At 38.9% G+C, this 72,089-nt stretch overlaps 3 protein-coding genes across 3 annotated transcripts; 1 reads left to right on the forward strand and 2 right to left on the reverse strand.

Annotated features, from left to right (window-relative positions):
• The first annotated feature begins 7,726 nt into the window (after nt 1-7,726).
• On the forward strand, nt 7,727-18,270 carry LOC115985799 (TMV resistance protein N-like). Its single transcript, XM_031108697.1, has 6 exons — nt 7,727-7,863; nt 8,495-9,073; nt 13,971-15,063; nt 16,049-16,333; nt 16,597-17,586; nt 17,683-18,270. The coding sequence occupies exons 1-6, from the start codon at nt 7,832-7,834 to the stop codon at nt 18,268-18,270; spliced, it is 3,567 nt and encodes a 1,188-aa protein (XP_030964557.1). The 5' UTR covers nt 7,727-7,831.
• A 13,509-nt stretch (nt 18,271-31,779) lies between these two features.
• On the reverse strand, nt 31,780-32,841 carry LOC115985800. Its single transcript, XM_031108698.1, has 2 exons — nt 32,194-32,841; nt 31,780-32,121 (listed from the first exon to the last, which is right to left on the reverse strand). Exons 1-2 carry the CDS (start codon nt 32,839-32,841, stop codon nt 31,780-31,782), a joined length of 990 nt encoding a protein of 329 aa, XP_030964558.1.
• Nucleotides 32,842-37,708: 4,867 nt separating this feature from the next.
• Nucleotides 37,709-42,648, reverse strand: LOC115985801 (thaumatin-like protein 1). Its single transcript, XM_031108700.1, has 2 exons — nt 42,612-42,648; nt 37,709-38,391 (listed from the first exon to the last, which is right to left on the reverse strand). The coding sequence occupies exons 1-2, from the start codon at nt 42,646-42,648 to the stop codon at nt 37,709-37,711; spliced, it is 720 nt and encodes a 239-aa protein (XP_030964560.1).
• Between the last annotated feature and the right edge of the window lie 29,441 nt (nt 42,649-72,089).

A 72,089-nucleotide genomic window follows, 5' to 3' on the forward strand; every position in this document is an offset into this window, starting at 1 on the left:
AAAAAAAAAAAAAGTGCAACTGTTATACATAGAAAATGTATAACTCTAGTTTCATCTTTATCTCTTATCCTTATTTAAATAGACATACTCTATTTTCCTCTTCATCTCAGGTGGGCTCTTCATTCCAAGGCGGTCACAGGACCACCTGACCTATAAAAAATAATTATTATTATGTCGGTCACAGGACCACCTGACCTATAAAAAATAATTATTATTATGTATAAATTTTAAAAAATTATGGTTTTTTTATCCTTAAAAAAACTTTGTGATTACCCGAAATATTTTTTAGGTCCAACATAAATAAACTTTAGACAAAATTTGACAACAAACTTGATTGTAAACTAAGACTACAACTTCAATGAATATTTTTTTTATTGAATGTAAATTTTAATAAATCCATAATTTAATTATATTTTCTGTGGGGACTATGGCCCAAAATAATAGGTTGAGCCTTGGACCCGTCTGAGGACACAGCCCATTCGAGGAGTTAATGTGGCTTAAGCAACTCACGTTAAATATCCCTGGAAACAAAGAAAACAGGTCCGAGGAGGAATTTCACCTTGGACACTAAAAGTCCGGAGCGAAAGGACATCCCAGGCACTAAAGCCCATCCCCTAAACACGTGAAAAGGAAAGGAAACACAAAATATCTAAGCAAAAGTTGCTACCGCCACATTGAATGCACTACAGCTACTCTCCTGGCCGCATTGATGTGGAGAAGATCCCTGAACAGTGCTACCTTGGCTACCGCAACTCACAAAGAGCTGAAAGAGGTGTCTGATGGGACAGATGCTCAAGTGGAGGTTTGAATGGTCGACAAGTGTAAAGCCCAAATGACAGGAAAATGCCTATATAATGTGTAAAAGCCCCCATAAGAGAGGGACGGAAAAAAAAGGAGGAGAGAGAACGGTAGCATGTAAAGGAACCCCACTGCATTGATTCTTATATACAAATTTAGTGTTTAGCTCTATGAGATCACGTGGTCTTTCAATATAATGGCTTTTGTTCTTGTTTGTGTGTTACTTTATTCCATGCAATACCCTGTTTAACTTATTAAAACCTAGTTCTTTGATCCATGCTCTACAAAAAATTCATTATGTTGGGCTCTTTGGACCAAGACTCACAAAATAGGGGTTTGGGCTCCAAAATCGTGTCCCTACATTTTCTTATATATCTTCCATACTTGCAAAATTTCAAGAAGAGAAAAGATTAATAGCTATGTCGTCAATCAAATGTTTAAATTTCGAATTTTTATAATTTAAAATTATAAATAAAAAATAAGTTTAGGAATTGAATAGTAAATAACGTCCGATTGGCATGAAATTTGACACGTGTTTTAAGAACATAGAGAACATGCAATTCAGCTGTTAGATTTTCAAAATATATAGCAATGTTAATTTGTTTAGTGAGATTATAGCCTTAAGTTACAACTAAGTTTATAACCAAACTTTGACCTTAAACTTTGGTCCCCTTAACAATATATTAGTTTCTTACAAATAAAAAGAAAAAGTCTAAGAAAACTTTATTTAACTAAACTTTTAAAGAGATATAGATTGTAACATTGATAATGAGACTATCATGTAACGATTTCAAAATAAGAAAATTCGAAAAAGGAAATTGTAAGACTTTATGTGTTTGCGGGCGTGTGTTTTTTCAAAATATGAAGTTATCTTTTTATTAGATTTTGTATAATTTAAATTTCTTAATGAACACCCTCAAAAAACTTCCTCAAGTTGTTTTCTCTTCTTTCTTCTTCTATGTCCTCTTTTATTTTTCATTCATTCATCTTTTTTAGTGTCATAAAATTAAAAGGATTTTTTCCCCTAAGTTTTAGATAAATTTGGAAAAACAGTTATTGAGGAACATACCTTTGGATTGACTATCATGACTAAAAATCTATGGCGGATTTGAGTTTGTTAAAAGCTACTAATTTTAGAATTATAACTTCTTTTTATTATAATTATTATTATTATGCATGGATTAATTAAAAATTTAATATGTACAAAAATTTTATATTCTACAAATATGATCAAAATTATCATAATAATTAGTGATTCACTTGAAACTAAATAAGCTATCATAATATAATGAAGATATTTAGTAGAGAGAGTTCCTAGTTTGCAAGTATTATTATATTAAATTATATAATTATGGTATATGATTAAATAATTAAAATAAATATGAAATTATATTCTTTTTTTAATAGAATTTATATAATTTTAGTTTCAGTGAAAATTTAAATTTCTTAAAACTAAAATAATTGAGTTTTATCCAGATTAAACTATACAACTAAAACTATATCTTTCTTATTGGTTAAGAAAGTAAAAAAGAGTATTACTACAAATAAAATGGAGAAAAATAATGTATATGGTTGACTCTAACTAATATGTTTAGGATCTATAGCCGATCCCAAAAATTTGGGACTAAGGTTTTGTTATTGTTTTTATATAGATTTTTAGTTGGAGAATAATTCTTAGTTTTTAAAATATTAGTTAACATCATTTTGGCTAAATTAGGCCACACGACGTTAGTCTATATGGACTTCATTTTTTCTCTAAGCGAGGTCAAATCTGAACAAAAATCCTTAATCTCAAAATTTTTTAAAAATTTTGTTATTCAATTTGATATCTTATAATTAATAAATGTTAATAATGTGTTTTTTTTTTTTAAATAACATTAGTAGAATTGACTTAAGGTGTTAATTCATTCTATTGTAGCACTTATAGTTATGTTTGACATTTAATTGTTATATTTGTGTTTAAACATATGTCTAAATATATAATCAACTCTGAATTAATTTTTTCCAACTTTGATCCTTATAATTTTTTATCTTTCATGAGAAACAAGGAAAATTTAGAATTAAAATTTGTTATGGGAATAGTACTTAACCTTTAAAAAATTTCTCAATGCTTAGAATCCATGGAAAGGTTTTCAAGCTGGGTCAATATACTAACATATATACAAACATTTGATGTTCAAAAATCCAAACATGTTGAGACACCCTAAATTTTACCTTATATTTCATCCATCTACATGGAAAATACTTTCATTATGTGAATATGCTAAGTAGATGTTTGGAGAACGATATTGCACATAAAGGATAAGATACAAAAATAAAGGTAAACTAGAATATATAAATATATATAAATAAATAAATAAATAAATAAAACAAATGGATGTCATTTTCTTCTTCAAAGATAGCTCATTTATGAAAAAAATATAAATAAGTTATACCACAATGAAATCCCCCCAAAAAAAAAAATTAATTTAATATATTGTATGAAAAAAAAAAGGAAAAAAAATTAGTTTAATGTATTAATACAAACTTCTGTAGTAATTTGTGTTGAGAAAGTTGGCCATAATTGTCATTCCACTCGCCAATGCCCTAAACCCTATAGGATAATTTCCTATTTTGAATTTGGGAATGGTTTAGATTGAATAGATCACATAGTATAGATAGAATAGTGACATACACAGATAGAAATATATTAGAAAAATCTTTAATACCTTCTAAAAGAGATTTTCATTTGTGTAGTAAAAAATCCTAGGAATGGATTAGGAAAAATTTCCATGGGTTTTCAGTCATCGTGACATCAAAAATATTGCTTAATCCAATCACAATTAACACAAAGATTGTCTTTTTGAGGCCAAATTGCAGCTCAAGCCTAACAAAGAAATCACAAAAGATATAGTTTTCAAAATAATAATCATGGTTGATAGTGAACAAACATTGATCTTCATATAGCCAACTAAGTATACCAAAATTAAGGTTACAAGCGATCAAAAGATGCTTAACAAACTCACGTAGGGGGCAAATTTCTTTTTTCTTTTTTTTGGTAGCCACCCAACTCCATTGTTGTCGGCCTAGAATAAACAACCATATCAAAACCTGATAAATAATGTATCACATAAACACAGATGCCTACCAATAGAGGTTTACATACCAAATTTTTTTTTAAGAGAATTTCATAAATTTATTTAAAAATTGGGGCCTATTCAATTTCATTTAAAACTTAATTTTGATATAAAACTTATTCATTTTCAAATTTAATAATTGATACCTTCTCCCCATACAATATATGCCATCATTAAGGATTATGGTTACACTAAATGAAGGTCATCCCTTCTCGTTGGCCATCATGTGGCACATTGTGGTGCTTATAGTGATGTTTTGTATTGTATTGTACTGTTATGTTTATGTTTAAACATAAACATATGTTCAATTCCATTTTTTTTTTAAACTCCAATGCTTAAAATTTGTTATCTATAATATGACACATAGTAATTCAAAAATTTTACCATTACAAACCAAAATGTCGTTCTTCAATTAGTTTCCATGATTTCAAATACTAAAAGAAGAAAATCCCAAGTAAAGAGATTTCATTTCACTATACCACAATTTACAACTTATTGAAAAAAAAAGACTATGATACATCAATGAGCACCGCTAGGTCAAGTAGCACTTCCCTTTGCACCAAAAATCTAACGTAACTGAAAATCCAAATTCATCTCCAACTTATCGCTTCTCGAAATATCTACTTTGATAGATTCATAATCACCTTGCCAACTCCTTTAGTCGTAGGATTTTTTGAGCTATTTGCTAATCCATCTCATCCACTTTTCACTCACATAATTGTTAACCACTATGAAAGTGTGTATTATTCAAGAAATTGTTGCAAACACCTCCTTTAGAGAAGAAGAAGGAAGATACACACTGTCCACAGATATATATATATATATATATATAATCAAAGCATCTAACTTTTTACTGACCATCTGAGAGTGTGCCACATAAGTTTTTTGCGGCAAAAAAAGTATAAAAAAATAATTTAAAAAATAAAAAATAAAGAAGAAAAGAGAGTATATATATTTGAGGGCACTACAAAAACAATCAGGGCTACCATGTGAGATCATAGATGCGAAAAATAGAGAGAAGTGAAAAGAACGTTACTAGATGACAAACCCAACCTATCTCTTATGTTTTGTGATAGTAGTATACTAATATGGCTGTTTAGTTAGAATCAAGAGCTTAAAGAGAAGAAAGAGTAGTTTCACTCGAGATTTTTTTTTAAAGAATTTGATATGAAAGATTTGATGCATATTAATAGAATGATATCAAGAGAGTAAATACTCTTTCAAATCAAGTCCTTTCGGGGATTACTTACTTTTTGGGGATAATTTTAATGCAAATAAGATAAGGTAGAATTCTTTTTGATAAACACATATAACATAGAATCACCTAATAATTTTGGGCTAGGATTTACCTTTATCATACACTTAAACTAGTAGTAAAACTTTATAATAAAAATCAAATAATAAAAGTTGGGTAAGATAAATTGTGGAGGCTAAGTGGTACTAGATTCTCATTAATTAGTAAATTAGTTTATCTTATCAATTGTTAGAATAATTTAATTTTGTTAAAACTTTATTAACTCAAAATTTAAATATATTGTCATCTTTTATTTATTTATTTATTATTTTTAAATTTAATTTAGATTAATTTTATAATAGTGGGTGGAAAGCATTTGAATACAGGTTCTACCAGTGGGGTTGACAACTGGGTAGTGCCATTGAGCCACAATGCTCGTGGCTAGAGATATCAATATCTTCCTCTTTCTTTTTCAGTGGTTAATTCTGTGCTTTCATTAAAAGAATGGTTTACTTATTAAAAAAAAATCATAAGCTTAACAAAGAGTCCAAATAGTGATGTATTTAGCTCATTTCAAATGGTAAGAGCGTATGACATGAGCACATGAAATCATTTTATACCTGTATATGATGAGTGAATTGCAATTGTTAGATTAATCAGCGTATTCTCTTTGGACATATGCTGGTGTCCAGGTCCGATCGACTGGAACTATTGATCAGGTATTCGTTTTGGTGGTGGTGGTGGTGGTATTCGTTTTGTACACTATGCAATAGCTATTGATCATGTGTACACTATGCGGAAGCATCCTCGCAACGACATCTATCCAGCAACAAAAGCAGATACGAAAGCCGAAGAAGTTTGGGGGGCAAAATAGAAGAAATCTACAAGTAGCTTATGGTCTGCAGCTTAGCTAAACGACTTGCAGTAAAGAATAGTGCTATTAATGTTTAGTGCTTACACGTGACACACACGTGAGGCTGTTAGTGGAATAAATTGGTTATTAGTGCAGTTAGTTATGTTTGTTATTCTGTTAGTCAGTTTTCTTCTCCTCTCTTAATTCCAGTCATGTATAAATACAATTATTAGCTATCAATAATACATATGAAGCATTTCAGTCTTGGATTTTCTTTTCTTTTCTCAATAGGCCTTGAATTATAGAATGTCATTCAACTATCTTTGATTGAAGTGAGTGAGATGAATCCAATCAGAATGTCAATTTTATCCATGAATTATAATTAAGCTTCCTAAACTTTATTAACTATAAATAAACAAATTGTTATTTATTCTAATTCAAACCTACTATATCTAAAAATCTAGAACGCCAAAAATTGAAATTTTTATGACAATAGGTGTATAAGAATAACCAATGAACAATCTGGATGGTTATTAAATTATAATAATAATAATAAATGTCATTGTGCAATGTCCAACAAGGAAAACAACTTTATATATATATAAGGCCCGCTCAAAGGAAACCATTGCAATCGTTTAAGAATGTAACGCACTAACGTCATAGAAAGCACAGGACCTTTCATAAAAAAAGAAGGCATCTTTATAGTTTGAAGGCATCTTTATAATTTTTGCATAAATTAAAAGTACCAAGACACATGCTTACACTTAGACCATTAAAGAAAGAACATACATAAACACACGGCCTGTGAAAGTAAAATATGAAAAAAAAAAAAAAAAAAAAAAAAGAGATTCTCAAAAAAGAAAAAAAGAAAAAAAAAAAGGACACACAAACACAGACGATTAAAAAAAAAAAAAAAAAAAAAAGATCTGTTAACTTTTCTAACGTGGTCGTGACTTGGATTTTTTAATTGATGTAGCTGGTCTTGGTTGGGCCAAACTTGTCATATTTCAGGCCACATAAGCCTCTTAGTTCAGACTATTTGTCTCGTTGGCATTTTTTTTTTTTTTTGGTTTTATCGAGTTAGCGTAAAGACTAAATTGAATTGATTGTAAGTTGAAAATAATAAAGATAAAATGGACTGTTATTAAAATATAGAGACCAAATTAATTGTGATCATGTTAGGACTAAAGTAGTATTTTCACCTAATATTTTTAATAGGAGTCTAATGTGTTTATGTCCAAACTTGCCATATTACAAGCCACATAAGTCCCTCAGTTCAAACTGTTTGCCATATTGACGTTTTTTGTTAATGAGTTATTGGTGGGAACTAAATTGATTATAAGTTGATAATAATAACAACAAAATTAATTGCTATCAAAATATAAAAACCATTTTAATTATGAACATATTAGGACCAAAATAGTTTTTTTACCTAATATTTTTAGCCTTTATGTCCAACCGTAAAGCAAAATGCCATATAAATAAAAAAAGAATTTGAAAAGGTGCTTCATATATAGCTGTTCTTCACCACCGTCATGAAATTACGGTCCTTTTCTATTACCTTTATATAAAGTGTAAAAAGTGCAAATGAGGCTGAGCAGTGCTTTGTCGAGAAACTTGCTTGGTTATAAAGGTGTTTAAATAATTTACAGTGCTTTGTCGAGCAACTTGCTTGGTAATTTGCTCTCTCTCTCTCTCTCTTTCTCTCTTTCAATTAGGCTCTCTTTCCTTTGAATGGGTTTGGGTTTGGGTTTTGATGCTCTGATTTCCATTCATTTTACTACAAACCAATTACTATCTAATAGGAACTGAATCCGGCCTTGTTTCAAGATGAGTATCAACGACGACGACTTTGACTTTGAGTAAGTTCTCATTTATCGCTCTTTAATTTCTTTCCTTTCACTTCCTCCCTGAAATAAAAAGATCTACATATGAAATCGTTTTCTTCTTCCTAGTATTTTTCTCCAGTTTGAATTGAATTTGAATATACTACTTTTTAACGTTTTTTTTTTTTTTTTTTTTTGGTTTGGCTTCGACGTAATTGTATTCGAAAAATTGAGTTTTTTTAAAGAAAAATAAGCCATATATTTTTTTTTTTGTTGACCAAATAAGGTTTTTTTTTTACTCATTTTTTCTGACACTATGAAACAGATTTTTTTCTCTATCGCCTTCTCTACGACGTGCTATGTGCAGTACAGTTTGAATTGAATTTGGAAATACTTTTTTTTTAACGTTTATTTTTTTGTTTCAAACATAAATGTTTTATAAAATTGAGTTATTTAAAAAAAAATTAATTAAATTATTTTATTTTCCATAATAACCTTAAATAAGCTGAACAACAATTTCTTAAATTTTCTTATTTAGCTTGTTGTTTGTTTTTGGGAAAAAAAAAATCAATGGAAAATAATTAGCCATATTTCTTCTATTGACCAAATAAAGTTTTCATTTGATAGGATTTTTAATTTTTAATTTTTTTATACTATTAAACTCTAGAAAATGCAAAAAGCTATCCAGGGCTGTCCCAGTAGTTAAGAGGAAGCTTAGTAGCCTTCGGATTCCAACGAATTCTGTAAGCCATCAAGGATTGTCAACATCATCACCATATTGTTCTTCAACATCTAGGTGGAAATTCGATGTCTTTCTCAGTTTTAGAGGGGAGGACACGCGTAGGAGTTTTACAGACCATCTATATGATGCCTTGAAAAGGAAGGGTGTTTTGACCTTTAGGGACGATGAAAAACTTGAGAGAGGAAAATCAATTTCACAAGAGCTCTTGAATGCCATAGAAGAATCTAGATTTACTATTATCATTTTCTCAAGAAACTATGCATCTTCGACATGGTGCTTAAATGAGCTTGAAAAGATCGTTAGATCCATGAAAGAGACAGGATTGACAATTCTGCCGGTTTTTTATGATGTGGATGCATCTAATATACGAAATCAGACAGGACCTTTTCAAAATGCTTTTGATGATCTTGAAGATCAATTTAAGGGAAATATGGAGAAAGTTGAAATATGGAGAGCTGCTTTGAGAGAAGTGGCTAATCTTGCTGGTTGGCCTTTACAAAATAGGTAATTTTCATGACAAGCTTATTTCTTTTGATATATTAAGTTATAAACGACAATAATTCTTTTACATACAATGAAGTATATAAATAGCTATTGGAATGTATCATAAAATGCTTGATTGAAATATTACATATAGTAGTTAAAATTCTGTTGTATTTTGGAAGTCTGTGCTCCTGTTATTTTTCATTCTTCCCTATTGTTGTTGTTATTTTTATTATTTTAAATCAAAAGGAACAGAATGCAGTGCAAATTAAAGCATGGAAAATTATGAATGCATATGGAAAAACCATACATCTATGCGCATACACTCGTTTAAAAATTTCATATGTAAAACCTCCTTTTCTTTCCCCATTAGTTTTCTTCAACCACCAATGTCATCAGAGAAATCAAAATACAATATCTTATTACATATAACCTTAGTTATTAAACCTAGAGCGGATGTTGACCCGGTGTATAAGTTGGGTCATTTGTTCAACCAGTAGGTCACTAGTTGAGCCACAAGATCAAATAAAAAAATTTCAAAATTATATATACATATACATATACATATACATATACATACATACATACATATATATATATATATATATGTGCAAATTTATGTAAGTTTGGGAAATCATAACATGAATATGTAAATTTTAAAAAATGGACATTTGCCTAAATTAAACTCACCATTATAATTCAAAATCAATGTTTCACAAGCAATAGCATTAGAAATTCTATAAAATTCACAAGCCAAATAAATGAATGTCATAAGATTGCAACAAAGTCTTTTCTAAATAAAATCTTGTTACATATCTTAAACTTCTGTATATTAAAAAAAAGGGCAAATCTCAAACTCTAATGCATATTGTTCCCAGTCTCTCACTAGTTGGTCCAATGACTCCATTTGCATGGATTACAATCCGGGCTTAAACTTGAAGCTCTAACTTCGTTGAAAACTCCAACATCAACCTTGTTATTAGATCCTCATTTTCATTAGGCTTCTCGCTCCTAGCTTCATATTGGTTACTAGGATCTCCATCATCATTGTCATCATCTTCAACCAACTCTTCCAAGTTTAGTTTATCTACATACATTTAAACTCTTGTATAAGGTCAAAAATGAAATAAAATGAAAATACATGCACCAACATAAGTGAATTTGCAATTAATGTAACAAACTAACCAATATCATTTTGGTTGTCTTGGATTGTACAAGCTGCTAATTCATTTTGGAATGTCTCCAATTCCTCCATTGTCCAATTTGTTGGCTCATCCTCTAATACCCAATTGGTATTCTCATGAAACACTTCAAATTTAATAGGATCATAGTTTCGATGCTTGAAGTAATTTCTTCACAAATTTATTATGCACGTGTTAAAAGTTAGAATTTGAAAGTAATGGAAATTGGAAGGAAGCAATTTAACAATTAGAGTTTTGCATGTAAATAATAATGATTGGTACCTTTGCTGCAGTCTTAGGTTGAAATGGACATAGAGTAGATCGTTAAGGCGTTGATGTTCCAATCTATTCTTTTTTTTTTTTTTTGTGAATGTGTTAAAAAATACTCCAATTGCAACCAGAAGATATAACAATTGTCCAACATTATACAACAACAACAACAAATTTAAACTACAAGTAAAATAAAAATAATAGCTAAGAGAATTTACAAAAATAAAAATAAAAATTCTTAAATATATTTAGACATTAATTTTTTTTTTTAATTTATTTATAGCCATCATTAATCATTGGGGGTGGCTCACTAATGTAGTAACTAAGTCACTAACTACAACTCTCTAGCCGTATCATAATTGATCTGCACATACAACATCAAAATTCACAATCAGTATCAGTAAAATTCTACCAAACACAAGTTACACAATACATAATAGATTAATTAATTGGTCTAATGTTTATCTCATAAACACTGCAACCAGAAGATATAACAATTGTCCAACATTATACAACAACAACAACAAATTTAAACTACAAGTAAAATAAAAATAATAGCTAAGAGTATTTACAAAAAAAAATCTTCTTAAATATATTTAGACATTAATTTTTTTTTTTAATTTATTTTATAGCCATCATAGGGGGTGGCTCACTAATGTAGTAACTAAGTCACTAACTACAACTCTAGCCGTATCATAATTGATCTACACATACAACAGCAAAATTCACAATTAGTATCAGTAAAATTCTACCAAACACAAGTTACACAATACATAATAGATTAATTAATTGGTCTAATGTTTGTCTCATAAACACTTACTACAAAGGTGCTAAGAGCCTTATAACTAAATTGATATTTCTTTGTGAGTCCAGGTTCAAAGAAAGCAAACATAGCATGTAAACTAAGTTAAAACATAGCATAATTTAGAAATTCAGAGAAAGCAAAGTGAGTAAAATAAATCAAATATTGTTAAAGTAAGAAAGCAAACATCAATGAAAAAATGTAAAATAAAGGCCCTCAAAATGAAGTACCCAAACAACCAAACAGCAAAATATGAAGAAGAGAGCCACGATTGAGAGTTTCAATAGGGCTTAGACTTCCATAGCTGATTGAGAGAATTGTGTTGGTTTTCTAGGAGAAACACCTTTAGGGTTGGGGGGTTTAGGTTAGGCTTAAATTTTCATTTTATCTTAAAATTAAATTTTCATGATGGACATGTCTCTATTTTTTAATTATTATAATTTTTTTAACTTTACCTTTGTCATTGATTTCTAACATTTTCTGGAGAAAAAAATTGGAGAGTGGAATGTTGTATCTGTGAGGGGTATTTTCATTAAGTCAGTCTCATAAAATTACTCACATGTGTCACATATATATGTGAAAAAACTCTAGGACGAAGCCTAAAAGAATTCATTTTAGTGGAAACTTTAATGATTTAGATGTAGTAATAGAAACTTTGTGTACTAAATTGTGAAAAGACCAAACTATAAGGGTAAATTATAATTACTCTATATATTTTGACTTGCTTTGGTAAGATAAGTTTACACACTAATTTCTCTGGTCAAAGTCTAACTCTAATTTCTTTTTTCTTTTTCTTTTTTGTTTTTTATTTTTTTATTTTTATAGAAATAGTACGTACTGGTTTTATTCATGAAACTGGAACATCAGCAACAACAAAATGTAAAATATCTTGTGGAATAGACTCCATCCAGACTAGCAAAGGAAAAGAAAGCTGTTTGTTTGTCTAGACCCTTTAAAACAGATTGTTTAACTTAATTAATTAGCTAAGCGATTACTTAGATTAATTATGAGATCTAGGTTAAACAATGATAAATCATATTATGCATAGCAACGAAAAAGTAAATAACACACAGATATGATCACTCAGGAAAACCAATAAAATAAACCTTTTCAAAGTAAAAACCTAGGGAGGATTTGACCTAATTATCCTCAAGGTAAAAAAAATCCACTAAAAGAGAATTGAAGTTTTTATAATAAAATTTAACCCTAAATCTATTACTATCTCCAATAGTAAGTTATTGACACGACCTTGTGCAAGCTCTGAATACATGGACTCTTTCTCTCTTGGATTTGCTTTGCACAAACACCCATGTTTGTGACTTTGAAATCTCACTCAAAAGTTTAGCAATACAAACTCTCCAGTTTGTGACTCCAAGACCACCCTTGAAGGTTTAAATCTCTAGCATCTTTGATAACTAGTGATGATAGCAACTTCTACAACATCGGATCTTGAGATTCTTCAAGCTGGTAGAAGACTTGAGAGGGATTTGGGTACAAAAGCCCTAGATCTACAATAGGAGCGACAAGATGCACTCTTCTCTCTGTAAAAATCCCAGCTAGGGTTAGCTTATAATGTCCTTTAAATACTATAGCAAGCAGATCACGATTTGGGTTTCAAACGGATAAGTTTGGGCTAATGGGCCAAACAAAAAATTATGCAGATACGATTTTTAATCGGTCGAACCTGACATATTTTGAATTCTTGAACTTGTAGTTTCCTTTTTTTTGTATTCTGACTTGCAATACCTTGAGCATTGTCTAATAAATCCTACAAACTCTAAGATCTATATCTGGACAAGTTTGTGCTCATAGTTTGCCAATTGTTCTAAACTTTTAGGACCTAACAAGAGCCTAGCTCCAAAATTATACGATTGGCAATCATGGACAACCATTCAACGATTCCTCTAGACTAGCCCTTCGAGAATTTAAGTTAAACGAACACCACTTTTGAAGACGTTTATAACACTTTTGTAACTCAATATGATGTTTTAACAATCCAAAATTACCTTTCTTCTCCAAAAAAAAAAAAAAAAAAAAAAAAAAACCAAAACAAAACAAAAAAAGAAACGATCCAAAATTACCCTAAGCCAAGTTATAGACTGGATTAAGTTCATGGTGAACATGTCAGCTGTTTTCAGAATGATTTTGGCTATGGCTCAATTACATTTTTTGTGTTAAATAAAATCCTTAAAAGCATATTTTAACCATTTTATTCACAAACCAATTGTTTACATGAGTATTATTCTAATTTATGGTCAATCAATGCTAACCTAAGTAATGCTATTAACTTGCTTTCCCATACTGATATTTTTGCTGCTAATAATATGTCCTGCTTCTCTACATCTTTCGCTGCCTTTTCAATTTTCTTTTTGGTTCGATAATTGGGAAGGCCCTTAATTGTTTCTTGGGAAATAATAACAATTGCCTGTAAGTTATCAACACGGATCTGTTTAAACTGAATATAACGTAAACTATAGCTCCCTACCAGCTGTCCATTTAACATGTATATACAATTATTTTACGGGTGGTTCTATCCATGTTGCTTGAGCTAATGAATTCATATTTATTTGACCACGGAGTATTATTGGCCAACATTTTCTTCCTTCCACACGCTTTTATGATTGTTTTGGACCATCACGTAATTATTGTTCTATCTTTCTTGCAGGCATGAAGCAGAATTTATCCAACACATTGTGGAAGTGATATTACATAAATTGAGTTCAGGTTTTTCAAGCATTCCCACCAACTTGGTAGGAATAGATTCTTCAGTGGAGGAATTGTTGACTTCATATTTAGGATTTATGAACGATGTTTACATGATAGGGATTTCTGGTATGGGGGGACTGGGGAAGACAACTCTTGCTAGAGTTGTTTATAATAAATTTCGTTGTCATTTTGAAGCTTCTAGCTTTGTTGCTAATATTAGGGAAGAGTCAGAAAAGCGCGGTTTGCTTCCATTACAAAAGCAGCTACTTGCACAAATTTTGGAGGAAAGAAATATAGATATATGGGATGTATACGGGGGAGTTGACATGATCAAGAAAAGGATACATCATAAGAAAGTTCTACTTGTCCTTGATGATGTTAATCAATTGCACCAATTAGAAATGTTGGCTGGAGAGCATGGCTGGTTTGGATTGGGGAGTTGGATCATCATAACAACTAGAGATCAACATTTGTTGGTCCAACATGGGGTGCATAAAATATATAAGCCTAATGGACTAAACCATGATGATGCCTTAAAACTTTTTTGTTTGAAAGCCTTAAAAAATGAGCATCCCCAAGAAGGTTACAAGCAGCTCTCCCAAGCTGTTGTATTCTATACTAAAGGCCTTCCGTTAGCTCTTGAAACTTTGGGTTCTTTTTTGGTTGGAAGAACAATAGATGAATGGCTAAGTGCATCGGAAAATTTTAGAAAAATTCCTAAAAGAGAAATATTTGACATACTTAAGGTAAGTTACGATGGACTAGAAAGAATGTGGCAAAATATATTTTTGGATATTGCGTGTTACTTTAAAGGGGAGAGAAAAGATCGCGTTATAGAGATATTAGAGAATTGTGGTTTTGATGCCCGAATTGGTATAAGTGTACTTGTGGATAAATCTCTCCTAAGCATAGGAAATAAAAAATTGTGGATGCATGATCTTCTACAAGAAATGGGTAGAGAAATTATTTGTCGAGAATCACTTGACGAACCTGGACAGCGTAGCAGATTGTGGCTTTGTAAGGATTTGTTTCATGTTTTGACAAATGCCACGGTAAGAATAATAGCAAAACTAGAATTTTATTTCAGTTACATGATTATAATAACATAAATTCATTCATTAAATTAGTTTTTTTTTTTAAATGATCCAATAGATAAGTAGTTACCTAAGTACTTAGGTAATGAAATATAAAATACAAATTTTCATTTAAGATGCTAATATTAACAAATTGTCTTTGAAGATTTCTTATATTTTACTCTGAAGACATAATGTGATTGTGTCATTGATTAAAGATTCGAATTCAATTTTGTGATTCAATCAACCAATCTTTCAATCTATAATGAAAGGCTTTTTTTTTTACAAAACATTGTTTATGGCCTTCATTTCTTTTTGTTTTTTTCCTTATCATTTTAAAAGAAATGTTGTAATTTCCTATTTAGATTTTTATTTTTATTTTTTTTTGGCTCTAAAAGGCACCTTTTAGTTTTAATGTATAACTATAAGAATAATATATAACAATTTTAATATATGAATTTTAAACACCATTCTGATGTAAACTTTTAATAAATCTGTCTTAATAACTTATCTGCTAATAGGGCTCGTAGTACACTTTTCTATCTTTTATTGTTAGATTAGAAGTTGGTCCCACCATTTGAGGGCTTCTTTTGGTGGAGGTGGAGAGGGGAAAATTCTTTAGGTACTCTAAAGAAATGGTGCCCATTCCACTCACATTTGTGCTAGATCCTAACATGAATTTAATGTCTACCATGAATGTAAGAGGAAGAAGCACTATTTTCTAAAAGTACCTAAGAATTACTCTTGAAGAGGAGGGGATGCAAAAAATAAATTGTTTCTCAAAGTTTCAAATAAACGGCAATTTCCCAAGGGTCCACCAATGGTTAAGAGGAGGTTATACACTTGGAAAACACAGGGTGTAGCTATTTTCATCTCTTTTGACACAATATAAACATGAGTAATTCTAGTTTTCTTATCTTTTGTTGTGCAATTAATTCACTGATTATTTGCTTTTGATTCTCAGGCAACAAAAACAATTCAAGCCATAGTCCTAAACAGTTATGAATGTGAAAGAGTCTGGAATTTTGAAGACTTTCCTGAAGTTTTTTCAAAGATGTATAATCTTAGATTGCTTAAAATTCACAATGTGCACATCCCGAATGGCCTCAATCATGTTTCTAATGGCCCAAGATTTCTCCATTGGATTGGGTATTCTTCAGAAAGTTTGCCATCCAGTTTCCAACCAAAAGAGCTTGTTGAACTTAATTTACAGTCTAGCAAAATTAAATATCTTTGGGAAGGAGTCAAGGTAATTTTGTTCATTAAGCTGCCTTTCTACTACTACTACTTTTTTTGGGTAAAAAGTACTACTACTACTTCTTCTTCTTCTTATTATCATCACTATTATTATTATTTCTTTTCTTTAGGAGTAGCTTCAATGCACTCCCCGCCTATTTGAGACTTTTGAGTTTCCTCCTTTCAATTATTGAATTTCCTTATATTAAAATTTATTTATCTTAGTAAAATAAATTCTATGTTTAATGGTAGTTTTTTTTTTTTTTTTTTTAACAGTATTTGGACAAACTAAAATGCATCAATCTTCAAGATTCCTATAACCTTATTCAGACACCTGACTTCTCAGGGGTTCCGAGACTTGAGAAACTAAATCTCACACGCTGTAGAAATTTGGTTGAGATCCACCCGTCTATTGGACTACTTAGTAAGCTGAATGTTTTAGATCTAAAAAGTTGCAAATCTCTTACCAATCTTCCGAGCATGACTACTAAAATGAAGTCCCTTATAATTCTTAATCTTTCTGGCTGTTCAAATATCAAGAAGATTCCAGAATTTAAGGGGATTATGAAAAGCCTATCAAAACTTTATTTGGATTGTACTGCTATCGAGAAATTACCCTCGTCAATTGAGTGCTTGACTGCCCTTACTTCACTAAATCTAGAATACTGCAGAAATCTCGAATGTCTTCCAAGAAACATAATTAGTTTGAGGTCACTTGAAATACTCATTCTTTCCGAATGCTCACAACTTGCCAACCTGCCAGATAACCTTTGGAAAATTAAGTGTTTGAAGGAACTTGATTTGAGTGGAACTGCCATTAGAGAAATTCCCTCTTCTGTTCTTGTCTTGAAAGATTTTGGATGTCTCAACTTTGGAAAGGTTGTGAGGCCTGAGTTTTCCCTAAAACAACTTAAACTGAGTAGGATGTCTCAACTTGAAGGAACAGGGCTTAATGGTATTGGCTGCTTCTCCTCATTAAAGTATTTAACACTAAGTGGAAACAGTTTTGCCAACCTACCCGCAAGCATTAGTCAACTTTCGAAACTGGAAGCTCTTGATTTGAGCAACTGCAGTATGCTTCAATCATTGTCAGACCTTCCATCAACCGTGAGATATATAAATGCTCAACATTGTTATTCCCTAGAACCGTCACTAACTAAACCACTAGTACTGTTTGAACCCAGCATTTTTCCAAACTCCAAGTGGCGTCCAGATAATGAGAGTGTAAGCAGTGTGGCATATACAATATTGAACCGTTACTTACAGGTAATGTCTTCTCTCTCCTGCATCCGATGCATAGTATATAACACCTTCTCTCTCTCAATGTTAAATGAAGTTAACATTTTTTTTTTAATGGTACAGGGAATTCGTCCAAAAGCTGGAAATGAAACTCCTACCAAAAGGAAAGCAGATAGATCTGGAACTGAATTTCAGATAATTATTCCCAGAAATGAAATTCTGCATTTGTTAACGCATCAAAACTTAGGCAAATCAGTATACATAAAGCTGTCTCCAAATTGGTGTAATAGTAGGTGGATGGGATTTGTTCTCTGCCTCCAAATTTCATATTCTCCTAATTCTGTTGATGAGTTTGATGTTTCCGGTGAGACATTTGGTTTTAGAGCTAATGTGATAAGCCTTGGTGATGGGTCTCGCGGTCATTATGCCTCTGAAATTTTCTTTAAGGTGTCATTTATTGTGGACCACATTTGGCTGTTGTATCTGTCTCGTGATGATTGGCTTGCTACTGTTCCGAATGGTGATCAATGCAGTCAGATTGAGGTTAAATTTGAGACCTCTAGCCCACACACTGAGGTGCGGATGTGTGGAGTCCGTTTGGTATATGAAGAAGATGTGGAATGGATTAACTCACAAATTGCAGAAGAAGCACAATGTAGTCGTGCTTCTGAAGAATCAATAAGATTCTTCAATAATGTCCCAAAAAAATAAAGAAAAAGAAAAGGAAAGATTCTCCAATGAAGGGTAATGACTCTCAAAACATCCTTCCTGTTACAAGTCTATAATAAAAAACAAGAAACAAAAAACTATTCTATCTTTTTTTCCTTTCAATCTGTACAATCCAATCCTTTTTCTTTTTAACATTCTAGGACACATCCAATTTTACACCCAGAGTGCGAGAACTTTTGCTTACAATTTTTTTGTTTTTTGTCTCAGTTTTTTATGTTTTAATGATTTTGCTGTTTGGTAGATGGTTCAGTCGTAGTTTGGCATCCTATTTGTAAGTTTCGGAGTATGATGCTATTTTTTATATTCACCTTGTGCTCGCAAATGTTAGACATTTTTTCCTGATAAATTTTTGAACTGCCAAAACTAGAGACTTATTTTCTTCTCTACATGTCATTGGTGTAATGCCTAAGCAGCCGAGACGAAACTCAATTTACTCACTCAACAGTATGATAGAATTATTAATTGCTTTCTTTTCGTTTCTTGTTTTTTTTTTTTTTTTGGTTAAAGTATCATATTAACTCAAGTTCTCACATATTTGTAGATGATGACGATGAAGATTGGCATTTCTGCAGAAAATGACTTTCAGGTTCTGTTTATACTTCGACTGGCTGCTAAATAAGGAGGATTTTGATAGGATGAATTTCAAATATGTCTACTGCTATGCTATGGAATGTGCACATGCATATATTTCAGTCAGCCAGACCATGTTTTGGATTTTTTTTTTTTTCTCTCTAAATCGTAGTATGTTTTAATGAATTTGTATATCGTTTCAGTCATAATGGTTTAAATTATTCAGATGACATATCCATGCATCTTGTTTGATAATGACAGTGGAGTCAGGATGTATATATATTTTTTTCAGGGGATCTATTCCTTCATAGACCAATTATATGGTTTAGTTTACAATGATTTTCATAGGATAAATTTCAAGTGAGGCTAGTGCTATTGGTTTACTTACAAGTTTAGTTTCCGACATTTATCTAATGTAAGTGGCTGAGTTAATGTCTATGAGACAATGAGTTGTGAACTTGGGACAAAACTTTTAGAAGTAGAGGCCGTTTGGATTGAGCGTTTTGCGCGTTTCAGTTTCAGCGTTTTGGGTTTTTTTTTTTTTTTTTTTTCCACGCGTTTCAAGGAGTAATGTGGTTACTATTCATACACTGTTTATGAACAGTAGCCGCAAAGGAGAACTTTTCCACTTTGAACAGTACATCCGTGCACTGTTCACGGACCTACAAATTCCACTTTTCAGCAATTTTTTCATTAAAAATAGGTTCCATGGTACCATTCACACGTTTAAAAATTATTTTGCTACAGTATTTTCAGTTTCAGCAAAAATAAGCTCAATCCAAACAGACCTGTAATCTGTTTTTATGAATCTAGCTATAGTATCAAATAAGCATTAATTTTATTGTTTAGTCTTGAGCATTTTCCTTGCAATTCAAAGTTGAATGTTTCAACGAAGTTTCTTCTTTAGAATATAACCTGTTAATGGTTATGCTTGCCATAAACCCTGTTATATTCTACTATGCATCAGGGGTTGTTAGAAGATGAGGCTGACATCATTTAGGACCCCATGTCAATCTTGGGGCATGGAATCTAGGTGGGAGTCTAGACTGTCTAGTATGGGCCTCGTGGCCTTCGTTGTACAATTCAGAGGGAAAGGCCTTTGGATCAGATTATTGACAGGATCTACAGTACATGCATTTTACTTGTTCTTGGGTCAAGTTACATTAGTAGGCAAAAACAGGTTATTAGTTTAAAAAAGTCTTCATTTCTACAAAATCGACCCTAACCTTACTCTTTCTGTGCAATTTATGATCGTATAGCATGCAAATTTGGAACCTTAGAGCATTTATATCAGCCAGTCTAAATTTTTTCTTTTATTTTAGTATAAGAATCTACTTTTTCTATTTTATATAGTCACTTTTACAAAATACCACGCTAGGAAAAACCGGTTAAGGAAAAACATTCTACATTCTAGGCTTGTTAGACCAAACCAGTTTTGAATGCTTAGTTCGATATATGATATTTCAGCCTTTCAAACATCAAAAACAAGAGAGAATATTTGAGTGAACTGAGTAGGATGGGAAAATAATTTATTTGTAAGTTGTTACCCAGGACTCAATTTTGCATGAAACTAATTTTTGTTCAATACTTCAATTCATTACATTTGTATTTGTATTGAGAGTTAAAAAGGGGCCAAATACTCATTCATCACTCTTCATTTTGATAATAACAAGATATTAAAGTTTTCTTTGTCTACTTGCAAAGAGAGAGAGAAATGAGAACTTATATAAGAAGTTACACCGGGAAGGTGTGGCCTTTGTACAGGAGAGAGAGGGGTTTTATTACATGCGTGCCACTTACACAAAAATATCAAATCAAATTGGCTTCAATTTGATAATTTTGTTTTATTATCTTAAAAAGACATGGGAAAACACTAGAAAGCATCAAAGGTACTGGTTAACAAGGATTGACATTGAGAAAATGAAGAAACTATTTGCCTTAATGCCTGTTGTACTTCCTTGAGAATTAGCTGGAAATTTGATTTGAGATTTGTGTGATTTTATTTTATTTTTTTGTTTTTTTTATAAATAAATTTGATAGTTAGAAGTTGAGAATTTTAACTTTAAATGCCTTCAATAAAAATACCTAGAAGATACCAAAATTTGTATGATTTATTGTTAAATGGAAGGAAAATTATGTTTTTTTACATTTACAAATGATAATGTACAATTTATGTTGTCGATTAATTAAACATGTACACCATTGTACACATTTGCATGCATAATATACAAGATTGCATATTGTGCATTGTTCATGCAAATGTATACACTTGAACCATAAATGTAAACATATAGAGGTTAATAAACCGGAAATTTTTAATATTAAAATTAATTATTATTATTATTATTATTATTATTATTATTATTATTTTTATAAAAAACTTTTAAAAATATTTTCTAACCAGGTAACTTTTCCATTGTCTTGGATTAAATGGAATTATTAAGATTTTAAAAGATGTGCAATGAGCTAATAACATATGTCAAGGTTGGGAGAAAGAGCTTGGCTTCAGTGAATGGGACAGTGAGGAAAAGTGAAGTTATTAAAAAGCATAATAAGCCATAATCATAAATGCCAAAATTTTGAGATGTGCGTCATTAGTCAGTTTTATCAAGACACAACATAGATATTTTCAATTTCAATCATAGATGAAAAGAGATCTTATTAGTTAGCCTAACTAAATTACTTTTGTGGGTAAAAAAACAAATTAACCTTTTGGAAATATTCAACTAATAAAACAAGCTTTTTTTTTTTTTTTTTTTTGGCTAAACAACAACTTTATCATTCAACAAACAAAACAAAGGCTGTCATTCTTACAAGCATCAGCAATTACTACAGGGAGACTATACATATTGAAACAACAAGCTCTACAAAATTTCATTGCATACTTTGCAGCCACATGGGCAACAATATTGCAACATCTCCTAACCCAAGTAAAATTACAATTCAAAAAGAGTTTACGAGTATCATGTATATTACTAATAATAGTAGCAATGGACCAATCAGGCTGCAATGCAGATGTGGTTAAGGGATCAAAACAGGACTTGGCATCTCCTTCGATGATGATATGCTGCCATTTTTCTTTTTGCGCTAGCTGGATTGCCCAATATACAGCTGTAGCTTCAGCTTGCATTGGAGAGCACCATTCATGCCTTTTAGCCCAAACTCTAAGCACCTCTCCATCGTTAGTTCTTAGTACAAAACAAAACAAAGCACTGAGAGAAATAGTACAAATTATCAAGAAAAAAGCACGTTACCCACGAACCACGGTGAATGCTTATTATTTAGAGAGGGAGTCAATGCCATGACTATTTTTACAATTTTACCACGGCTTGTTCATGTGGTAACTTGTGAGTGATGGAATGATGAACCCATATAGACCTATTATTTTCTCCCACTACTTACAACTTGTAACATCCGCGAGTTGTGACTAAATCTGTAAAAATTGTTGTGATAGTAGACTTATTCTTATTTAAGGAGTATTAATAAATACTCTTTTTAAATATTTAATATACAATTTTCGAAATAAAAGGCAATGGTGAAATAATTAACAGGAAAAGGCAATGGTGAGAGAGGATGACCGTGATATAATCATCTAATGTTAATTTAAAAAATCATTATAAATACCTCATGTGGGGGCCAGTTAATCAGGAGGTACTGTTAAGGCTGTACTAATTGGGCTTATGGCCCAATCTAAGGACATTAGTCAATCCGAGGATATCCAGATAAGATTATAAGGGGAACGGAGTAAAGAGAAAAGTAGAGATAATATGAGATAAGTCTTACGAATGTTCGAAGAGAAAAGTCATCTCGGCAACAAGGGTCCGAGGTCAGTAAGAGTGTCATATCATCATAGACTTTGTTCGAAGTTACATCACAACTAAAAGTTGGACATTGAACAAGGGGTAAGAAAGGAGGAGGGCAACAAATATCTTCAAAAAGTTGCCACCTTCATATTAAATGCCTCCCAACCAACTCTCTGACCGCATTAATGTGGAGATGATACCTGAACAGTGGTCAAGTAGCCTTACAGCTACTAGTTGATAGTTCTGGGAGGCGTTGGATGGGACAGGAAGGAGTTCTCAGAATCTAACCTACACGTATATGGTAGGGATGATACCAAGACTGTGGTATATAGCATGGAAAGATGTACTAAAAAGGGGAGGGAAGAAATCAAGCAATTTTTTACGATAAGACTATGAACTCTTGTAACTCTGTTGATTAACAAGACAACATAATATAAGCTCCTCAGGCCACTTCGAGGACAGATTTTCTCATCTTACTTGTGTTTAATAGTCTTAAATTAGTAAATTTTATCGTTTTTCTTCTAGAGTAGATTTAGTTCTTTCACCCACGCTCTAAAAATTTATTGTTTAGGCTTCTTGGGTTAAAACCCAATCCTATATTGGGCCCAATCCAATTTCAGTCCTTACACCTCATTTTATAATCAGACTAAAATTTAAATTTTTCAAAAACCTTGGTCTAGGGGGTAATATTGTCATTTCACAAATTTCAAGGGTAAAAATTGAAAAAAAAAATGTCATTTCATGTAATCACAAGGCTTGAGAATTTCACCCAATGGACAATTAGAATTTCCAAAGATATTAAAACAATCACTTTACATAGGAAATCAAAACTCTAGATTGAAAATACTAAAGAATAAAATATCATTAATTGAAAAATATCCTTGAAATGGACTAGAATGCAGACGATTGTAATTTTTTTTTTTTTTGGAGAAAAAAAAGGTAATTGATTGTAAGGGACAGATTTTGGGGCCCAAGCCCAACGAGCGAGCGATTCTGGCCCGAAAGACCCTCAACAATGAATTTGTAGAGAGTGGGACGTAGAACTAGGTCTTGACAGAGTAAACGTAATTGTTAGTAAGCCATGCAACCATTTGAACGTGGGAATACTTCATTAAGTTTCTTGGGATAACAGTTCTTAGGGCTGTACCCAAAGTTTTGTTTACAGAGTTCCTTTCTTTCTCTCTCTTCCTTTCCTTACTTTTTTGCTCTCCAGCTTCCGATCCCCTGATCATGGGGGTTTTCTTCTCTTATATAGCATCCTTCGAATGATAATGACCCTACACTTGTTGATCATCTGGGCCTCTGCTTGAGTGCCTGTCCCATAGGACATCCTCCTCCCTTTTCTGTGAGTTGCACTGGCCAAGATAATATTGTTCTCCTGTCCTCTCCACATTAATGCGGCTGGAAAAGTAGCTCCCTTGCATTTAATGCGGCAGTTGTGGTTGCCCCCTGAACGTCTAGCATTTTCCTTTGATTTTGGATGACCTTTCACCATGTTAAGAGTGTGAATTGGACTCCCGTTTGGCGCGTCCGAGGAGACAATCCTCCTCGAACGCCTCTTAAACAAGCCCGGCCCGGCCCAACAGGGTTGTGCTGGAAGCCCTCTGGCCATGTCCTCACTTCTTGTTATGGTTGGGCTCCGCATGGGCACCAAGGCCCACTGTTGACTGATGAACTTTACCCCCACAATAGCCCCTCAAAATTCCGACTCTTTCTTCTTGATCCGAGGAGGAAAGGCGGGATTTTGATACCTACTGGATAGTTCGCTGTGGATCCCCGCTTCACCCGTGTGGGGATGTGCCCTCACGTGCCTCATTAATGCTGCAGGCATTTAATGACCCGGGGGGGATTAATTGCAGCTTTTGGAGCTTTACGCTCTGCCAATCCAACGGTTGGAGATCAGATCAACGGTGGACATTATTCCATTTGCTCTGGGCGGGAGCATGTCTGTTCAACTGCCTCTGAGTATATAAGGTTTTAAAGGCGTCCGTTCCTTACTTCTAACGAACGCTCCAGTATTCAGAACGTCTCAGCGCCTTCTCCTTCAGCACGCCCTTACCTTCGCCGTCATTCTCTTGAAGACTCCGCCGAGTTCCTTTCCCATAAGTGCGCGCAATTTACCTTCTCCTTCTCTGTTACTCTTCTTTAGGCAAACTCCCTTCATGTTGTATAGGATTAGGGGGAATGGGTAGGCTTGAAAAAATGGTAGACTCTCCGTCCAGTATAGCGGGCTTCAGGGCGAAGTATCGTATTCCTCCGGAGGTAGGCCTAGAGTATTGCCACCAAGAGGAAATTTTGTTCAAGAGGGGAACAGGGGAGGTCGCAATTCCAATGATAGCCTTCGTGGAAGGAGGAATGACGATTCTAATGGGGAGAATAACTAGGGACTACCTACGTAGTCATAGATTGGCCCCCCATCAGTGTACCGCTAACCTGTTTCGTATCTTGGGGTGCGCCAACGCCTTAAACAACCAGATGAACCTCGGCCTTTCATGGCACGACGTGGTTCATCTCTATGAATGCCATAAGCTCGGTGACTCATACTACCTAAATTCCAGAACTGACGAAGTGAGGTTGATATCTTGCCTTCCCAAGTCCAGCAAAGGCTTGAAGGAAGACCATCTGATCGTCTCCGGACCATGGCATGACGGCATTCACTATCCGACTAGGGCGGGAACGCTAGGTGGGGTGTCACAGGACTAGATTCCATGGGGAGGACCTTAGTTTTGAGCCCTCCTCCCTTTTTTCTTTCTTTCTTTCTTTTTCTTTCTATTTTAAACTTGTTGGTTTGGTTGCATGCCTCCTCGGACTAACACAAACCCTTTAACGGCCTTTGCAGACAAGGAGCGAACATCCCCTCAGCTGAGCTTGGTCAACGTCCCGGCTCTAAATTACCTCCTGAGATTTGAGATTTTCGTGAGCGAGGACGGACAATTACGGTCGGCTCCTTTGATTTTGGACTACGTTCCCCTCACTCGATCCTTGGTAGACCCCGGCCAAGCTATAAGGGCTGGCAGTCCAAGATTGGCACGCATTGATGTATCCATACCGAGGTTCCTTGCTTCAACAGACTTACCCCCTATTCAACTGCCTCCCCAACGCGCCTTTCCAGCAGTGGTTATCCTGGAGGAGGAGGCTGGTTCTTCGCATTCATCCTTAGAGGAACAAATAGACCAGTTCCAATTTACCGAGGAAGGAGAGGCGTCGGCCAGGGTAGTAGAGCTCTCGGACTCCGACGCCGATTTAAACCGTGCCTCAGCGGCTCCTGATACTGGTTTAGTCATTGCACAAGTTAATACCAGCGAAGAAATTGAAGAAGAAGGAATGGACTTAAAGCCGAGGACTGGCCTCAGGGGCCTTCTATCCAACAGGAGCAAGGGGCAGTGCTTTAAGGATGTCTTGAAGGAACAAGCTGCCACTAAGGCTCCTGCTCCTCCTCTCCCTCGCCCCTCGTCGGACGCGGCTCTGCAACCTATGCCTAACTTAAGGCGGAAAAGGCAGGTAGAAGAAACGGAGGAGGGAGAGATTGGCCGTGAGAAGGCCAAGCCTCAGAAGAAGGGCAAGGAGACGAAAGAGCCCCGAGAGAAGAGGACTAGGTCCACTGATACCCGAGATGAGGCAGCCACTCGTAGGGAACAACGAATATGGTCGCTGCGGATCGAATTGGACGGCGCCCCGATCCCCTAGGATGCGACCCTATGGGAATCCCAATGAGAGCAGGCATCATACTTGGCCGAGGCCCTGCAGCAACCTCTTCTCTTGCCTCGTGATATGGAAGGGCTCAGAAAGACTCGTCAGCCAGAACTTTTCATGTCACTGAAGAGGGACATGGCCATGGTAAGTGAAATCTTCTATCTCGTCCCTATATTGTGCACCATATTATCGTCATGTTTTAATAGGGTTTTTATTTACTTCCGAGCGCAGGTCACTCAACAAATTTTTGTTGCGGAGGAATAGGCCAAGAAGGCTCGCGAGGACTTGCATAGGGAGGCTCAGTCCCGCTATGCCGCTGAGAAGGCTGCTAGCGATCTCAAACAGGATTTTGATCGTCAGGATAAAGAAATAAAGGAGGTGAAGAAGGCTCATGCGAGCGTGGAGGCCGGCCTTAAGAATGTCGAAAAGCAAGCTGATGATCTGCGCATAAAGCTCCTCTAATCTGAGGAGAAACTTATGGCGGAGCAACAGGCGGTCTCCACGCTCAAGGCTGAGCTTGCAAGGACCAAGGAGGAAGCCCGCTTGGCCAAGGAAGCTGCTGAGAAGGCTATGGCGGCCTCATATGAGCGTGGAGTTCGTGATACTGAGGCTAGGCTAGTCGAGGAGGTAGCCATTGTCTGTAGGGAATACATCATCACGTCCTGGGGTGTAGCCCTGGATCGGGCAGCTGTCCCAGCGGATTCTGACCTCAGGAAGGCTGAGAACATCTTCTTCCCAGAGGATGTACGCGAAATTCCTGACGAGGATGCCTCCAAAGAGCCCCTTCCAACAGACTCCTTTATTCTCGAGGCTGGGGGCAATGAGCAGGCCGCGCAGGACAAGCCACCCGAGGACAGCCTTTCCATCAACGAGATCGTCGCATAGGCCAAGGAGGTTGCCCCGGGGACCCAAGCAGCTGATGGTCAACCCACTCCTGCTTAGGGCTCTTAGGAGACTAGTGTAGGATTTATTTGTCTCATCTTTTATATTTTGTTTTGTTTTGCCTCGCCAGTGTTTGTAAACAGAACTGCTTTTGGATTTTAATGATAAAGGTTATTTTCTTTCAAATATTATTGTCTTCTTCTTTTTTTGTTTTCATCATGAATGGATGTCCATTCCATCACTAACTGTTGATAACCGAGCGTAAGTGAATGAATACGTGAATAGAACGATAGTTAATAGTTAGGCGTACTGGCTGCGAACCTTATTTTCTCCAAGTCCCTGGTCCGAAGAGCCAGACAGGATTTGGGCCCTATTTAACACTTAGGGAGAACTGCATAGCGGTTAATTTCCCCCAAGTCTGTGGCCGAGGAGCCATGCAGGACTTGGGTTCTGTTTAACACTTGGCAAGAATAGCTTAATTGTTAATGTCCCCCAAGTCTGTGGTCCAGGGAGCTATGCAGGACTTGGGTTCTGTTTAACACTTGGCAAGAATAGCTTAATTGTTAATTTCCCCCAAGTCTGTGGTCCAGGGAGCCATGCAAGACTTGGGTTCTGTTTAATACTTCGTGAGAACCATTTTGCGGTTAATTTCCCCCAAGTCTGTGGCCGGGAAGCCATGCAGGATTTGGGTTCTGTTTAACTCTTGGTGAGAATAGTATCGCGGTTAATTTCCCCCAAGTCTGTGGCCGAGGAGCCATGCAGGACTTGGGTTCTGTTTAACACTTCGTGAGAACCATTTTGCGGTTAATTTCCCCCAAGTCTATGGTCGGGAAGCCATGCAGGACTTGGGTTCTGTTTAACTCTTGGTGAGAATAGTATCGCGGTTAATTTCCCCCAAGTCTGTGGCCGAGGAGCCATGTAGGACTTGGGTTCTGTTTAACTCTTGGTGAGAATAGTATCGCGGTTAATTTCCCCCAAGTCTGTGGCCGAGGAGCCATGCAGGACTTGGGTTCTGTTTAACTCTTGGTGAAAATAGTATCGCGGTTAATTTTCCCCAAGTCTGTGGCCGAGGAGCCATGCAGGACTTGGGTTCTGTTTAACACTTCGTGAGAACCATTTTATGGTTAATTTCCTCCAAGTCTGTGGCCGGTAAGCCATGCAGGACTTGGGTTCTGTTTAACACTTACGTAAGTAACTGGATAGTAACACGGCATTTAAAAATTATATCTTTCATTAATAACAGTACCTTTTCAGGTTGTTTACATTCCAAGGGCGTGACACTACATGTTCGTCCAAGTCTTCCAAAAAGTAGGCTCCTATGCCGGCTACAGAAGTGATGCGGTACGGTCCCTCCCAATTTGGTCCGAGCTTTCCCCATGCGGGGTTCCTCGCAGCGCCTAAGACCTTCCTCAGTACTAGATCCCCAGGCGCTAATGGTCTGGACTTCACCTTGGCGTCGTAACCTTACTTGAGCTTTTGCTGATAGTTAGCTAAGTGGACCATCGCCCCCTCCCTTCTTTCGTCGATGAGGTCCAAGCTCTTTTCTAGAAGCTTGTTATTGGTAGCGGGGCAGAAGGTGGTGGTCCTCTGGATTGGGAAGTTCACCTCCAGTGGAATGACAGCCTCGGCCCCATAGGTCATTGAAAAAGGGGTTTCCCCTGTGGACCTACAAGGCGTGGTGCGGTATGTCCACAAGACATGGGCTAACTCCTCTACCCATCTTCCCTTTGCGTCATCTAGTCTCTTTTTCAGTCCGTTCATTATGGTCTTGTTGATGGCTTCTGCTTGTCCATTACTCTGGGGGTAAGCTGGCGTGGAGTACTGGTTAACAATTCCCAGCTCACTGCAGTACCTTCTGAAGGCTTTGCTGTCAAACTGGAGCCCGTTGTCCGACACCAGGGTGTGCGGGGTGCCAAACCTGGTGACTATATTTTTCCAGAGAAACTTCTTGACATCGACGTCCCTAATGTTTGCCAGTGCCTCAGCCTCCACCCATTTGGTGAAGTAGTCGGTGCCAACGAGAAGAAATTTTCTGTTCCCTGTTGCTTTGGGGAACGGGCCAAGTATATCTAGGCCCCATTACGCAAATGTCTAGGGACTGGACAATGGGTTTAGCTCTCCACCAGGCTGGTGTATGCTCGGAGCGAATCTCTGGCATTGGTCGCACTTCTTCACATACTCTAGGGCTTCCTTATGCATGCTCGGCCACCAATAACCCAGCGTTAAGGCTCTGTGAGACAAAGACCTACCCCCTGTGTGACTTCCGCAAATTCCTTCGTGTAACTCTTCCAGAATGAGTTCTGCAGCCTCTGGGTGCACACATAGCAAATACGGCCCTGAGAACGAGCGTCTGTAAAGCTTGGAGTCCTCCGATAACCAGAATCGAGTAGCTCTTCTCCTGATTTTGCCAGCCTCAACCTTATCGTCTGGCAATGTGTCATGCTTTAAGTACAGAACGATAGGGTCCATCTAGCTCGGTCTTGCCCTGATGTTATGTATTCCAATCCCATTGGCCTTTTCTGTTGGTGGACGGAGGACCTCTTCTACCAGAATGACTCAAGGTAGGGGTTGAGCCGAGGAGGTAGCCAACGTCGCGAGAGAATCAGCATGAGTGTTCCCACTTCTAGGTACGTGCGTCAAGCGGAAGTGATGAAATTGGTTCTGCAGGTGCTTAACCTGAACTAGATACTCTTGCATTCTTTCGTCCTTTGCCTCCATGTCTCCATTTACCTGCCCCACAATAAGTCTTGAATCCGAGAACATGTCTACGGATTTCCCCCCTATTTTCCGGATCATTCCCATTCCCTCCAATAGCACCTCATATTCGGCTTCGTTATTTGTGGCTGAAAAACCGAGTCTCAATGTTATCCCTTTAGGTGAGAGCAGGACAAGTCCTAACCCTGAGCCCCTTTGGTTCGATGCGCCATCAATGTATGCTTTCCACCAAGTGAGTCCACGCGGGGAAACTGTGCTGCTCACCCGCTCGCCAGCCCCCAGTAAGACCGACACTTCCTTTCCTTCTGGTGCAGGCTCCGCAAATTCTGCCACTAGGTCGGCGAGGACCTAGCCCTTTACAGCGGTGCGAGGCATGTATCTAATGTCAAAGGTGCCCAAAATAGTTCCCCATTTTGCAATTCTACTTGTGTAATCGGCGCTGCGCAGGATGGACTTTAAGGGGAGTTGAGTTAACACCACAACAGTGTGTGCTTGAAAGTAGTGGGGCAGCTTTCTTGTGGCCTGTACGATGGCAGGATAGCCTTTTCGAGGGGAAGGTAACGGGTTTCTGCCTCCTGCAGTGATTTGCTAACGTAATAGACTGGTCGCTGTATGCCATTGTCTTCTCGGATTAGCACCAAGCTTACTGCATGTGGGGCCACTGCTACGTAGGCAAACAAAACCTCGTCGACCTCGGGACTGGACATAATCGGCGAATGGGCGAGGTATTCCTTTAGCTGTTGGAAAGCCACAGCACATTCCTCATCCCACTCAAATCCTTTCCACTTGTGTAATAGGAGAAAAAATGGCTTGCATCTATCTGCTGAGCGCGAGATGAAACGGTTTAAAGCTGCTATCATACCAGTAAGCTTCTGGACTTCTTTAGGGTTCCGAGGAGGCTGCAAGTTATGGATGGCTCTTATTTGGTCGGGGTTAGCCCCGATGCCTCTGTGAGTCACCATATAGCCCAAGAATTTTCCAGATCCCACTCCAAATGAACATTTGGTTGCATTCAACCGTAGCTTATACTTTCTTAATATCTGAAAAACGTTGCCAAGATCATCAATATGGTTGGGAGCCAACTTACTTTTAACCACCATGTCGTCTATGTACACTTCAATGTTTTTACCCATCTGCTGCTCAAACATCTTGGTCATCATCCTTTGATAGGTTGACCCGGCATTTTTTAGGCCGAAGGGCATCACTTTATAATGATAATTCCCAACTGGGGTGACAAAAGCAGTCTTCTCCTGGTCTTCGGCGGCCAAGGGTATCTGGTGGTAGCCCCGAAAAGCGTCTAGAAAACTCATTCTAGGATGTCCGACAGTCGAATCTACCAACCGGTCTATCCGGGGCATAGGGAAGGGATCCTTTGGGCACGCCTTGTTTAGGTCGGTGAAGTCTACGCAGACCCGCCATTTCCCGCTCTTCTTCCTCACCACTACCGTGTTGGCTAACCACTCGGGATAGAAAACCTCTTTGATAGCCCCTGCTTTTTTTAATCTTGTGACCTCTTCTATCACGGCGTCGGTATGTTCTTTTGACGGTCGTCGAGGAGCTTGCTTCTTAGGTGTTATGGCCGGGTTCACATTAAGGCGGTGGCAGATGAAATCTGGGTCGACCCCGGGGGCCTCATAGGGGTCCCAAGCAAACACGTCTATATTCTGTCGGAGGAAAGTAGTCAATGCTGACTTCTCTTGGGGTGGCAATTCTGAACCAATTTGAAAAAACCTCTCAGGGTCAGATCCGACAAGTACTTTCTCCAATTCCTCACAATTCACCTCCATGGCTGGTGACTGCCCGCAGTTGGGACCGCAGTCATTAATTGCTATAAGCCGTTCTCGGCCGAAGTGGAAGTTATGCAATTCTGCTGTCGCAAGATTGCTGACACCATGCATTGCCTAGCTACTCCCTGGTTCCCTATTATCTCTTTGATCTGACCTCCTGACGGATATTTCACCTTTTGGTGCAAGGTTGACGACACAGCCCCCAGTGCATGAAGCCATGGCCGGGCCACGATGGCTGTGTAAGGGGAGTATGCATCTATGACAATGAAGTTCACTTCTACCACATCTGAGTCTGTTTGCACAGGCAACCTAATCATGCCTCTCGGGATGACAACCTTTCCTTCAAAGCTAACTAGGGGGGAATCGTATGGCGACAGGTCTTCCTGCTTCAAGTTCAGTCCCTTATACAAATCAGGGTACATTATCTCCACTGCGCTGCCTTGATCAACTAACACCCTTTTCACGTCATAACCTCCTATTCTGAGCGTAACGACTAAGGCATCATCGTGGGGTTGGATAGTTCCTTGTTTGTCTTCCTCCGTGAACCCGATTAATGGCGTGGCGCTCATTCTAGCCCTCTTGGATTCCCTGTCATCTGGTTTAGTCGGGAAACTGCTCACTGACATTACCCTGAAGGGGACAGAGCCTGTCCTTCCAAGTGCGGCGAGAATAACATTAATTGTGCCAATGGGTGGCCTCAACGTACTTTGTTTGGTTTCATTGTTTGATGGTTCTTGCCATCCTTCAGAGCGATGCAGTAGATGTCTCAGCTTCCTTTCTCGGACGAGCCGGTCTAAATAGTTCTTCAGGTTCCTGTAATCATCAGTAGTGTGACCTGGCTCCTGATGGTATGCGCAATACAGGTTCTGATTACGCTTCAAAGGGTCGCCAACCATCTTGTTCGGCCACTGGAAGAAAGGCTCATACTTCACCTTCTCTAGGATCTTGTGAAGAGGTTCTCGGAACATAGCATGGACTGCCTGAGCCCCAGTAGATCCGGACTGCTCTATATAGTCCCTTCTCGGTCTGTTACTGTTGTTAAATCGTTCCGACCTGAAGTCCCTCCTCTCTTGAGAGACGACCTTCGCTTTACCTTTTCCCATCTGTTGATCCTCCTCGACCCTTTGTACTTGTCGATTTTGTCCATGAGTTGGCGCACGTTGGTGACTGGCTTTCCAGTGAGGGACTTTCTTAAGCCATGTTCTGTCGGCAAGCCCCTTTTGAACGTACTGATGGCGACGTCATCATATTTCCCTTCGATCTCGTTATACATTTCCCAATATCTATCCGAGTAGGCCTTCAGCGTCTCTCCTTCCCGCATGGACAAGGATAGGAGGGAATCGAGGGGCTGAGGGACCCTAGTGCTGGTGATGAAACGGGAACCAAAAGCCTGCGTCAGCTGTTTAAAGGAATCTATGGAATTCAGCTGGAGGGAGTCGAACCATCTCATCGCCATGGGTCCCAAGTTAGATGGGAATATCCTACACATTAACGCCTCATCCCTGGTGTGGACGGCCATCCTTTGATTGAATTGGCTCACATGCTCCACTGGGTCGGTCCGACCATTGTATATGGCAAACGTTGGTTGATGGAACCACCGAGGAAGCACTGCCCTCTCTATTCTACATGTAAACGGCGACTGGGAGATGCAATCCAGGGCCTTACTCATGGCATCGTTGGCCAGGCCTTGGTAAGATGGGCTTTTGCGGCTGCGTTTACGAGGCCTCTCTTCCTCATAGGAAAAGGTCTCGCTTGGAGGGGTTCTTGATCTTCGCCGATATTCGTTATCCTCGTCACTGCTAGAGCCCGAGCCGGGTGAAGGACGTTTCTGCTGTGCTCGGCGTAGCTTTTTCTTCAAATTGTCAATCTCTTTTCGTAAAGCCTTTCAATCATTTTGCTCATGGGATGCATGATCCTTCCCCTTTGAACGGCTTTTACTCATGTAAGAGGTGTTCACGCTTCCCTCTCGTTGGTTGTCTTGATCGTTCTCTCATTCGACATTTAAAAAATTGTCCTGTCGTTGAGAATCTGCATGTCCGATTTGGCGCGGGCCTGATCCTTCCATTTCTTACCGTTCACTTGTCGAGACACAAATTCTTCTCACAGACGGCGCCAATTGTAAGGGACAGATTTTGGGGCCCAAGCCCAACGAGCGAGCGATTCTGGCCCGAAAGACCCTCAACAATGAATTTGTAGAGAGTGGGAAGTAGAACTAGGTCTTGACAGAGTAAACGTAATTGTTAGTAAGCCATGCAACCATTTGAACGTGGGAATACTTCATTAAGTTTCCTGGGATAACAGTTCTTAGGGCTGTACCCAAAGTTTTGTTTACAGAGTTCCTTTCTTTCTCTCTCTTCCTTTCCTTACTTTTTTGCTCTCCAGCTTCCGATCCCCTGATCATGGGGGTTTTCTTCTCTTATATAGCATCCTTCGAATGATAATGACCCTACACTTGTTGATCATCTAGGCCTCTACTTGAGTGCCTGTCCCATAGGACATCCTCCTCCCTTTTCTGTGAGTTGCACTGGCCAAGATAATACTGTTCTCCTGTCCTCTCCACATTAATGCGGCTGGAAAAGTAGCTCCCTTGCATTTAATGCGGCAGTTGTGGTTGCCCCCTGAACGTCTAGCATTTTCCTTTGATTTTGGATGACCTTTCACCATGTTAAGAGTGTGAATTGGACTCCCGTTTGGCGCATCCGAGGAGACAATCCTCCTCGGACGCCTCTGGCCATGTCCTCACTTCCTGTTATGGCTGGGCTCCGCATGGGCACCAAGACCCACTGTTGACTGATGAACTTTACCCCCACAATTGTAATTGGTATTTTAGGAGAAATTACACTTTACCACCCTAAACTATACACCATAAACTATTCGAATGTTCTTTCACCCACGCTCTAAAAATTTATTGTTTGGGCTTCTTTGGCTAAAACTCAATCCTATATTGGGCCCAATCCAATTTCGGTCCTTACACCTCATTTTATAATCAGACTAAAATTTAAATTTTTCAAAAACCTTGGTCTGGGGGGTAATATTGTCATTTCACAAATTTCAAGGGTAAAAATTGAAAAAAAAATGTCATTTCATGCAATCACAAGGCTTGAGAATTTCACCCAATGGACAATTAGAATTTCCAAAGATATTAAAACAATCACTTTACATAGGAAATCAAAACTCTAGATTGAAAATACTAAAGAATAAAATATCATTAATTGAAAAATATCCTTGAAATGGACTAGAATGCACGATTGTAATTTTTTTTTTCGGAGAAAAAAAAGGTAATTGATTGTAATTGGTATTTTAGAAGAAATTACACTTTACCATCCTAAACTGTACACCACAAACTATTCGAGTGCACACTTTGCATTCTAAACTATCATATTTTTCACACTTTGCACCCTGATATTACTTTTACTATTAAATTAGACAGAAATTAATAGCACATGACTTGCACATGATTTTTGTTTAGGTGACATACTGTTTAAAGACCAAAACACCCTTTCCAGTTTCCACACACAATTAAAAACATTATTTATTTATTTATTTTTTTCAGGTCTTTGTCTTTCTCGTTCAACAGCTCTTCTCCTCGTTCTCATTGTCCAGTTGCTCCTTTCCCCAAATCATACATACAAGTTATCTCTAAGCCCAACAAAATTGGACCCTTTCTAAGCATAGTAGTTGATGAAACTATATCACCTTCCATGGCTGCCTTGCATCTTAATTTCCGTAATGGCCAGATAGTAGCTGAAGCGTTATAGATATAGAAAAACCATGTTCAGTAGATTACCAGTCAACCAAGTAGATACCAAAGCCTTAATGAGTTTGGGAACCAACTTAACCACTAGGATTATTAATACGACTTGTGTAATCTTTTAATAGTGTAGCGATTCAATCTTCATTCTTCGGTTAATTGGTTCCTACTATTCGTCATGTAGAACTCGTAGAGGCCCAGTTCGTATGTGATCTTGATTTTGCAACTATTCAACCTTTCAAGCATGGCCCAACAACTAAAGTTTTTACCCAAAACGGAATCATATTGATATGTGTTATGGAGCGTTTCTTGTACATCATATTTCGTTTTGATACCGTTGATGATTTTTTTTTGGACATAGAGATAATTTGTATGTTTGATTTGGGAAAGAGGAGCAACTGAACAATGAGAAAGAGGAGAAGAGCTGATGGGTGAGAGAGAGGGGATGAGCAGTTGGGCGAGAGAGACCTGAAAAAAAAAAAATAGAAATAAAAATAAAAAGCTTTTGTTTTCAATTGTTTGTGAAAAGGGTGTTTTGGTCTTTAAATAGTGTGCCATCTAAGTAAAAATCATGTGTGAGTTATGTGTTATTAATTTCTATCTTAACTTAATAGTAAAAGTAATGTCAGGGTGCAAAGTGTGATAAGTGTGATAGTTTATGGTACAAAATGTGCATTCGAATAGTTTAGGGTGCAAAGTATAATTTGGTGTATAGTTTAAGGTGGTAAAATGTAATTTCGCTAGTCTTTTAAATAGAAACTATAATCAATCACCTAAAATTCTCATTGTTCCAATCAAAATAAAGGATGAGCATATATGTATGGAATGAAAATATAGAACATAATTGAGAGTTTCAATTTATAAATTAATTATTCCTTTTCAAAAATGAATAATTAATTTGATAATTTGAAAACCTAGAGCTTCATTTGGATTGCGTCTGCGTTTTCACGCGGATGCGTTTTTGACTTTTTATTTTTTTTATAATAATTCTAGCGTCTGGTGTACTGTTCATGGGACATGAACAGTGCATCAAGGAAAATGCACAGTATTTTCATTAACGAATAGTAACCGAAAAATATTTTTTTATTGTTTTCAGTTTTCAGTAAAATAAACGGTATCTAAAAGCACACTTAGTCTCATTTAATTAGAAAGCCCATTTCAACATTTTGATGACAGGGCATCACATCTTAAAAACATTGTCTTATCAAATAAAATAAAATAAAAAATCTTAAAAACATTGAGTAATATCTTCTCAATAAAGCAAAACAAACAAACAAAAAATTGATCAAATTTTTGTTTGTTTGTTTTGCTTTATTGAGAAGACATTACTCAATGTTTTTAAGATTTTTTTTTTTTTTTTGATAAGACAATGTTTTTAAGATTAAACACATGGTTGTTTGTTTTTTTTTTTTTTCTTTAAAGCCCAAACTTAGGTTTTAGTTATCTTAATTAGAAATAAACACATAGTTGCATTGTATTTTATCAATTTTTTGTTTGTTTGTTTTGCTTTATTGAGAAGACATTACTCAATGTTTTTAAAATTAAATACATGGTTGGTTGTTTATTTTTTTTATTTTTTATTTTTTTTAAAGCTCAAACTTAGGTTTTAGTTATCTTAATTGAAAATAAATGCATAGTTGCATTGACTAATAAATACAAGCAATGTTATCATTTAATTTTAATGTACCTACATGTTTAAATTTGATTGTAGAACCTAATATTACCACAACTGTTAAGGATGAGAATATCTTTGAATGATACAAATAATGTCGAGACATGGTAGAGCCTACCTTTCTAATTCTTATCAATAGGCAATCAAATTTTAATAAGGTAGACCCATGGACATTACTTTCTCTTCCTGAACAATTTCTTTTTTCCCTTTTGCTAGTAGTAAGTATTTTGGTCCTTTAAGATTCTAAATCAAAAGCTAAAGAGCCTAAATTCTACCACTTAAGAAGTATACTCCGGTTTCTAAATGACTTTTTCTAGTGAGTATGAAAGCTCAAACCCCATAAATAATTAATTACATATTCAAATAACACAATTATTTGTTGCCATACATGCAAGAAATGTTTTTGACAGCTGAAAAACATGATAAGAAATTATAGCAATACATTTATCAATCAGCCGGAATTTCTTTTTGACTTATTGGATCCTTGTTTATAAAGCCTTACAACATTTTTTCTTCCAAGGGGTCGGCTGTTAACTTATTATATGTATTAAGGACAGAAAGTTATGGCATAGTCAGCCCCACCTGTGCAAGTAAAGGTGCTAGATTTATCATCATAAGCATAGCTATAAGCTTGTGGACATTGGTCCTTGAAAATCCTTGAATAGTTAGATGGCGAGCATGTATATGGCGAACCAAAATCACCTGTACAACAGTATTGTGGCTGTTTGAATGCCAAACATGCACTCTTGCAAGCAATTACACTACCATCTGATGCTTTCACAGCCAACTCGAGAGGACAAACTGTGTTCACATTAGCTCTGCAGCTTGTGGTATTACACCCTTCTTTTCCACCATGGGGGGTTACTGAGATTGGCAAATTAAAGCCATCCACAAGACTAACATCATAGAAATCTCGTCCACCATTTGTTGCAACCGTGAATTCCACTAGGGAAGCTGGTGGAATTGCACCAGCACCATTGCATGCTATTTGACCTGATCCACAATCTCCACTGCTGCAACTAAACTTTCCAAAGTGGTCCTTAGAACATTGATATCGTGCCCAAAACCGACCAGACCATGGGGGATGGACATTAAGAGAGGATGAAGCACCGGAAGCCAACTCCAAACCAGTTAATAGAGATAACTGAGGACTGCCGGAGCCAGTTAAGGTTCCTGGCCAGACTTTGAATGGGCAGTTGTTTGTGATTGCAAATGTAACTGAGTGAGCCCCTATGTACAAAACATATAAACAGAAATCTTTGTAAAATTCAAAGAGGGGAGGGGGGGGAGGGGGTGAGTTCACGTATTGCATGCATTAATTAAAATAATTGTATCTTATAGTCAACAGAATATCATAGTTGGTTAATTTATGTGAAAATGTACTTAAATTGATGTAAAGTATGATGAAAAAAAAAAGAGATAAAAATTGAAAGAGCTTGCTTGCCTGAAAAATAGAGGGAGGCCAAAGTGAGGAGAAAGACCACTCGAATCCCCATTGATGAATGTTTTGATTTATCTAAAGGTTTATAAGAGCTAGTATAGATAGAGGATAGAAAGAGGTGGTGGTATATATAGAGGGATCTGATCACAGATCTAACAGTAAATAATGTAAACCCTTTAATATTAATATACTATTGTAATATAGATATAATCGAGTGTGTTTTAAGGCTTACGGTGTACTATTGTAATATGTTGTCGGCATACGGTGTAATACAAATACCAATAAATAAAATGATTTAGAGAATCTATAGATACATAGCTCTAAAATATATGTGCATATACGGTGTACTATTGTAATATGTTGTCGGCATACGGTGTAATACAAATACCAATGAATAAAATGATTTAGAGAATCTATAGATACATAGCTCTAAAATATATGTGCATATATATATATATATATATATATATATATATGCTTGCAAGGCATGTGAGACTCTTGTATACACGTATGATCAGGATCATATAGTAATTTCTTATTTTATTAACATAAGATGGGATGCATTAGATCATAATCCGTAAAAAATTTTATCTAATACAAAATAATTGATTTTTAAAAGATAATTATTTTATAGGACTATATCATTCACAATTTTAGTAAGAAATTCTGTTAAAATGAAATTTTATATTTGTTTTTTTTGCGGTTAATAGATTTGTTGTATTCTAGAGGTAAATTAGTCTTTACTCGACAACAAGCTCTTTCAAGTGTGGACACTTATCCCCTAAAAAACAGAGTGTGGTCAACACGTCGCAAAGTCATATTATTTTTGATTCATTATCAATTTCCTCAATGATATGTCTAATACACAGCCTAATGTTCCAAGAATTTTCCATGATGTTACATCATTATATATGAAATTTTTGGTCTGATTTGTTAGTATATATAACATCCTCCAATGCTTTTATTCAATGAACTAAAGGGACATGTACGTTGTCACGTTTAAGTAGAAATATGCACATATTTTTAAATGACCATAAGATAAATTATGTATATTTTGTAGACTCCAAATAAGTTTCAGTGAGATGTTTGGTACAACAACAATTTAAAAGAAAAACTATGTTTTCGGTCCTTAAACTCCCAATAACATGTTCAAATAGTTGCTATTTTTTAAAATTACAACAACGTTGTTTCTTATCTTTGCAAATTGTTTATGTTAGAGATATAGATCAAATGGTCTTCAAAACCCAAGAATTAGGATAAAAATAACGTAATTATCCCTTAAAAATATATATTTTTTTAAAATACTAAAATAAAATAGTTAAAAATGTAATGTCAAACTATCAAAATGTTGGTTGGCATTTTGACCACAAGTTTAAGTGTTGAATGATTGTCAGGCAGTTTGGTAGAGTATTTTGAGTAATTTTATTTGTATTTTTTTGAAATACGTGTGAGTAAAAAAGTGTGAAAATGCATGTAATGTTGTTTAAAAACTGAAAACATTTTGCTAAAATGCTCTACCAAACGAGTCTTGATTTTATTTATTTATTTATTTTTTCAATCCCAATTGACAGAAAATTAGAAAGCCCATTTCAACATTTTGATGACAGGGCATCACATGTTCTTTTTTTCTTGATTTATCATGTAGTCTCCTCACTTTACTCTTTTTCTTTTTTTTTTTTTTTTTTTTTTTTTTTTTTTTTTTTTTTTTTTTTTAAGGCCAAACTTAGGCTTTAGTTATCTTAATTAAAAATAAACGCATAATCGCATTGATTAATAAAATACAAACAATATTATCATTTAATTTTAACGTACCTACATGTTTAAATTTGATAGTAAAACCTAATATTAAGATCCTTTAGAGTTCCATTACGGATTCAGATCCTCTAGAGTTCCTAGGATATTTTATCAAATAGATTTAAAGAAATATATTAGTAGAGTATTATAGGAATTCTAGAGGATTTGAATCCATTTGAGATATGATAGAGCCTACCTTACTAATTCTTATCAATAGGCAATCAAATTTTAACAAGGTAGACGCATGGGCATTAGTTTCTCCAAACAATTTCCTTTTTCCCTAATAGTAAATAATGTAAACCCTTTAATATTAATATACCATTGTAATATATAAATAATCAAGTGTGTTTGTGTTTTAAGGTTTGTCAAGTTTACGAAATATGTTATTGGTATATAATCTGATACAAATACCAAAAAATAAAATGATTTTAGAATCTATAGACACGTAGCTTTATAATATGCATATATATATATATATATATATCATATCATTTTATATATAATAAAAGTTGGACTTAAACGCCGTGGTTGCGTCCAATGGCGGCGCCAAATTGTAGAAATTTTCTTAGATTTTTAGATTTTAAGAAAAAATATATATAAGTTTTCTTCAACTATAATTTCTAAGTGAATAAAAATCTTAATTTGATTAAAGTTGAATTTCTTTTCTTTAGTTTATTTTGTCTAAGGTTGCAACGTAGTGTTTAGAATTTTTGTTTATAAAATTCTATTCAATTAATATTAGATTTAGACTTTTTGTTCATATAAAATTCTTCAATGTAGATATATAAGTATTTCTAAGTGGATAAAAATACAACAACGTAGTGTTTAATTTGTTCTTTTCTTTAGTTTATTTTGTCTAAGGTTGCAACGTAGTGTTTAGAATTTTAGTTTATAAAATTCTATTCAATTAATATTAGCTTTAGACTTTTTCTTCATATAAAATTTTTCAACGTGGAGTGTGTGTGTGTATATATATAATATTTCATAATTAATACCCATCATACGGTTCTTTTGTGCTATTCTTCTCTTCTTCTACCTATAACCTTATAAGTACGTATTTGTTTACTCTAATTTTTTTTTCCCATCAAATTGAATATATTTTGTGTATTTGTTTAAGTTGATTTCCTTAAATTTAATCCAATTTAGAGAACTGTCACGAATTGTCAATTGATTTTTTTTTTTTTAAATGTTAGTTTAATTGTTTAGAAATTATATAAGATATAAAATTTATAACCTGTGTAGGGGCCTTAGGCCCCAGGGCCCATCATTTGGGTATATGATGGGCCTAAAGTCCAAGTTGAGGACTAAAGGCGTCCAAGAAGGGGTAATCGCTGTCAAAAGGGCCCATGATGACAAAAGGAGGAGTCAGTGGAGATCATAACTACCCTGGGAGTTGTGCCGAGGATGAGATCATCCTCGGCTAACCAAGGCCGAGGTCAGTAGAAGTGGCCTGTCGTCCAGAAAAATGTCACAAAAACACCCGGTTGATATGGATAAGTATTACAAGAACTTAGGACAGGGAGATGTCTTAAAATATCTAAAGAGAAAGCTGCTACCTCCGCATTAAATGCACTGCAGCTAACTCCCTAGCCGCATTAATGTAGAAGTGATACCTAAACAGTGTATTTTAGCCTTACAGCTACCACATAAGGACTTATGGGGAGTGCTGATGGGATAAGTATCCACACCGACCGTCTGGCAAGCACGTGGGGGGTGGATATGAAAAGGAAAGGTAGTATAAAAGATGAGGGGGGCATTAAGAGAGGGAGATCGGAAAATCTAGGAAAGAAACACTGTAGCAGTATACAATCAAATTTGTAATGTTACCTAAGAACTTTATATAAGAACCAGTGTCCTCAGATTTCGCCGAGGACGTTGTTTCTTCAGTTTACACTTGTGTATTTTCATTCTTTTGTCATTGAACCTATCTAACTCGTTGTTCAGTTAACTAAATCCCAGTTTTCTAACCCATTCTTTACAAATTCATTGTTTTGGGCTTTGTGGGCCTAAGTCCATCCACGTGTTGGGCTAGGAATTCAAATCTGGTCCTTACAATTGGCGCCGTTTGTGGAAAATCACTGGTGCGATAATGAGTTAGACGTTGAACGATGGTAGGTTCAGGTCCAAATCAAGCAGAATTGATGGGGTCTCAACATCAAGATCATTTTCGTGAACTTGAGCGAATGAGAGACTAGGAGGGAAGTGTACACCTTACCCACACCAGTAAGAGTCAATCTCAGGATAAAAACCATGTCCCTCATGAGGAGAATACTAGAAACATGTAGAAGGAGATTGATTACCTAAAGAGAAGCTTACGCCACTAGCACAGAAGGCGAGCTCCTTCCAACTTTGACTACTCTTCCGATGATAAGGAGGACGAAGACTACAGACAGAGGTCAAAAACTCCCCCTAGTGAGTCTTTCTTATATGATAAAGACTACCGCCATGAACGCAGAAATGGAATTCATCTTCGAGAGGCCTGGTAAATGATGCCATGAGTGAAGCACTCAACCAAATTTCCAAATCACACTTCACACGCTGGATTGGGGAAAGAAGACTTCCTCGGCAGTTCACACAACCCACTTTCACCTTGTATAGCGGCAGAACGGACCCTGTTGAGCATGTTAGCCATTTTAATCAAAAGATGGCTGTACATTCCAAGAATGAAGCCTTGATGTGCAAGGTTTTCCTATGCAGTCTGGGGCCTGTGACGATGAGGTGGTTTGACGGTCTGAAGGTAGGTTCCATTGATTCCTTTAAGGAACTCACCCAAACGTTTGGGTCTCATTTTATTACGTGCAGCAGAGCTTCTTGTCCTTTGGCTTCCTTGCTATCTCTATCCATGAGAGATGGAGAAACTCTAAAAACATACTCGGACAGATATTGGGAGATGTTCAACGAGATAAATGGTGATTTTGAAGATGTAGCCATCAGTACTTTCAAGCTTGGCCTGCCTACCAAGCACGGCCTAAGGAAGTCTTTGACGGGGAAACCTATTACTAGTATACGTCAACTCATGGATCGAATTGACAAGTATAAGAGGGTTAAGGAAGACTAGCAGCAAGATAAAGGGAAGGGCAAGGTTATCCCTCAGGAGAGGAGGGATTTCAGGTCGGACCACAACAATAATAACAGACCCCGGAGAGATTTTGCCGGACAATCTGGGCCTGCAGCTCCTCAAGTGGTAAACACCGTGTTCTGAAAACCGGTGCATCAAGTTTTAGAGAAGATCAAGAATGAGTCGTATTGCAAATGGCCAAATAAGATGAATGGAGATCCTTTGAGGTGCAACCGAAGCCTCCATTGCCAGTACCACCAAGACCGGGGACATACCACCGACGATTGCCGAACATTGTGGAACCATCTAGAGCAACTAGTTAAGAAGAGGAAGTTGCAACAATTTCTATACCGACCCAACGGACAAAGGGACCAGTCAAGGTCAGGGGCTAAGGGGAATGCTTCTTCAAGGCCTCTGTTAGGTACAATCAATGTCATTTTTGTTGCGCCTGGGAGAACTGGTTCTCATCTTGCCAGGGTGATGTTTGTGGCTAGATCACCACCCGATGACCCCAGCTCCGAGCCAAAGTAAGCTATTTTGGAAATCCGACCTTTATTGAGTTTCTCGGACTAAAACAAGATTGGAACTATCTAACCACATGATGATACTTTAGTGGTCACCCTTAGAATAGGGGAGTATGATGTGAAGAGGGTAATAGTGGACTAAGGCAGTTGTGTAGAAGTTATGTATCCTAACTTGTACAGAGGACTAAACTTAAAACTTGAAGACTTGACAGCTTACGATTCGCCTTCGGTAAGTTGTGATGGGAAGCTTGTTACCACGAGGGGCCAGATTAGGTTGCTCGTACAGGCCGGCTCAAAGGTAGTGGAAGTGGACTTCATAGTGGTGGATGCGTACTCCCCCTACACGGCTATTGTGGCCAGACCCTGACTTCATACTTTGGGTGCTGTTTCATCAACTCTACATCAGAAGGTGAAGTATCCATCCGGAGACTGGATTGAAGAGCTGGTAGGGAACCAATCCATGGCTAGGCAGTGCCTCGTGTCTGCAATTTTGCATAAGCCAGTAGCTGAGTCCTCGGCCACGGTCAAGGAAGGTTTATAGCAATCAAAGTCTTCGGAATTACCTACGAAAGGGCCAGCCGAGGAGGCCAAGTGTGAGGATTTGGAGAAATTTCCCGTTGGTGACGATCCGGAAAAGTTTTTTAAGGTTGGAACTCAACTGCCACCTCGGGAGAAAGAGGAGCTGGTAGTGTTTCTCAAGAAGAACGTTGATGTATTCGCTTCGAATGCTTACGAACCTCCAGGAGTGGATCTGAGTTTCATCTGCCATCATCTGAATGTCAGTCCATCTGCCACCCCCAGGAAGCAACCACCTCGGCATTCGTCCAAGGAACATTCGGATGCTGTAAAGGACGAGGTGATGAAACTTAAGTAGGTTGGCGCTATTAAAGAGGTTTTTTACCCTGAATGGCAGGCCAACACCGTGGTGTTAAAGAAGAAGACGAGGAAGTGGTGTCTATGTGTAGATTTTACAGACTTGAACAAAGTCTGCCCAATGGACCCTTTCCCTATGCCTCAGATTGACCAGCTGGTGGACGCAACTGTGGGCCATCCTCGAATGAGCTTTCTAGATGCCTTTCAAGGGTACCATCAGATACTCTTAGCTTTGGATGACCAAGAGAGGACAGCTTTTGTCACTCCTATAGGAAACTACCATTACAAAGTGATACCCTTTGGTTTGAAGAATGTAGGGGCTACTTACCAAAGGATGATGACCAGGATGTTCGAACCACAATTAGGAGAAAACATTGAAATTTATATCGATGATATGGTAGTAAAAAGTAAGGTAGAGTCTGAGCATGTTAATGACCTGGGGAATATTTTTGCTATCTTGAGGAAACATAACCTACGACTTAATGCTTCCAAGTGTTCTTTTGGTGTCGGGTCAAGTAAGTTTTTAGGCTACATGGTCACACACCACAGAATTGAAGTCAATCCCGACCAGATTAAGGTGATCAACAATCTACAACCACCTCGGAATCCCAAAGAGGTCCAGAAGCTTACGGGGATAACCGCTGCTCTAAACTGATTCATCTCTTGGTCAGCTGACAGGTGTAGACCTTTCTTTAAGTTGTTAAACAAGTGGAAGGGGTTTGAATGGACTGAGGAGTGTGTCTTGGCTTTCCAGCTGTTGAAAGAATATTTGTCTCGGCCGTCTGTCATGTCCAGCTCCAAGGTGGATGAAGTTTTGTTTGCCTATATTGCAGTGGCATCCCATGCGGTGAGTTTGGTGTTAATACGGGTAGATAGTGGTTTACAGAGGCTGGTTTATTACATGAGCAAGTCACTGCACGAGATCAAGGTCCGTTACTTACCACTAGAGAAGGCCATTTTGGCAGTGGTGCATGGCACGCGTAAGCTCCCCTATTATTTCCAATCACACATGGTTGTTATCTTGACTCAGCTCCCGCTCAGATCTCAACTTCAGAGTGCTGACTACACAAGGAGAATTGCTAAATAGGGCACGATCCTAGGGGCTTTTGATATCAAATATATGCCCTGCACCTCGGTCAAGGATCAGGTCCTCGCCGACTTGGTGGCCAAGACCCCATCAGAAGATAAATTAGAAGAGCGAAACATGGATGGAAAATCGATTGGCGTAATCTCCTTGCAAGAGCCCTTGCCATGGAGGGTCTACGTTGATGGTGTAACTAATCATAGAGGATCTAGGGTGGGACTCGTTCTGATATCTCCAAAGAAGATCACAATTGAAAAGTCCCTAAGATTGGGATTCTTGGCTATGAACAAGAAGGCCGAGTACAAAGCTCTGTTGGTAGGGATGACAATGGTTCAGAAGATGGGCAGAAAAATAATGGAGATTTTCTCTGACTCAAGGCTGGTTGTAAGCCAAGTCCAAGGGGAGTTGGAGGCAAGAGATCCTAGAATGCAAGAATATTTAAGCCATGTTAAACACTTACAGTCTAGATTTGAGTCTTTTGTTTTGTCATAAGTTCTTAGAAGTAGGAATGCCCATGCGGACTCTCTCGCAACACTGGCAACATCCTTGGCACAGGGCTTGCCTAGGGTAATCCTTGTGGAAGACTTGTGCAAACCCTATGAGATGGGAAGGAATGTGGTCCACGTTCACCAAATAAGGGCGAGGCCTTGCTAGACCCTATTGTGCTATTTCTTAAGGAAGACGCCCTGCCTGAAAGTAAGTTTGAAGCCAACAAGATACAGAGAAAAGCTCCTCGGTTCTAGCTATCTGTGGACCAAAAGTTGTATAAAAGACCATTTTCTGGCCTATACTTGCTATGCGTACACCCTGAAGCAGTTGAACTGCTCCTAGAAGAGTTACATGAGGGGATTTGTGGAAGTCACACAGGAGGTAGATCTTTATCTCACAGGGCCTTCACACAAGGTTATTGGTGGCCGAACATACAGAAAGAAGCACAGAAATATGTGAAGAAGTGCGACCAATGCCAAAGGTTTGCGCCAAACATTCACCAACCAGGAGAAGTCCTCAATCCTCTATCTAGCCCTTGGCCTTTTGCCCAGTGGGGTTTGGATATTGTAGGCCTTTTCCCTAAGGTAGCAAGGAATAAGAGGTATTTGTTAGTGGGCACGGATTATTTCACTCAATGAGTTAAAGCTGAACCTTTGGCGAATATTAGGGATGCGGATGTCAAAAAATTCCTTTGGAAAAATATTGTCACTAGGTTTGGAGTCCCCTGTACCCTCACCTCGGACAATGGACTTCAATTTGATAGTAAAGCCTTTAGAAGATATTGTTGTGACCTGGGCATAACGAATAGATATTCCACCCCCGTGTATCCACAGGGAAATAGGCAAGTCGAGGCTATCAACAAAGTCATAGTAAATGGACTTAAAAATAGATTGGATGACACAAAGGGGAGATGGGTAGAAGAGCTATCACATGTCCTATGGACTTACCAGAGTACACCTCGAAGGTCCACAGGGGAGACGCCCTTCTTTATGACTTTTGGGGCCGAGGTTGTAATTCCTCTAGAAACCGGATTCCCCATGTTTAGAACAAGTTCCTTCACTCCAAGCAAAAACGATGAACTATTGGAGAAGAGCTTGGACTTAATTGAAGAACAGAGAGAAAACGCCATAGTCCAATTGGCCTACTATCAAAACAAGCTCAAGCAGGGGTATGATGCCAACGTAAAGTTAAGGCCACTAACGGTTGGAGACTTGGTCTTAAGAAAAGCCCTAGGAACTGCAAAGAACCTAGCATGGGGAAAATTGGGATCCAACTGGTAAGGGCCATATCGTATCACATCGGCGGTCGAGATAGGTGCCTATTATTTGGAGGATCTAGAGGAAAAACATGTACCACGCCCTTGGAATGTAAATAACCTTAAGAGGTATTATTATTAATAAAGGCTTCCTTCACCCTCTTTGGGTTTGTTGTATTATGTGTCATGCATTATTAACATCAATCTAAGTATCAAACTGAACCTTGGCCGTGCCTGGCTCCTCGTACCACATGCCTTGGGAAAATTGATAACTTTAGTCATTATATTAAGTATTAAACAGAACCTTAGCTATGCCTGGTTCCTCGGACCACCTGCTTTGAGAAAATTAATATTCCTTGACATCTATCTAAGTATCAAACTGAACCTTGGTTATGTCTGGCTCCTCGGACCATATATGTTAGGAAAATTGATAACTTTTAGTCATCATATTAAGTATTAAACAGAACCTTAGCTATACTTGGTTCCTCAGACCAACTGCTTTGGGAAAATTAATACTCATTGACATCTATCTAAGTATCAAACTGAACCTTGGCCATGCCTGGCTCCTCGAACCACATGCCTTGGGAAAATTGATAACTTTTAGTCATTATTTTAAGTATTAAACAGAACCTTAGCTATGCCTGGTTCCTCGGACCACTTGCTTTGGGAAAATTAATACTCCCTGACATCTGTCTAAGTATCAAACAAAACCTGAGCTATACTTGGACCGTCAAATTGCTAAGTATTAGGTCAAAGTCTTCGTTATTGTGGACTTGGTGAAATGCATGTTAAAGGTAAATTGGTATCCTCTATTAATGACTTTGTTGCCAGGTATAATTACTCCAAACAATAATGGTTTTCATTGCAACAAAAGTCCCAAATAGATGCCCATGAGCATCACTTAAAGCATTTATAGGCATATCTGTGTGTACGGCACCTAACGTCCAAGTTCATTTGGGCCTTGGGCCTTAAATTAATGATATGGGCTGGGGGTCCAACCTTCTCACCAACAAAAGCCCTGGCCCAAGCCCACAATAACTACCAGTCTGAATTGGGTGTTGTTTGGATACTTAAAAAGTACACTGCGTACGCCCCGCTCACATGCTGCTCGGGAAACCATTTCTGGGCTCCATATACATGCCCGGTCACATCGCCATTTAAGTGCTCGGCAGAACCTTAGAAAATTTCGCTGCCGAACACATTTGCTACAGTGGGAACCATTCCCAAAGCCACTCGTACCTAAAAATCCACTTAAGTTCATCGACATTGGACCTTTCTTTGCACTAAAGGAGAAGATAATGATGATCACCTCATTAACAAAGGCTATAAATAGGATAAACGAATGAATGGGAAGGGGATGCAATTTTGGGAAAAGAGAGGAGAGAGAAAGAGAGGATTTAAGAAGAAGAAAACATAGAGGAAGAAAGGGAAATGCCCCCATTGGGTCCCTAAGTTTAGAACAACCCAAGGTAGGATACCTAGACCCACCACACAAATAAATTGTGAACCCAAATAACAGTTTTGTCCAGCAAGCCCGTCTTTGGAGCTTACAATTGGCACCCACCGTGGGGCTCTCCTATAACGCTGTGGTTGTAGAGGGACTCGAGGTCGGAGAAAATGTTTGAAAGACAATCGAGGGACCATGCGGAAACCGGATCCGTAAGGTCTTCTCGGGGGTCAAGTTGGCAAGAGCGCAGACAAAAAGAATGAGAAGATAGAGAGTACGACCAACAAGAAGAAGTGTCCGGCACAGGAGAGGGGTCGTACCAAACCCAACGAATGGTTTCTGGTGCTACGGGACGTAGGCAGAGGGAGGAATGGGATAAAGAGCTTGAACGGCTCCGTAGACTAGTCAGGGGTTTGCAACTGGAGGTGAGAGGTAGGCACTGGAAAGGAGACAGAAATGACCGGCAACAGGAGGTTGGAATTGAGGGAAATAGATACGGAGAGGGATCTAATCAGTTCGGACCACGACTACGGTGAAGTCGTTCACATTCCCGAGAATCCCATCGGTACCGAGACTGTTTGCATTCGAGAGGGTCTTGACGAAATAGGAACCGGTCTCCCTCCCGGGAATCGGGCCAACGTCGAGACCATTCACATTCTTGGGAAAATCAAGTTAGGGACTTACTCTTCCCGGAAGAAAGGCGACCTCGGAATGCTACCATGGATGCCATGAGTCGCGCTCTGCGAAAAGCAGCTCGGTCCCCATTTTCGAACGAAATCGAGCGAGCTGAGATGCCAAACAGGTTTACCCATCCACCGTTTAACTACTATGACGAGAAGATTGATCCGGTAGAACACTTCAGCCATTATATTTAGATAATGTCTTTGCATACTCATAATGATGTGTTGATGTGTAAGGTATTTCCTTCGAGTCTGGGACCAATTGTTCTGAGGTGGTTTAACGAGTTACGGAAACTCCGAGCTAATTCAGGAGTTCGACGTTCGGTTTGTGACGTGTAGCCGAGTACCTCAGCAAGTAGACGCGCTTCTCTTAATGAAAATAAGGGCGAGAGAGACCCTCCATAGTTACGCCAGCCGGTATTGGGAGCTATACAATGAGATAGGTGGGGATAACGAAAGGGTCGCAGCAAGCACTTTCAAGATGGGGTTGCCCGAGGATTCCGGGTTACGAGAGTCGTTGACCAAGAAGCCTCCCGAAGGCATGCGGCAGCTTATGAGACGCATCGAGGAATATAAACGATTAGAGGATGATCGGCTGCAGAGCAAAAGTAAAGTGTCGATACTCGGGGGACAAAGTCGTAGGGCAAGATACTCGGCAAAGGGGGAACCCTCTCCCACCCCCTGTAGGGTGATTGAAGTAATCCATGTTACCCCGGAGAAGCTCATTGCAGGAAGGAGGAAAGGAATGTTGACAGTAGTACCGGTAGAGGGTAACCTGAATCTACAGTCACCGGGTAAGTAGATGAAGTTTGCACGGGAGCCCATCTCATTTGACGATGATGATTTGGAGGGGACGATCCAGCCACATGATGACGCATTAGTTATCACGGCCCGGATAAGCGGCTTCTTGGTAAAAAGGGTGATGATAGACCAGAGAAGTGGGGCCGACGTAATGTACCCTGATCTGTTCAAGGGACTCAGGCTAAGGAAGGAGGACCTGATGAAGCACACTTCACCTTTAGTTGGGTTCAACGACAAAGTAGTGATTCCTGAGGGGCAAATTTCTCTTTCTGTGATTATGGGAGGGAAAGAGGTGGCAATGACATTCACAATAGTAAGTTCATTTTCCCCGTATACTGCGATTCTGGGAAGACCGTGGATCCATTCAATGAGGGCTGTCCCATCAACACTACATGTAAAGATTAAGTTCCCAACCGAGCAAGGTGTCACCGTGATAAGAGGAGACCAGCAAGCGGCCAGATAGTGTCTTACCGTTGTAGTGAATTGGAATCAGGGGAATCAGGTCAGTCAGGGAGAGATCATTGGACGACTGGTAAGAGACGAGGAGACTGGGCGGTCCGAACAGGAGCATGTTGAATAGGAAGATGCATCCCAGAAAAACCCTTTATAGCAATCAAAAGAGCCCCGAGAAGGAATAGGGGCTGGTTGCGTTGAGGAGTTAGTAAAGGTAAAAATACTACCGGACACTAATAAATATTTTCAGGTTGGAGCAAGCATGAGTAATAAGGAAAGAGTCCAAGTATTGCTGTTTCTAATTCAAAGAATGGATGTTTTCGCTTGGAACCCTTATGAAGTTCCCGAGAGATCCCGGGTTATCGTCCACAAGCTTAACGTAGACCCTTCATATCCCCCGAAGAAGCAGAAGCCGAGAAGGTCGGCCAAAGACCATGTTGAGTCAGTAAGACTGGAGGTAGAGAAGCTGAAGGAGGCAGGAGCAATAAAGGAGACCTTTTTCCCGAAATGGCTGGCAAATACCGTGGTTGTCCGGAAGAAGACGGCAAATGGAGGGTTTGTGTGGATTTCATTGATTTGAACCAAGCATGCCCAAAGGACCCGTTCCCCATGCCAAAGATTGATCAATTAGTGGACGCCACTTACGGGCACCCGATGATGAGTTTCCTGGATGCTTTTCAATGGTACCATCAGATTGCCCTAGCTGGTGAAGACCAGGAAAAAACGGCATTCATATCCCCCGATGCTAATTATCATTACACCGTGATGCCTTTTGGGCTAAAGAATGCAGGGGCGACATACCAGCGGATGATGACAAGGATGTTTCGGGATAAAATTGGGCATACGGTCGAAGTGTATATCGACGATATGGTGGTAAACAGCAAGCAAGATGCACGGCATGTAGAGGATCTCCGGGGGGTGTTTGAGGTGTTGCAAAAGCACAAATTGTGTCTTAATGCAGAAAAATGTGCCTTTGGAGTAGGGGCTGGCAAATTTTTGGGGTACTTGATCACCAGCCGGGGGATAGAGGTCAATCCTGACCAGATAGAGGCCGTGAAGCATCTCCGATCACAGAGCAATCCGAAAGAAGTACAAGTGTTGACCGGGATGCTGGCCGCTCTCAACCGGTTCATCTCAAAATTTTCAGATTGCTGCCGTCCATTTTATCAGCTTTTGAAGAAGTGGAAGGGATTTTGATGGGATGATGAATGTGAAAACGGCTTTCCAGAACCTCAAGGAGTACTTAGTACAGGCTCCGATGTTGAGTGCACCAGAGCCCGGAGTGGAACTGTTTATGTACCTCTCGGTATCCAACCATACTGTAAGTGCTGTGCTTTTAAGAGACCGGGGAGTACAACAGCCCGAGTATTATATTAGCAAGACCCTAGTTGACGCCAAGACCAGGTATTTGCCATTGGAGAAATTGGTGCTGGCCCTAGTGCATGCCACCAGGAAATTGCCTCAGTACTTTCAGGCTCATACCGTATATGTGCTAACCGAACATCCCCTACAATCATTATTGAAAAGATCTGATTTCACGGGGCGAAGAGCTAAATGGGGGACACGGCTCGGGACATTCGATGTGAGGTATAAGCCGAGAAGCGCAGTAAAGTGCAGATATTAGCTGATTTTGTAGCAGAATTCTCTCCTAAAGGGGAGATGGTCTGTCAGTTGGAACATCGCCCGTGGAAGGTACATGTGGATGGGGCTTCCAGCGCCAAAGGGGCCGGAGCCGGGATAGTCATAATTACCCCGGAGGGAATTCTCCTGGAGTATTCGTTCAGGTTGGGATTTAACACCTCCAACAACGAGACAGAGTATGAAGCTTTGCTTGCCGGGCTGAAGGCAATTTCAAGGTTAGAAGCCCGGGATGTAGAAGTTTATTCGGATTCAAGGCTCATAGTCACCAGGTGCAGGGGAGTTTTGAGGCTCGAGATCCTCGAATGAAAGCATACTTAGACTTGGTGAAGTAGGTTATAGACAACTTTTGTATGGAAAAGGCGATTCAAGTGGCCCGAGCACAGAACAGACATGCCGAATCTCTCGCCACTCTGGCATCGTCAATTGCCAAGGATATTCCCCGACTTATCAGAGTAGAACTCGTCCCCGAGCCCAGCATTACGGTGGCAGGAAATGAGGGGGCTGCGAGAGTCGAAGTCACAGTAGTCACAACACTTGGATCGAGTTGGATGGATCCCATCATAGATTTCTTGGCCAATGACCGAATTCCGGGCGATGAGAAGGAGGCCAACAAGATCCGTAGGGTAGTGGCTCAGTATTGGTTGTCCATATACCGGAAACTCTATCGTAGGTCATTCGGAGGACCATATCTTCTGTGCTTACACCCAGATAAAGTAGGCTAACTCCTGGCTGAGTTGCATGAAGGGGTATGTGGCAGCCATGTAGGGGGACGGTCATTGGCACACTAGGTAATGACTCAGGGATTCTGGTAGCCCTAGATACAGAAGGATGCCGCGGAATACGTTCGGAGGTGTGAGCAGTGTTAGAAGCACGCCCTTCTGATACACCAGCTTGCCGGGCATTTGAACCCAATTAGCAATCCTTGGCCCTTCGCACAATGGGGGCTGGACATACTCGGGCCTTTTCCCCGAGCAATGGGCAATTGAAGATTCATTTTGGTAGCCGTCGATTACTTCACCAAATGGGCAGAGGCAGAGGCTCTGGCCAATATCCGGGATGTCGATGTGAAGAAGTTCGTATGGAAGAATATAATCACCAGGTTTGGGGTTCCGGACTCCCTTATATCGGATAACGGGTTGCAGTTTGACAGCCAAGCTTTCTGCAAATTTTACAACAATTTCGGCATCAGGAACAGGTATTCTACTCCGGCGTATCCCCAGGGCAATGGCCAAGCTAGGCCGTGAACAAGGTAATCGTGAACGGCTTAAAGCGAAGGCTAGAAAGAGCGAAGGGCAACTAGGCCGGGGAACTACCCAATGTTTTATGGGCATACCGGATAACTCCTCGGAGGTCCATGGGTGAAACCCCATTCTCTCTCACATACGGGGCTGAAGCCGTGATACCAACCGAGGTCAACTTATGTAGCGCATGAGTTTCAGGATTCAATACGTCCCAGAATGATGGTTAGCTGATGGAGCGCCTAGATTTACTTGAAGAATATCGAGAAACAGCGGCTATAAGACTAGCGGAGTATCAACAAAAGCTTGCCCGGCGTTACAACCGAGATGTAAGGGTGAGAGAATTCAACGTCGGAGACCCGATACTAAGAAGGGCAGTAGGAAGCATGCGAGATACAAATGCCGGGAAGTTAGCCCAAACTTGGGAAGGACTGTACAGAATTATAGCCATTGCAGGTGTGGGGGCATATTATCTGGAAGACATGAATGAAATACCATTGCCCCGATCTTGGAATGCTTATAATCTTAAGAAGTTTTATCATTGACCATCCATGCACGGAAAAATGTATGTTGTACTCACTCATATGATAACGATGCAACTAGTTCGTACCAGCCCAACCAATTCTTTTTATTCACTATGTCCGGTTGATAGACACGGGGGAAGCTAAGGAAATTCAAGCAGTTAAAAAAAAAATTCTAAGGACAGAAGCCTGCTTCTCGGTTCGATCCCTATCACCGAGCAGGTGGAAACCTTACCAAAATTTTCTAAGGACGAAAGCTTGCTTCTCGGTTCGATCCCTATTACCGAACAGGTGGAAACCTTACTCAAAATTTTCTAAGGACAGAAGCTTGCTTCTCGGTTCGATCCCTATCACCGAGCAGATGGAAACCTTACCAAAATTTTCTAAGGACGGAAGCTTGCTTCTCGGCTCGATCCCTATCACCGAGCAAGTGGAAACCTTACTCAAAATTTTCTAAAGACAGAAACCTGCTTCTCGGTTCGATCCTATCACCGAGTAGGTGGAAACCTTACCAAAATTTTCTAAGGACGGAAGCCTGCTTCTCGGTTCGATCCCTATCACCGAGCAGGTAGAAACCTTACTCAAAATTTTCTAAGGACAGAAGCCTGCTTCTCGGTTCGATCCCTATCACAGAGCAAGTGGAAACCTTACTCAAAATTTTCTAAGGACAAAAGCCTACTTCTCGGTTCGATCCCTATCACTAAGCAGGTGGAAACCTTACTAAAACTTTTCGAAGGACAGAAGCCTGCTTCTCGGTTCAATCCTTATCACCGAGCAGGTGGAAACCTTACCAAAAATTTTCTAAGGATAGAAGCCTGCTTTTCGGTTCGATCCTTATCACCGAGCAGGTGGAAACCTTACTCAAAATTTTCTAAGGACAGGAGCCTGCTTCCCGGTTCGATCCCTATCACCGAGCAAGTGGAAACCTTACTTAGAATTTCCAAAGAGCATAATCCGACTTCTCGGTTCGATCCCTATCACCGAACGAGGGAAAACCATACATGCATGCACAGAAACTTTGAAGCATGCATAAGAAGGCTAAAATATACATGCATAATCACAAAAACGATTAAGGTAACTGATTGGCAAACAAACCCAAATCAAATCTAAGCATGATAAATCAATTATTTCATCACCAAAACCTAGTGACATTAAGTTCAAATCCAGAAATTAAGTAAGCTGTTTAGTAAAAAAACCAGAAAATAACCGTTTAGTCGCCACAGCTCGGCGACATGGGCAAACCAACTTAAAATAAAAAGCTGTGAAAATAAAAACAAATAAAGGTAAAGTAGAGCAGATTCGGCAGTCAGGAGGAAAGATCCACGGGTTGTGTCTCGGAGGTCATCTCGGCGGAGTGCTGCTCGGGTACAGGAGGTTGGAGATGAACATCTTTACCATGAGGGCCTTCAGTAGGAGGGTTGCTGGTTGCTTTTATCTCGATCATCTCCACGTGGGCATCAATCTGCTCCACCAGCTCCCTCAAGCTATCCGTCTCCTCTTCATTGTTTGGACCGGTTGGGTTCTGAGTGGCAGGGGCAGAATCTGGAATAGGAATCTGGCTAGGGTCCCTAAGAGGGGAGTCCTCGGGCACCCCTAAAGCCTGTAGAGCAGCCATCCAGCCCTCCCAGAAAGATATTTGCCGAGCTTGCATCATTACCGGCTCCATGCCCTTCTCTGCGTCAGCGAACCCCTCATCATACCATTTACTCTCATAAGCATCAAGGGCCGCTCGTAAATCAGCAACTTCTTCAGACAGAGTAGAGTTCAAGCTCGCTGCTTCGGCCAACTTCACATCCATTTCATTTTGTCGCATCACCAGCTCCGCCGATCTCTTCTCTACCGAGGCCTGGGATTTCTCAGCAGCAGCGGCCCTCTTCTCAGTTGATTCAGCAGTTTTTGTTTTCTCCTTAGTTGTTTTTACGGCCTCCTCCCTACCAGCTTTCTCCCGATCAACCTCCTCGGTAAGGTCATCCACCCTCTCGTTCAGTATATAGGCTAGTTGGGCGACCTGTTAAAGACAACATTATTCACGCAAGGTAACTTGATGTTACAACGAACACGAAAAATAAAAGAATGTGCACAAAAGAAAAAATAAGAGTGCAAAGGAAGAGAACTTATCGCGATAGTGTGCCATTGGAGTCTTCTCCCCATGGACTCATTGGTCCCATCAGCAAACGCACTCGTGTCCTCAGGTAAAAGGAGACCATGGACCAAGCTTTGGGTAACACGGCCCCCTTCACTTTTCTCCCATTCCCAGACGTTTGCACTAGCCGGGAGGGGCGTGCCATCTAGCTCGAACGTTGGTTGCCATAGCTGCGCCGGTCTGGAGGATGAGGCCACATTCGTTCCAACCTGGGTCGGGGGTTCCCGAATAGTGATGCCCCGAGAAGGTTGGTGGGAAATTTGGACTTGACCCCCTCCCAGGCCGGTGGAGGATAGATCGGCAATCTTTTGTCTCTTACGTTGTCGCTCGGAAGGAGGAAGAGATGGAAGGTGAGCGAGAGGAGCCGGGACGCGCCCTTGAGGTGGCTGCTGCTACTGAATGGCCTGGCTTGCCCCAGGAATGAAACAGCTGATGGTTAGGGTCTTTTTGGTCACCATGTCTTCGGGAACAGAGTGTGTCCTAGAAGAGTCACTAGATTCCGCGGCTTCTTGTGTGGCTACTTGAACTGGATTCTCGGTTTCAGCTAGTACAACTTCACGCTGAACAGCCTCGTGAGCACGTTCCCGGAGATATCTGGATGCTGCTTCGGCTGATTCGTCCCTTATAGGTGCAAGTTCATCCGAGCAAGTGTATCACGGGCCGAGGTCTCGGGCTTCGCCTACAGTAAAGTTGGGAGGGAGGAAGTTCGCGTGCCAAACATCTACGTAAGAAAGGAGCGAACTATCAACAATGAGGGCTTAGTTGAAAGGTTGCCAAGTGGAGTACACTGGATCCACGCCGAGAATAAGGTGAGACGCGCGGAGTTGCCCGTCCCAGTGCACAAAGATTTCGGACCTTAGCATGAAATTCAGGTCCCGAATGTGAACTATTCTAATATCCGGGGTGAACATTGAACCGTCTGCAGCAAAAGAGAACGAATCAAGGTTAGAGTAAATAAAGTAGTTACAAAATTAAGGGATATGAAAAATTAAAGGTTAAGACGAACCAACTTCGTGCCGTGACAAAAGGGAGGGATGTCACCGGCAAACCCCCGCACACTCGAATATATTCCCCGGCGGAATTCCTATTAGAGTCCGGCAAACATGAAATCAACCGTACCCTTGTATCTCTAGTCTTTAAGTAGTAAGTTGATTTCTTTTTTCCACAAAGGCTGTACACGTGGTTTACGTCGTGATGTTCTAGTTGCAAACCAAACGTTTGGTTTAGCCTACCCACACAACTCACTACCCGGTAAAAGTTGGGGGGAAGTTGGTCGGGACTCAATCCGTAGTATCTAAGGGTGTTAAGTAGGAGCGGGTCTATGGGAAACCTAACCCCGCCCTCTAGGATAGACATCAATGGGAAAAAGGTCGTGCCTGCCCCTCTGTGGAGGGCGATCTCACTTTCATGGCAATAAGCCATCTCCACATCATCAGGGACGCTAAAGTTTTGCCTAAAAGCAGCTAAAGGCACTCCGGCATTCAAAAGATAAGCAAAACCCATCCTAAGCCTAGAAATTAGAAAAGCTCTAGGGAGGGAAATAAAAGCAAAGGAAAGGGGAAGAAGACTTACTTCTAGCTCTAAGGGAGAGGAGGGTTCTAGGTTAGTGGACTGGAACGTAGGAGAATGCTCGGCAGAGAGAAATTTCGGAGTAATAGAGAGTGAAAAGTGAGAAAAGGGATTAAGGTGAACTATTTATAAGAGTTAAGGAATAGCATCAGTTGGTGAGCAATGATGAAGTAAAAGGGAGTGACCTTAGAAATACCCAGAGCAATCCATACACGCGCCTCGGTTTGCGAACTGCCAGGTAATAATGACAGCAGAACCAGAGGGTCTGAAGCAACGTGCCTTTTGAGGAACGTATTTATGTACCACTGTAACCACGCAAAACATTTCTCGGGCACATCACTGCCTCTCTGGCTCCTTGATTCGTCCCCGGGAGCCGAGGACAAATCAAGGGGGGGCTATTGTACGACACCTAATGTCCAAGTTCATTTGGGCCTTGGGCCTTGAATTAATGATATGGGTCAGGGGTCCAACCTTCTCACCAACAAAAGCCCCGGCCCAAGCCCACAATAACTACCAGTCTGAACTGGGTGTTGTCCGAATACTTAAAAAGCGAACTGCGTACGCCCCGCTCACATGCTACTCGGGAAACCATTTCCAGGCTCTATATACATGCCCGATCACATCGCCATTTAAGTGCTCGGCAGAACCTTAGGAAACTCTACTGCCAAACACATTTGCTGCAGTAGGAACCGTTCCCAAAGCCACTCGTACCTAAAAATCCACTTAAGTTCATCGACATTGGACCTTTCTTTGCACTAAGGGAGAAGATAATGATGATCACCCCATTAACAAAGGCTATAAATAGGAGAAACGAATGAATGGGAAGGGGATGCAATTTTGGGAAAAGAGAGGAGAGAGAAAGAGAGGATTTAAGAAGAAGAAAACATAGAGGAAGAGAGGGAAGTGCCCCCATGTAGAATATGGCTTGAATTAGGAGTTCAACTCCTTGTTGGATTTGGATAAGGAAGGAATTTTACTCTTTTTGGGTTACTATTGTTTGAAGTTATCAAGTTCTATTAGAAGTCTTGTCTACTACTTGATTTGGAATTCTTTTTGGAATATGAGTGATTCTCCTTGTGTGTGCGGAAAAGAAGTCTAGTTCTTCTTGGTTTTGGATATGCTAGCCAACTTAAGTCTCCTATATAAGTAGATTGCTGCTGCTACAAAGAGTCGGAGAGTGTGTGAGAAAAAGGCTCTCTCTTTGTTTGGTTATTTAATATTTATGGGTTGCAATTTAGAATAGTGAGAGAGATTTGTTACCGCTTGGTTTTGGTTCTGTGGTTTGGTGATTTGCTCTCTCTTGGTGCATTGCAACGTTTGGATTTGATTTGTGGCTCTCTCTTTGGTTTGTGCACAATTCGTATTTGGTATTTGGTATTTGTGAACCTTTGGTTCGTATTTGGTTCTTTAGTTATATTTGTGGGAGAGAGTTATTTGGGTGTATTTGGGATTTAGGTTTGTGAGAGTGCCTCTACACCAATTCGTATTATCCGAAATTTGTTATAGCAAAATTTGTTCATCGTCACCCGTAGATGTAGGCTATTGCCAAACCACGTAAATCTTGGTGTTTTGTGTCTATTTTCTTTTGGATTAATTTTCTTCCTTCCTATTGATTAGTTTGGAGATCTTTCTCAAGCCTAAAATATTTTCACAATCAATCTTGGTAATTTAAGCTTCCGCTATTTTACAACACCCCATTGGGTCCCTAAGCTTAGAACAACCCAAGGTAGGATACCCAGACCCACCACACAAATAAATTGTGAGCCCAAATAACGGTTTTGTCCAACAAGCCCGTCTTTGGAAGTTACACTGTGTTTGTGTAAAAGTTGACTATCCCTTTGACCTTGTGAACTTGTTGATGGGACAATTACACTGTTACTCAAGTGGATTAGTGAGAGAAGTGCTACCTCATTATTATTTTTATTAAGGGTTAGCTAAAATAGAAATCATATCAACTTCAGTATGTAAATCATAGGGAGAAAGAAAACACCCACAACTTTCATTAATAACAATCTTAAAAAAAGGCAAATCAAATACAAAGGGCAAGTTGATTACAAATTGTGAAAACAAAAAAAGAGAAAAGAAATAAGGGTGACCTATTGCTTCATTCTTATTACAAGTTTTTCTTTTGAATCCTTGGGAGGTTGGGTATTTGCTGCCGTGGAGGGCACTTTGGTTTTGTCTTAAGGGTCCTCTTTTGAGGCTATGGAGAGGGTTGCCAACACCAACTCCATGTTTTGAAAGGCTTCTTTTTCCTTGTGGGGGATCCTTTGGGGCCATTGGGGGTAGGTCAAAGACTTAGACTACTCCCTTATTCACATCCCCTGCCTTGGTAACACCCTTGGCCTACTCTGTCTCCTCCGAGGAAGTGTTGGCTACAAGAGGAGCCTTAGGTGGGTTGTCTTGAATTTCACCGGCCTCTGAGGACACTGGGTCGGCCTTGGAGTCTGCAGAGCTTGAAGGGCGTATGGCTGGAGGGTAGTAGATACTTTCAGCTTTCCTGAGCATGGCAGAAGCCTCAATCCCGGCTTGATTGAGTGCTTCACTCCATGTTAGGGCACAGTACGTCCTACATACGGCAGGGACCTCGGCCCTAAGGGCGTCCTCTGTCTCGACCACCCCAACATCGTATCCATGCTGTTCTGCTTCCTCTTTGGCTTTCTTTGCCTCTTCCTTGGCGTTCTCGGCTAGAGCCTTAGCCTTCTCAACCTCCTCCAATTTCTTTTTTAGTGCAGTAATTTGGGTCTTGGAGGAGGCTAGCTGGTCCTCAGCACTGCGCAGTAGCAGCCTTTGGTTCTCGGCTTGCTTTTCAACATCTTCATAAGCGACTGCCGCGTATTTTCTTTCTTTTTCCTCCTCCTGCAGCCTCTTCTTGTGCTCTTGGAGGCCCTTATCGGCCACTTGAAAGGCCTCCACGGCGGCGATACGCCTTCCTTCCTCTTCCTTCATTTGCCTATGGCAGTAATTGGCCATCTCCTTTGCTCGAAAGGAGGCCTGAATAGCTTGCCAAGGAAAGAGACAAGGATTAGAGAAAGAGGATAAAGAAAACAGATTAAGGAAAAAGGAAAAGGACATACCATGGCGATGTATCTTTTAAGACTGAGGAAGACCTCATGTCTCCTCATGCCTCGCAGCTTGGCCATATCCTTGGGAAGCAATAAAGCCTAGTCCACCGCATCTGCAATGTAACCGGCTGTTCCTCCTTGGAAATCGTGGATGGAGGTATTGGTAAGGAGAGGTTCCCTGTTCAGCATTAGGGTTGGGAGCTAGGACGGAGGCCCTATCTGGGGGTCGCTTCTCTTCTCGGCGCCCTTCTGCCCCGTTTTGGCTTGTTTAGATGCCTTTTGAACCTCGTCCTCACGAGGGGGAAGGGTTTGTCTAGCTCCCATCACCTCCTTCCCTTTTTGCTCTCTTTTCCTCTTTAGGTCGGCCGTTTGGAAGGGCAAAGCAGGTGGAGGAGTGAGAGGCTTGGTATGAGTCACCCTCCTAGGTGCATCCTTCTTGGGTTAAGACTCTATCAAATCCAGCAGATTGGACTTTAGTTAGCGCTGAATACCCATCTCGTCGATTATTGGTGAGAATGGTGGGCCAAGATCAAGGACTGAAGTTTCCATGGACAAGGCTTGGTTGAAACTTCAAATTCGTCCTCAAAATCAACTACTTCTACCACTTCTTCCTCTTCTGTGTTGATGGGGCGAGACGAAGTAGCTGCTCTGGTTGTTTGTTGTGGTGACGGGGCTTCTGCTTTTGGTATACCTTCAAAGAAGGAAACCTGGTGTGGCTACATTGATCCTTTGTAAGTGTGGGTCGTTCGCCTTAATAACGCACTTAGGTGCTAGGAAAGTCTTAGAAATTGGGGTGTAACCCAATATCAGGTGAGCGGCTTTAAGCTGATCATCAGAGTGGATGAAGACCCCGACCTTTAAGATCTTATCTAAACTCACCCGGTTTACGAGACCGAAGTTGGGGACAATAGAGTGTGAGTCTGCAAGATCATCAAGAAAGCCAAGAAGATAACATTAGTGAAATACAAGTCAAAAGAAACCTTAAATACCTACATAAATCAAGGAAAAAGAAAAGTGAAACAACTTTGAAATTGCGAATCTGAGCCTAAGGTCCCACCTGGTTCACCCTCCCTCGTCGGACAAGGGAGGCCATTATGCCAGTCCCCTGATATAATTAGGAAGTCTTTGCTTAAGCCTTTATTGGAGTCAGGGAGGCATTGGATAAGCCTAACCTCAAGGTATCTAGACTTAAGGTAATACCCTTGCCCAGTGACGTGGTGGAGGTTGTAGATCTAGTTGACATCGTGGTGGGTTAACCCTAGACCTATTTTTTCATTGAGGGCATCTACACACCCTAGTATTCTGAACATATTTGGGGCACATTAGGTAGGAACTAACCTATAAGCCCTAAGGTAGTCTCTGGTGACAACATCCATGGCAATTCTCATCCTGCCTTCTATGAAGGCAATCATAGGGATAAATACCTCTCCCTCTTTCCTATCTGTGTACCATTGTCCCTCTTTGCAGTACCTAGTGCCCGCCCTTGAAGGTATCCTATACATTGCCCTAAAATTTGCCATCTCCTCCTCAGAATCTACTAAGCTCTTAAATCTACCCATTTCTAGAAAAGGCTGGGAAAACTAAAGAGATTGAGAGAGGAAGTTAGAACCGAGGAGAAAAAGAAAGAATATGAAGAGAAGAGGAATGTGTAGAAAATTAAAGAGTAAAAGTTCAAGAAGACTTACAGAAAGAATAAAGGTATCCTCGGACAGGTCTTTAGTATTTGTAAGGGCTCAAGTGAGTTGAAAAGGTGTGTAGGTTCAGGGTATGTGCGCTAAAACGAAATGAATGCTAAAGTGAGAGGAGAAGTTGATTTGAGAGGTATTTATATAAAGGGAAAAGCTAGAAGTGGGAAAATTCCCGCTCGGTACCCAACGAAAGTATCAGCCGTTGGATGTGTATCACGCCGTAGAATGTGGGGAACAAGAAGCCATAAGAATTTAATGAGGGCACGTCTCGAGTGCCGTAATGCCAGAAACGTGCCTTGGGCAGTTAAAAAGGCATCCTTTGTTAGTAGAAGAGAGAGGCAAGGAACACAGGGCAACTATAGTAACATCAAAATCCTCATTTCTTCCTGAAGATCTAGAAAGAAGGATCTCAAGGGGCTATTGTAAGGGCCTTAGGCCCCGGGGCCCGTCATTTGGGTATATGATAGGCCTAAAGCCCAAGCCGAGGACTAAAGGCGTCCAAGAAGGGGTAATCGCTGTCAAAAGGGCCCATAATGACAAAAGGAGGAGTCAGTAGAGATCATAACTACCCTAGGAGTTGTGCCGAGGATGAAAGTATCCTCGGCTAACCAAGGCCGAGGTCAGTAGAAGTGGCCTGTCGTTAGAAAAAATGTCATAGAAACACCTAGTTGAAATGGATAAGCATTACGAGAACTCAGGACAGGGAGATGTCCTAAAATATTTAAAGAGAAAGCTGCTACCTTCGCATTAAATGCACTATAGCTAACTCCCTGGCCGCATTAATGTAAAGGTGATACCTAAACAGTGTATTTCAGCCTTACAGCTACTACATAAGGACTTATAGGGAGTGCTGATGGGACAAGTATCCACATCAACCGTCTGGCAAGCACGTAGGGGGTGGATATGAAAAGGAAAGGCAATATAAAAAATGAGGGGGGTAGTAAGAGAGGGAGATCGGAAAATCTAGGAAAGAAATACTGTAGCAATCTACAATCAAATTTGTAATGTTACCTAAGAACTTTATATAAGAGCCAGTGTCCTCGGATTTTACCGAGAACGTTTTTTCTTCAGTTTACACTTGTGTATTTTTATTCTTTTGTCATCAAATCTATCTAACTCGTTGTTTGGTTAACTAAAACCCAGTTTTCTAACCCATTCTCTATAAATTCATTGTTTTGGGCTTTTTGGAGTCTAAGTCCATCCACGTGTTGGGTTAGGAATTCAAATCTGGTCCTTACAACCCGAATTATAGAGTCTTAGATATAAATCATATCTTTATTAGATTTTTCATAAAAATGTAATAAAGATATGATTTATATCAAATAATATAAATCATATTTCACGTGCATATGATCTCAAATATTAATATGATTTATTTATTAATTTGTAAAAATTAATATATATTAATAAAAATTACAATGGATAATGAACTATTTTTTTATTAACGTTAAGTTTTATATTAATAAGTATATATTATGATTTAATTATTGTATATTAATTATATTAGTAAGTATATTAGTATATAATTATCGTACGTGATTTTTAGTAAATTAATTTGATTTATATTTTGATATGATTTATAAGTTGATTGTAAGGACACAATTTGTAACGACCCATAATAATGTTGGGTTCGTACGTAAAAAGGCCCAAACAATATCATTTATAGAGCGTGGGTTTGAAAGGCTAGGCCTTGGTCACAAGACAGTGGTTTTCCGTGGTGTTCATACATAATTAAATCGTGTTCGCTTTAGGAGTCTTTCTCCTGGAAGCGAGCTGGGAGGCTCTGGTTTTTGGCCATTTTTCCCAACCTCCTCTCTGGATTGCTTACTTTTCTTTTTATACTAGCCTGTATCCCTCATCCAGCGTCCACGTGTAGGTTCGACTTTTCAGGACTGATATTTGTCCCATCAGCCCATACCCAAAGTGTTTGGGGGTGGTTGTAAAAGCTGAAGAGCGTGATTCTGTTAGGTGCAGAGTATTGAATGGCAGTAATGGCAGCTTTCCCTTTGTCCTTGGTCGTTTTACTATCCAGCGTCTCCTTCTTTATTGACATAGATATCTTAGATTTTTTCCCGCATTGTTCCTATATCTTTTTTGCCCTTCCTTCCAAGGGGACCTCGAATATGCCGAGGACAGAATCATCCTCGGCTGTGTCTCAAGACTATTTGGACTTTTATTACCTATCCTCAGCTATACTCTTCCTCGGCTCGAGTCTTGGGCCCCAATGCAAAAATGGGCCAGGGCCACAAATTATTGGACCCCACAATAGCCCCTCAAAATCCTATTGTCCGACCTCTTGGTCGGAGAGGAGGGTTTTGGTGATGCCAAGCCTTTATTACGGTTCGTTTAGTTCTGTCCTTCATTAATGTTGGTGTCTCTCCATCTGCTTAGGAAAGGTGCCGGGCTACGAAACATTCTTCTAGATTTACACACGGTGCGCTCCCGTCGTTTCATTATTCTAAACGCGCCTTTAATGATTTCCCTTTACAAGACCATTTAAATTCGACGGTTATTGACGATGTGGGGAAGTGGAATGGGTATATTCTCGTTTACAGATTTTCTTGGAAATTTGGATAGATTAAATGCCTCCCGTTTTTCCCTTCATATAAGAAGAAAGGCAAGAGATTACTTCTCTAACACAGAGACCCTTTTAATCCTTCTGAAATCTGAAACCCTTAGCCTCCTCCAAAGTTTACTTTATCCGCTAGTTTACACCTTAAATTGTGATACGTTCGAGATAGGAGCGGGAATGAAGGGACCATACCCTTCCCAGAAATGCCATGTTATTCCGAAACTCAAAATGGCTCGGTCAGGGCAAGGATGGCAGAGACTCAAGATACTTCTTATCCTCCTTTCAACCAGAATCCGAAGCAGGGGCTCATCGCGTCAAACTTCTGGTGCGACTGAGCTGAGGTCACCCATTATCAATACCAGCCACTCTCTTATGAGCATAGCTAACATGGCACCAGTGTGTTAGGAGTCAGGACCGATGCAGGGACAAAGTATCACTGCTTCTTCCTCTCCTCCTTCACTGGTGCCTCCTTTTGCCTCCCTTCTTCTTCTTTCCCATCACCAGATCCATCCTGATGCTTTTCCTTCTTCCTCTTCTTCTCCTCTTCCACCAAGGGAGGTCCTCCTCTCAATATGGGTGCCGCTGGGGCATAATTTGGAAAGACTTCGAAGCAGAGCTTAAAAAGACTTCTGGCTGTTTGTTTGTTTTGTTGTTGTTTTATTTTTATTTTTTTATATATATATATATATATATATTTTAATTCGTTTTCTACATAGGCTTGTTTAAGCCCTTCATTGTACGCTGTAATACCTTTTTATATTAATAAAAGTAATCATTGCTTTATTTCGTATATTCTATCTCTTCTTTCTGAAATGGTTATGCCGTGAATAGACGTACTACCATATGACTTCTTTCTTTGTTTTTACATTCCGAACGATGCTTAGGGCCGAAATCCCCGTTGATAAAAAGACCTTGCTCTGTGCTTATTGAAATTAACTGGCATAGTAATGCTGATTTGAACAAATGATACTTAGGGCAGAAACCCTTAAAAAGAAAAAGATATTATGATGAGCTTATTAGAGCTGACTGGCATAATAACGCTGACCTAAGAAAACAATACTTAGGGCCGAAACCCCTTATCAAGAAAAAAGATGCTATTATGAACTTATTGGAGCCATCGTATACAATAAGACCGACCTGAAAATGGGTTGTACACCCCAAACTCGAACGAGGTGATGGCTGAATGCCCGGTGCCGTGTAAGAAGTAATCATTCGAGGGTGTATAACCCAAAGTGAACAGCCCCTGCAGGTCGCTGAGTAATAAGGCATTTTGCCCTCTTCCTAATGACCTTCATAGCCTTAGCCTTTTCTGGTATTTGGTCCGAGGACTGAGCGACTTAGAATTCTTCTTAAGTAGTTGACTTTTCCATAGGCTTGAGTCCGAGGACCATGCAATACCTTGGTTCTGTCCAAAACTTGATTTTCTAAGTAGTTGGTTTCCCCATAGGTTTGAGTCCGAGGACCATGCAATACCTTGGTTCTGTCCAAAACTTGACTTTTAAGTAGTTGGTTTCCCCATAGGTTTGAGTCCGAGGACCATGCAATATCTTGGTTCTGTCCAAAACTTGATTTTTAAGTAGTTGGTTTCCCCATAGGTTTGAGTCCGAGGACCATGCAATACCTTGGTTCTGTCCAAAACTTGATTTTCTAAGTAGTTGGTTTCCCCATAGGCTTGAGTCCGAGGACCATGCAATACCTTGGTTCTGTCCAAAACTTGATTTCTAAGTAGTTGGTTTCCTCATAGGTTTAAGTCCGAGGACCATGAAATACCTTGGTTCTGTCCAAAACTTGATTTTTAAGGAGTTGGTTTCCCCATAGGCTTGAGTTCGAGGACCATGCAATACCTTGGTTCTGTCCAAAACTTGATTTCTAAGTAGTTGGTTTCCCCATAGGTTTGAATCCGAGGACCATGCAATACCTTGGTTCTATCCAAAACTTGATATTTAAGTAGTTGGTTTCCCCATAGGTTTGAGTCCGAGGACCATGCAATACCTTGGTTCTGTCCAAAACTTGATTTTTAAGTAGTTGGGGGAATTAACCCCTCGGCTATGGCGTGGGACCTTGGTTTAGGGGGATTAGCTCCTCGGCCAAGCCCCTAGAACCATCCGCGCTGCTGACGCTACGAAGCGCAGCTCCTAGTGAAGAAATGTAGCCCCTAGTGAAGAAACGTAGCCCCTAGTGGGACTTTACGCTAAAACACTACACCCGGCTGTTGGAAATGTTTTGAGTGATTATCTCAACCCACCACCTGTGCCAAGATACAAGCCTTCCCACAGACGGCGCCAATTTTAAGGACACAATTTGTAACGACCCATAATAATGTTGGGTTCGTACGTAAAAAGGCCCAAACAATATCATTTATAGAGCGTGGGTTTGAAAGGCTAGGCCTTGGTCACAAGACAGTGGTTTTCCGTGGTGTTCATACATAATTAAATCGTGTTCGCTTTAGAAGTCTTTTTCCTGGAAGCGGGCTGGGAGGCTCTGGTTTTTAGCCATTTTTCCCAGCCTCCTCTCTGGATTGCTTACTTTTCTTTTTATACTAGCCTGTATCCCTCATCCAGCGTCCACGTGTAGGTTTGACTTTTCAGGACTGATATTTGTCCCATCAGCCCATACCCAAAGTGTTTGGGGGTGGTTGTAAAAGTTGAAGAGCGTGGTTCTATCAGGTGCAGAGTATTGAATGGCAGTAATGACAGCTTTCCCTTTGTCCTTGGTCGTTATACTATCCAGCGTCTCCTTCTTTATTGACATAGATATTTTAGATTTTTTCCCGCACTGTTCCTATATCTTTTTTGCCCTTCCTTCCAGGGGGACCTCGAATATGCCGAGGACAGAATCATTCTCGGCTGTGTCTCAAGACTATTTGGACTTTTATTACCTATCCTCGGCTATACTCTTCCTCGGCTCGAGCCTTGGGCCCCAATGCAAAAATGGGCTAGGGCCACAAATTATTGGACCCCACATTGATAAATCTAATATTTCACGTGCATCGTACGTGAAATTTTTTATATAAATCACTTAGATTTTTAGATTTAATATATATATATATATATATATAAAATTTCTCTTCTTCTATAATTTCTAAGTTGATAAAAATCTTAATTTGATTACAATCCAAATTCTTCATCTAATCCTTATTTTTTAGTGTAGTGTGTTATAATCCAAATTCTTCATCAAATCCATCTAATCTTTTTTTTTTTATACGTATAGTGTATTATAAAAAAAGTAGCAACTTTTTTATTTTTTTAGTTACTGCACTGCGCATAAAAAGAAAACATTTATATAAAATAAAAGTAAAAAATGACTTTCATTGGGAGGATATACAAATAAGAAGGAATTGCTAATAAATTTGTTATCTACTTTTTTTTTTTTCAATTATATTTTGTTTTAATCTATTTTTTTGGATAAATATCAAATTTTTGGATTAAAAAAAAAAGCTAATAACAAATGATTTTCACAGTATAATAGAAAAAAAAAAATTGTAATTAACGTTAACAACTGGATTTTTATGGTATTTTATTTTAAATAAATTCCTTCCTTTTTTGCTTATATCAACTTTATCACAACTTCCATTGGGAGGATATATTCATGGGGAGGAATTGATAATAAATTTTTTATCTACTTTTTTCCAAATATATATTTTTTAATTTAATTTTTTTGGATAAACATCAAATGTTTGGATAAAAAAAAAAATCTAATAACCTTAATTAACAACATGATTTTATGTAGGACTGAGCATAGACTCTGCCAACCCGGCCCACCCGACTGACCCAACCCGACCCGAAGGGTCTTGGGCGGGTTGAATGGATGCTTGGTTCGGGTTCGGGTCCAATATTCAGGTCTGCCTTGGGTTTGGGTCGGTTTCGAGTCCAACCCGACCCGACCAATCTTTAAAAAAAAAAAACACACACACACACACACACACACACACACACACAACTAATGTATCAGACAAGCGAAACCGATCCAATACCCCATTATGAACTATTTCAAATAAACTAAAATACATTAAGATTCACCATAATCGAAAAGTAAAAACACTAAAATAATTTCAATTAACACAAAGGAAATCAGCTAATATTGCATTAAAATAGCAAAGATAAACCATAAATCAAACACTCTAAGAACCCAGAGAAAAAAAGAAAAAAACCATAAATCAAACACTCTAAGAACCCAGGAAAAAAAATAAAAATCAAACACTCTAGAACCCAGAGAAAAAAAAAAAAAAAAAAAAGACTGATATTTGCACTGAGTTTCGCAAGATTCCAAGAAAAATAGAGGAACGAGTTAGCGACATACAATCAAGCTCCTTTCGAACTCTTAAAAAAAAATCCAAAATTTGAGAAACTAAACCCTAAAATCTCGAGCTAGAGAGAGAGAGAGAGACGAACCTAGACATGGCGGCCTCGTGAGAGAGAGAACGAGAATGAAAAATCTTAAAAGGAGTGGTATGTGCTAACGTGCGGCGGTGGTGAATGGTCGTAGCTGTTGCTGTTGCTGTTGCTATTGTTGTTGTTGAAAGCATTTTTTTGTTGGGAGACTCAGCCTTGTTCTTCGTCTAGGGTTTTACCTTTCAGCCACCATAGGAGAGAGTGAGAGAGAAAGAGGAAGAGAAAGAGAGATAGAAAGAGACAATTTTATTGTAGAAACAATGCATTTTGTTGCAAAAAAAAGGACACACCCGACCTAATATCCAACCACCCAACCCGACCCGAGACCCGTACTTTTCGGGTTGGGTCGGGTTTCTCCCTGATAAACCCGATTGTTATCGGGTCGGGTTACGGGTGGCAGTAAAACCGACCCGACCCGACCCGATATCAGTCCTAATTTTATGGTATAACAAAAAAGAAAAATTTGTAATTAACATTAACAACTTGATTTTTAAGGTATTGGATTTTAATTTTGATTTTTTTCTTTTTTTGCTTATATCAACTTTTTCACAACTTAAAAGTATTGTTTTAAATAGAAACAACTTCTTATCAACTTTTTTTTTTTTTTTTTGGGTTGAAGTTTACTGTGGTTGAAATTTCATTTGTTGGATAAATAAGACTGATTATGGATAATAGTTTTATTATACCATGACTCCCATCTTTAGATTTTTAGGTCACTATAAATAATAAGGCCATATTCATGATTTTTTTATTATTAATATTTTGAACGTCTAAGTATCTATCATTTTTAGGGTTATTTGATATTTGTTTAATTTTGATTTTTTTTATTATTCATTTTTTTTTAAGGAAGCTTCCTTGAGATTTCAAAACACTCGATCAAACAATACTCTTGGTAATACTCTTGGTATTGAGTTTTTCTCAAAAAAATTTCTTGAAGTTTATATTTACACATTTTGTTCTGATAGGGTGAAATTCGATGCGTCCTACCTCACTTTCAAAGACAAAAATTCATTTTTTTTTGTAAGTTTATCTACTTTATTTTTTAATGTTTAGCGATTTGGATTGTTCATAATTCTTAACTATTACATTGAGATTACCACTTAAATATGCTTTCAATTATTTTTTTAAAATTATTGAATTCAAGGTTTTTCATTTAAATATGCACTTGAGCTTTAATTATGAAAACTCCCTTTATATTTTTTTAGGCATCTCCTTTTATATTAGTTGCATAGTTATCTACAATATTCCATTCAATTAATTTTGGACTTATATATGATTTTATTTATTTATAAAAACTTTTTTTTGAGGTGAATTTATTTATAAAAACTTAATCTTACATAATATGCATTCATTATATAACTTAAAGTAAAATATTACTTTGTTTAAAGAAAAAAGAGTAAAAGATTACTTTATTTTTGTTATCAATTTTATTTTATTTAAAATAATTTTTTTCATTAATTTATACATGATTCTTAATTAAGCCGTGCATCGCACGGGTATAATATTAGTATATATATATATATATATATGTATGTATGTGAGGGGTGAGACGCTCTTGGATAAGTGGCACTTAAACGTGTGATCAAGATCAGATAGTGATTTTTTATTTTATTAACATAAGATGGGATGCATTAGATCGTAATCCGTAAAAGTTTTTATCTAATACAAAATAATTGATTTTTAAAAGATAATTGTTTTATGGGCCTCTATCATACACAATTTTAGTAAGAAAATCTGTTAAAATGAAACTGATAATGGGATGGAATCTGAGAGTGTTGGGGCGAGATTTAACTATTTAAGCCATCTGCGTATTGAACAAGGCTCAGATGGGATTTGGAAGGTTTTATGGGCCAATATAGGTGAAGATTCTGGTTTTCAGACCAAGAAAACTTAGAGAAAAAATTGGTTTGGAAGCCTAAACATTCTAATACTCTTAAACCCCAAGCCCATATCTTTTGCAAAACCCAACATCACACAAACCCAAACCCAAACCCACACACAAAACCCAACTCCTTATGTTACACAAAACTCACATTCTTTAAGCCCAACTCGTCTCAAGTCTCAACCCACACCTTCGTTCACTAAACCTAAGCCTATTACCGTACCAAGTCAGATTAAGGACCTTTAGAAGCTCTGAATGTTGAACTTATGCCGTTTTCTAAGCCACTGGGGGACACAGTTAGTTCTTTCGAGTCTTGACA

This window comes from Quercus lobata, chromosome 4 (assembly GCF_001633185.2).
Source record: "Quercus lobata isolate SW786 chromosome 4, ValleyOak3.0 Primary Assembly, whole genome shotgun sequence".
Lineage (NCBI taxonomy): Eukaryota > Viridiplantae > Streptophyta > Magnoliopsida > Fagales > Fagaceae > Quercus > Quercus lobata.

Excerpts from the sequence above, each read along its gene's own strand:
- LOC115985799 (XM_031108697.1), top strand. The coding sequence starts at position 7,832 with ATGAGTATCAACGACGACGACTTTGACTTTGA. Across the intron at positions 7,864-8,494 it reads GACGACGACTTTGACTTTGA|AAAATGCAAAAAGCTATCCA; the intron begins GTAAGTTCTCAT and ends ATTAAACTCTAG. Across the intron at positions 17,587-17,682 it reads TATTGAACCGTTACTTACAG|GGAATTCGTCCAAAAGCTGG; the intron begins GTAATGTCTTCT and ends TTAATGGTACAG.
- LOC115985800 (XM_031108698.1), bottom strand. The coding sequence starts at position 32,841 with ATGGGAAAAGGTAAAGCGAAGGTCGTCTCTCAAGAGAGGAGGGACTTC. Across the intron at positions 32,122-32,193 it reads GAGGTTATGACGTGAAAAGG|GAAGACCTGTCGCCATACGA; the intron begins GTGTTAGTTGAT and ends AACTTGAAGCAG.
- LOC115985801 (XM_031108700.1), bottom strand. The coding sequence starts at position 42,648 with ATGGTTTTTATCCTGAGATTGACTCTTACTGGTGTGG. Across the intron at positions 38,392-42,611 it reads ATTGACTCTTACTGGTGTGG|GGGCTCACTCAGTTACATTT; the intron begins GTAAGGTGTACA and ends TTTTGTACATAG.